We start from the raw sequence: 72,089 nt of genomic DNA, 5'->3' as shown, positions 1-72,089 counted from the left end.
GATGCGCATTTCTGGGGCAGCTGACGGCTGGTGTTTCTAGCCTGGGAGGGGTCCAATATTCATGGCACCCTTCCTTGGCTATTAATATCAGCCCCCAGCTGTCTGCTTAGCCTTTGCTAGCTATTAAAATAGGGGAGACCCCACGTCATTTTTTTGGGGGGTCCCCCATTTTAATAGCTAGTAAAGGCTAGGTATTCAGCTGGGGGCTGATATTAGTAGCCTGGGAAGCTCCGTGGGTATTACCCCCTTCCCAGGCTTCAGACATCTGCCCCAGCCGTCTGCTTAACCTCCGCTAGAGACTAAAATTATGGGGGATCCGACGCCAATTTTTTTTTTTAATAAATCCTTTATTTTAACACTAAATGACACTTGAGGGGTTAATAAAGATGCAGTCCCTAAATTATTATTTATTTTTTAATTAATTTTTCCAAAAAATTTTGACGTGGGCTTTGCCATATTTTTGTATGCCAGCCAGGTACAGCATCCAGGAAAGGGATGCCCCCAACTCCCAGCTGCCTATTTGTACCTGGCCGGACACAACAACATAGGGAAGCCCTTTTTTTTTTATTATTTCATGAATTTCATGAAATAATTAAAAAAAAATTGACGTGGGGCTTCGCACTATATTTGTGTCCAGCCAGGTACAGCAGGCAGGAACGGGCTGCCACCAATCACCAGCTGCCTATTTGTACCTGGCCGGACACAACAATATAAGGAAGCCCTTTTTTTTTTATTATTTCATGAAATAATTAAAAAAAAATTGACGTGGGGCTTCGCACTATATTTGTGTCCAGCCAGGTACAGCAGGCAAGAACGGGCTGCCCCCAACCACCAGCTGCCTATTTGTACCTGGTTGGACACAACAATATAAGGAAGCCCTTTTTTCTTAATTATTTCATGAATTTCATGAAATAATTAAAAAAATTACGTGGGGCTTCGCCCTATTTTTGTGTCCAGCCAGGTACAACTAGGCAGCTGGGGGCTGGAATCTGCAGCGCAGGGAGGCCCAAGCTTTCTGGGCCCCCCCCCCACTGCAAATTGCAGTCCGCAGCCACCCCGGAAAATGGCGCTTTCATATAAGAGCCATCTTCTGGCGCTGTGCCCAACTCATCCAGGGCCCTAGTGTGGTGGCTCACTGGGTAATAAAGGGGTTAGGGCCAGCTTGGCATTATCAGCTGGCCCTAAGCCTGAAATTCATGGGGTCACGCCAATATTAGACATGACCGCCATGAATTTCTAGTAAAGTATTTAAAAAAAAACACAACACCCAGAATAAAGTCCTTTAATTGAAATAAAGACACATTTCTTCTTTGTTCTAAATTAAACCATACCTACCATCATGCCCATTCCAGCTGAAGCCATTGATCTCCTGCAATAAAAGAAAAATAATAAACCAACATCATCCTTACCTTTCGATGGTTCCCAGGAAAGCTCCAGCTCTGCTACATCGAGATGACAGGCTGGATCGCAGCAGAAAGCTGCCATTCAGCCTGTTATCCCGCAGACACTGAGAAGCGCCGGCATGCTTGCACTCCTCAGTGTCAGGCTGTGACGGCATCCAGATGAGTCGAGTCTCTCACGCTCACCGCATGCGCAGGAGAATTCTCCCACGCTGTCAGTGACATGCATGAGGTGAGCTGAGTTAATTGTCGGCTCATCTGGATGCCGTCACAGCCTGACACTGAGGAGCGCAAGCATGCCTGCGCTTCTCAGTGTCTGCGGGATGACAGGCTGGATGGCAGCGTTCTGCTACGATCCAGCCTGTCATGTGAATGTAGCAGAGCTGGAGCTGTCGTGGGAATCATGGAAAGGTAAGGATGATGTTGCTTTTTTATTTTTCCTTTATTGCAGGAGATCGTTGGCTTCAGCTGGAATGGGCGTGATGGTAGGTATGGTTTAATTTAGAACAATAAACAATTGTGTGTTTATTTCAATTAAAGGACTTTATTTTGGGTGTTTGTGTTTTTTTTTAACTTTAATTATGGGGTTAGTAATGGGGGTGTCTTATAGACGCCTCTCCATTACTAACCTGGGCGTGATGTCAGCTGGCATTATAAGCTGACATCAACCCCAGCCCTATTACCCCACTGCCACCGCTACAGGGCAGTGGGAAGAGCGAGGCTAAGTGCCAGAATTGGTGCATCCTTTGGATGCGCCATTTCTGGGGCGGCTGACGGCTGGTCTTTCTAGCCTGGGAGGGGGCCAATATTCATGGCACCCTTCCTGGGCTATTAATATCAGCCCCCAGCTGTCTGCTTAGCCTTTGCTAGCTATTAAAATGGGGGGGACCCCACATCATTTTTTTGGGGGGTCCCCCATTTTAATTGCTAGTAAAGGCTAGGTATTCAGCTGGGGGCTGATATTAGTAGCCTGGGAAGCTCCGTGGGTATTACCCTCTTCCCAGGCTTCAACATCTGCCCCAGCCGTCTGCTTAACCTCCGCTAGAGCCTAAAATTACGGGGAACCCCACGCCAATTTTTTTTTAATAAATCCTTTATTTTAACACTAAATGACAAGTACAGTAACCAACACTGTCACTGTACTTATTATATATGTGACTGACATGTTTCTATCTATCTAATCTATGTGTGATGCTCTAATCTTTCTGTTGTAAATTGTCGGGTACCGCTGCTGAATTGCCGGCCGGCTTTTTTAAAGAGACGGTGCATGAAAACACTAATATTTTTTTAAATAAATCCTTTACACTAAATGACAAGTACAGTAAGCAACACTGTCACTGTACTTATTATATATGTGACTGACATGTTTCTATGTATCTAATCTATGTGTGAAGCTCTATTCTTTCTTTTCTACATTGTCGAGTACCGGTGTATGCCGCTGCTGAATTGCCGGCTTTTCATGTTTCACTGTGAGCACTGTTCCCATCGATTTGGGCAACTACCTCTCCCAATACATTCTACATTATTGTTATTTGTTTTCCTTCGTGTAGAATTAACCTACAAGGAAAGAAAGGGTTTATTTTCATTCCGATATTTGTGTCCCATTGACTTGCATTGGTTTCCGGTATCAGAATCGGCGATATCCGATACTTTTTGGGTATCGGCCCGATCCAATCCGATCCAATATTTCCTGATATCGGAAGGTATCGCTCAACACTAATCATCACTGAAATAAGGATAAAAATTTAAAAATTAGTACCAATATAAGAGACTATACGGCTAAAAACTGGGTTAAAATGAATCACATGGGATATAGTTACAGAGAAAACAGAAGAGCAGTGCCAAAGGCCATGATGGATCATAAGAATGCGGTGAAGCTAAGAGCCTCATTTAATCCGCGTGGACTAACCGTGTCCAGAGTGACCATCCATCTTGCCTCCCTTTGGGCTAGCCGTTGTTTAATATTTCCACCCCGGGAGCCGAGACGCACCACTTCTATACCACGTATCTGCAGTGACCTAGGGTCACAATCGTGCACTGCCTTAAAATGACGTGGTAGCGTCTTCAGCTCCCGGGGGTCGGACGCCGTCCTAGCCGTGCCAATGTCCCGCACTTGCTCACGTACCCTGACACAAAGTTCCCGTGATGTCAGACCTATGTAGATCAAGTTACACCCACAAGTCGCATAGTATATTACATTGCTGGTGTTACACGAAATATATTTTTTTCTCCCGTTCAGCCTGATCGGGGTATAAGAGACCACTGCGGGAGGTGTCCCGTGCCCTCTCATAGCCACGTCTGATGCTTCGGTTAATATATCCACGTTGTTTAAACAGTCTAGTCAGATCGGCTGCCTGGGCCTCAAATCTAGAATTAGTGGAACAGATCCTCCTCATCCTCAGGAACTGTCCAACCGGGACCACCCGAATCGTAGGTGAATAATGTGCCGACTTCGCATGGATCAGTGAATTAACCGATGTGGACTTCCTGAAGATGTCAGTCTGGACGGCGGAGTGAGCATCCACCTCCAGAGTGATGTCCAGGAAGTCAATACGTTCGGTGTGGTATGTGTAGGTTAATCTGATACCACGCGAGTTGGCATTCAATCGTGCCATAAACTCCTGGAGCTCCCCCACTGTTCCTCGCCAAAAAAATAATATATCGTCAATATATCTCATCCATGACACGACGTGGTCCGCGGCGGGTACGCCGTCATCACCAAAGATCCCCCTCTCCCAAGCGCCCAGGAAGAGATTAGCGTACGACGGCGCACAAGCCGCCCCCATCGCCATGCCACGTCACTGGAGATATACGACATCTTTGAACAAAAAATAATTGTGGGAAAGGATAAAGTGAAGCAGCTCGAGGAGAAATTCCCGAGACGGGCGGTCCAGGTTGGAGGTCCCGAGGAAGAGACGGGCCGCCTCAAGACCCAGGTCATGTCGGATGCATGTATATAGGCCCTCCACATCAGCAGTGACCATGAGAGTGCCCTGTTCCACAAGGACACCATCAACACGTGTTAGGACGTCCGTCGTGTCTTTCACGAAAGACGGGAGAGTCTCGACCAATGGTTTTAAATAATTGTCGATATATTTACAGATAGGTTCACATAGGTTCCCTTGTCCTGACACGATCGGATGTCCCGGTGGGTTGGTGGCGTCCTTGTGGATTTTAGGAAGAAGATACAAAGTGGCCATGCGGGGATGACGAACAGTGAGTGCCTCCACATTCTTTTTATCAATTATTCCCTGGTCGCATGCCTGACCCAGAATCTTCTGAAGTACCGCAGAGTAGGATGCCGTGGGATTATATGGTAATTTTATGTAAGAATCCGAGTCGCTTAATTGCCTAAGGGCCTCTATAAAGGCCTTATAACTGTATAGCAGACTCTCTCCTTTCTAATGGGAGCATGTCGTACTTGTTACTGTGGCCCTGCTCTGTGTGTCTTTAAATTCTTAGTGGGGTTTTTCCTATAATAGGTCAGCGTTATGTCGCGCCCCCGGGCCGTGGGGTACTCGACAGCCGGGCCCTCAGATGCTTGGGTGATATCACGGTGGCTGGCCCAGTCCGTGGCCCAGGGCGGAAAACTGAAAAGAGGGGAATGTCTATTGGGATAATAGGTTTGAAAGTGTTCGTGAGGGGCCTCTTGTGGAGAAATCCTTCTATGCAACCCTCTAGGATCTGTGGTACCAAGCGCAGCTGGGCACCACATTCCCCCCTAGCAAAGCTCAGCACTCCCGGGCAGAAGTACATTTTATAAAACAATAAACATTAACAATCTTCCCTTTATGGGAGGCACTTTGACTTGAACGTTGCATAACAAAAACATTATAAACATATAAAACATTTTCAGCAGTTCAATAATGGTGCTCCTTCCGGGGAAGGACCTGTCCATGATAGGCTGGCCCAGCCGGGTCATCAGCGCCCCCCTAGCGAACCGTGGCCTACCTTCCTTTCTTTCTGGTAGGCCGCAGCTCCGCAGGTGACGGTCTTCTTCAGGACCTTGAGTCGCTTGCGTCCTACGTCAGAGCGTTCAGCGACGCTCCTTCCAGGACCTGGCGCTTCCTGGTTTGAAGTCGAGGCGTGGGGTGTGTCCGGGGCTTCACGCGCTTTTGCAGGTACGCCCCTCAGTTTCCCGCGGTTACGCCCTTCTTCCCACTCGGCGGCCCAACAATGGCGGCAATCTTCGCCACAGTTTAATACACAGTTTTTGATTAAAGGCGCACAGTACCCGGTGGCAACGGGCATAACACTCCGTCGTTGCAGCGGGCACGGGATCCTGTTCGTGATGCCAGAAGTTGTGGCGCCCCCGGGGCCGTGGGGTACTCAGCAGCCGGGCCCTCAGATGCTTGGGGGGATCACGGTGGCTGGCCCGGTCCGTGGCCCAGGGCGGACAACTGATAAGAGGGGATTGTCTATTGGGATAATAGGTTTGTAAATGTTCGTGACGCCACCTGTGGTGTCTGGTGAGGATCACCAGCGCTGCGGCAGCCCACTGAGGCAGGTGTTAATGCAGCTTGCGTGGTATAGCTCCCCACAGGTGGAGCAGGCCTCAGGGCAGCGTAGATGAAATTATGCAGGGACAGATGGGACCCAGCCGGGTCAGAGCAAGAACAGGGACAGACACGATAGTCACTTCAGTACCTTTTACTGATGGAAATTCAGGCACGTCCCGGAGCACTGTAGGGTGAGGGGTGCACGTCTGGATTCTCCCCAGTGAGCAGGTGTAGGGCCTCCTGTTTCTTGCCTTTGTGTGGTAAGTTTCTGACCTGCCTGGAGCTAGACCTCAGTTGGTTTCTGTTCTGCACCTGCTGACTTGGTAATAGGGCCTTCAGTTGGAGATCACTCTCCCTATTCTTTGGGGTCTCCATGATTCCTGACCCTGGTACGTATCAGCTTTTGGTGGATCCTGGGACATGTAGTTCGCCAGGGGTTCCGGTTCTTTTCTACTGGTCATGAAGATCCACGTAGTCTCGGACCCGGTGTCCGGTACCTGCTTCTGGAGTGAGCTTGTAAAGCTCCTCTGCCCCCTAAGTTACTTTCTTCCACTTGCCTTCAGCCCCACTCGGGCCCTCACTAGGCTACACACACTGCAGCCGGGACTCTGCTCTTCTTCGCCGCTCTCAGAGTGTTGGCACACTCCTAGCTCTCTATCCTGAGCTCGGTGAGTTCTAGTCTGGACTCACTCTACAGACTGTACTGAACTCTTTCTGCAGGAACTTCTAGGTTCTGGCTCGACTGCACTGACTCCTTCTGTGTCTGAGCAGGAACTCCCTAGCTGCTCTGAACTCTAGCAGGCTAGGAACTGAACTGCCTAACTCCACCCTCCCTATATATGTCCCAATCCGGGCTCCCTCTGGTGGTCTGAGGTGGTAGGGTGGAGGTGTGTGAATGCTGTGAGGGGCCTCTTGAGGAGAAATCCTTCTATGCAACCCTCTAGGATCTGTGGTTCCAAGCGCATCTGGGCGCCACAGTTACACTCACTGCATACCCTATAGCTATATAGCAAACTCTCTCCTTTCTTATGGGAATTTGTCATTACTGTAGCACTGCTCTATGTGTCTTTAAATTCTTAGTGGGGTTTTTCCTAAAATTAGTCAGCCTTTGGGCTCACTGCATACCCTATAACTCTATAGCAAACTCTCTCCTTTCTTATGGGAATTTGTCATTACTGTGGCACTGCTCTAGGTGTCTTTAAATTCTTAGTGGGGTTTTTCCTAAAATTGGTCAGCCGTTGGTTTCACTTCATACCCTATAACTGTATAGCAGACCCTCTCCATTCTAATGGGAACATTTTGCACTTGTTACTGTGGCCCTGCTATGTGTGTCTTTAAATTCTTTGTGGGGCTTTTCCAAAAATTGTTCAGCCATTGGACTCACTGCATACCCTATAACTGTATAGCAGACTCTCTCCTTTCTAATGGAAACATGTCGTACTTGTTACTGTGGCCCTGCTCTGTGTGTCTTTAAATTCTTAGTGGGGTTTTTCCTAAAACTGGTAAGCCGTTGGACTCACTGCATACCCTATAAATGTAAAGCAGACTCTCTCCTTTCTAATGGGAACATGTCGTTCTTGTTACTGTGACCCTGCTCTGAGGGTCTTTAAATCCTTAATGGGGTTTTTCATAAAATTGGTCAGCCGTTGAACTCACTGCATACCCTATAACTGTATAGCAGACCCTCTCCTTTTCAAATGGGAACAAGTCGTACTTGTTACTGTGGCCCTGCTCTGTGTGTTTTTAAATTCTTAGTGGGGTTTTTCCTAAAATTGGTCAGCCGTTGGACTCACTGCATACCCTATAACTGTATAGCAGACTCTCTTCTTTCTAATGGAAACATGTCGTACTTGTTACTGTGGCCCTGCTCTGTGTGTCTTTAAATTCTTAGTGGGGTTTTTTCTAAAATTGGTCAGCCGCTGGACTCAATGCATACCCTATAAATGTTTAGCAGACTCTCTCCTTTCTAATGGGAACATGTCGTACTTTTTACTGTGACCCTGCTCTGTGTGTCCTTAATTTTTTAATGGGGTTTTTCCTAAAATTGGTCAGCCGTTGGACTCACTGCATGCCCTATAACTGTATAGCAGACCCTCTCCTTTTCAAAAGGGAACATGTCGTACTTGTTACTGTGGCCCTGCTCTGTGTGTTTTTAAATTGTTAGTGGTGTTTTTCCTAAAATTGGTCAGCCTTTGGATTTACTGCATACCCTATAACTGTATAGCAAACTCTCTCCTTTCTTATGGGAAATATGTCGTTACTGTTGCCCTGCTCTATGTGTCTTTAAATTCTTAATGGGGATTTTCCTAAAATTGGTCAGCCGTTGGACTCACTGCATACCCTATAGCTGTATAGCAGACCCTTTCCTTTCTAATGGGAACATTTTGCACTTGTTACTGTGGCCCTGCTCTTTGTGCCTTTTAATTCTTAGTGGGGTTTTTCCTAAAATTGGTCAGCATTTGGACTCAGTGCAAACCCTAGAACTGTATAGCAGACTTTCTCTTTTCTAATGGGAATTTGTCTCTATTGTGGCCCTGCTTTATGCGTCTTTAAATTCTTAGTGGGGTTTTTCCCAAATTTTGGCAGCCCTTGCAGTCACAGCATGGGCATTACCACTATAGGAGACCCCCTCCTTTATAATGGGAAAATTTTTTTTACTAAGACCCTCCTCTATGTCTCTTCAAAGGGTTATTGGGTTGCGTCCATATTTTTGGAAGCCCTTGCATTCACTGGATATGCAATAAAAGTATAGGAGAACCACTTGTTAATAATGGGAACAACAAAGCATAGCCGGCTGATGGCTCTCTAACAATAGCGAGGACCGACTGCTGGCCTTTTAAGAATAGTAAGGTCCGTCTGATGTCCCTATAAAAATAGGCTTTATGACTTTCAGAGTCCCTCCATCAGAAATAAAACAGGATGTGTCTGATGATGTGTCACAGACCACATTGCCAGATAATGTTGGAAAATGTTAAAATGACATTTCCCGGTGAATGCATTTGTCTTAAAAAATAATGTAAAAAAACAAAACAGTAGGATCTTTCTTTAGTATAAAAAACAGCATCACCCGTACTGCAGAGTTGTTGAAAACTGTAATACAGCAGCCTGATCTGTGGCTCTCACAGCTGAACATACAGCCAGGCATGGTCGTGTGCGACAGTGGGCGGAACCTGGTGATGGAGAAATGACAGCCAGAGTAGATACGGTTTCCCTCTATACCAGTCCTTTCACTGAGCAAAATACAACTCTCAGCAAAAAAAGTTGTGGACTGGCTCCGTACCATCTCTGGCCACATTCACATGTCCACGTGTTTGTGGTTAGGCGGTCCATCCCAGTAAGTGCACTGGGGAGGGCACAAGTAATGTTGTGGGACCCGTGCTTGTAAAAGGCGGAGGCGACACCAGGAGAAACAGTAGTGACTAGGGACAGAGTATGGACACCCGGTCCCTGCCGGCATGAGGTTGTGAAAAGCTTCCGCCTCCACGAGCTTAAAAGGACATATTTCAAGTGCAAGCAGCTGCCCAGAAATCTGGCAGCTTAGTGTTGCAGCTTGTCGGTGGGTGGCTGCATACTTGCACTTGCATTTCAAGTAACAGAAAACTAAGCAGGTGGTGGCCTCTATCATCATCATGGCCTCACCTCGGCACTATGAACTCTCCTGAAGGAGAACCCAGGGCCCGCTGGAGGAGTCTCCGGTTCCTTGGTGGGCCTGTCCAACCCTGCCGAGAAGCAGCCCTAGCTAAGAAAAGTGTGGCGGAAAGTTCTTGGACACTCTATGGCTGCTTTTTTAATGTGGATCAGCCATGCTTATGCATGTTATTTCTTAAACCGGATTACAGATCAGGCCATTGTCCAACTCTGTATTCAAGAAATTAAATGTGCAAAGAAAGATGTGTGTGTATCAAAGTACCACCGACAAGTGCGAGTTGATGTTGGACGGGTTGCCATCGATTCTGCAACAAGCTGCATTACAGGACTTCCTGTGAGAAATATGAAAAAAGCCTTGGCACTCGGAATGTTTCCAAATGTGAAAATTTTATTATTGCAGTCCAAAATATTATAAAACGTTTCGGTCTTAGTGACCTTCATCAGTTAACTGCAAAATGTAACATATTGTGAGTACAGAAAATACAATACATATATTAAATACAATAGACATTCAAATTTTATACATGTAAGGGACAGGACCACTGACAAGGAAAGACAACGTGAGGATGGTAATTAGGAGGGATAGGGGACAGGGATGCGGATCTATAAGCAGTGCTCAGTAGATTAAGGCAGACGACTCCTTCGATCTCATGACACTATCTGTTGATTTTTTACACAAAGCCATCACATCAACCAAAGACCAGATCAAGAATATTGAAACTCAATTAAGCACTTCGGCCAGTGCTGAAGAGTGGTTGACATTACAAGCAAAGATTAAAGCCAACACAGACCAACATAAAAGGGACACTGAATCGAGAAAGAGAGGCAAATTTCAAAGAGACACCGAGGATTACGAGCTCAACAGAGTCTACAAATGGCAAGAGAAACACTATACGGGTGGAAATACCTACAGACCCGCACGCTCCTCCACAGATTTCTCCTCATCAGGGTCCGAAATGGACAGGAGAGACCATTTCACCACTTCCTCTCGTTTTTTAGGACTCCCTCGGAGACTACCCCGAAGAAGAAGACGAGGAGAGGCGGCCAACACAAGCGGCAACATGGAATTCACAAGAGTGACTCGATCCCAAACCTAACCTCGTTGGTGGTAAATATTTCATCTAAGACTTTAACTACTACCCAGTTATCTGTATTACAGAAGGGTCTGTCCTTTTGTCCTACAGGGAGATATAACACCTTCCAACTCGATATGGAGCTACAACGCTTCTAACGCTCTCTTAGGCTCAAGACTCATTTCATGCATACCGACCTCCCCTCCTTAACAAAAAACCCAACCACCACGGGAATTAACACTGACGTGGTTATCACATCTCAGAGTCTGGGTCTATTCAACAAAAGTATGTACAGGCCTCCCCAAACCTTTATTGGGTTCGTAGACTCAGTCTTCAGAGACCTAAGGACCAGTATAGACAGAGGGAAACTCCATTATGAGCCCAATCTGTCTGCACTGGACCAACAGGCTCTCAATAGCCTCAAAAATGACAAAGACCTGATCATTAAGCCCGCTGACAAATGAGGGGCTATAGTGATCATGGATAGAGACAAATATATCCGGGAGGTAGAGCGTCAATTGCATGACACGACTACCTATCGACAACTCCCTCAGGACCCTACCACCTCCTTCACCAACCTCATTAAGACTACAGTTAATAGATACATAGAAACAGGTATTATCGACAGTAAGACAGGTGAATTTCTCAACAAAACTTACCCTATCACTCCAGTTTTCTATATACTACCCAAGATACATAAAGACTTGACTAACCCACCCGGACGACCTATAGTTGCCTCCACCGACTCCATCTTTTCTCCGTTGTCCAGATTTCTCGAGAAAATCATCACACCCCTGATTCAGAAAACCCCGGCCTTTTTGCTAGACACCGGTATGTTCCTGAAAACATTATCTGATCTACAACAAGTTCCCGCCGCTTCTCTTCTAGTGTCATTTGACGTCAAGAATCTATATACCTCTATACCTCATAATCAGGGCATCTACACGGTGGAGTCCCTGCTTAAGGAGTCCGACACTGACCCTAGACTTACTGACCTGATAATTGACCTACTCACCTGGAGAAACAGTGGCGGCTGGGGACCGAGTATGGACACCTGGCCGCCGCCGGCATGAGGTTATGAAAAGCTTCCACCTCCACGAGCCTAAAAGGCCACATTTCAAGTGCAAGCAGCTGTCAAAAATTTGGCAGTATAGTATTGCAGCATGTGGGTGGGTGGCTGGCTGCATACTTGCGCCTACATTCCAAGGAATGGGGTAAGGACAACTGAACGCTGCACTAGGACAAGGACGTGGACCGTGATTGTTGCTAGTCTGCAACGACAGGTGCATAGCGGGAGGCATCTTCACATGCGCCAAGGATCACTTATGATGGGCACACTTTTTGGCAGTTACCAGGGAGTCAGAAATGCTTCCAGAGGTATTCCCCATGCTGTTCCCATGTCTTTTCAGCACTGTATGCATGTGTCTGATGATGTGTCACACACCACATGGCCAGATAAGGTTGTAAAATGTTAAAATTACATTTCCCAGTAAATGCATTTGTCTTTGTTGAAAGCAATGCAAAAGTGCAAAAACCCATCATAAACGCTACGTGTGAACATAGCCCAAGGTTTGGAGGAGTATTTTTGGCTTTGGTTATTTATTTTGCTTTATATACATTGTACATGTCATGGAAAGCATGTTCCTTAACATATTTCACAGGAAAATCCATTTTGGTTTCGTTTTGGTATGTTTATAGTGAGTCCGTAAATGTGGCGTAATACCTGTGACAACGTTGTTGACAGCAGTGACCTGGGAGTCAGAAGTGCTTCCAGGGGTCTTCCCCATGCTGTTCCCATGTCATTTGAGCATGGTTCCCATCGATTTGGGCAATTTTTAGGCCCTCTGCAGACTACCGCTGGGAGCCGCCTGAAAAATGCTTGAGTTTCCCATAGACTTACATTGGGCTAGTTGCTCGGGTCGAGCACCCGAGTATTCCAATTTGCACGACCAGAGCAACGAGTACCTGAGCATTTTAGTGCTCGCTCATCACTACTTGCCACGTCTACTCTGTTTGTGGTCAAAAAAAGGCTCATCCAGCTTCTTGCCAGAGGGAGGGGGGGTAAATATTATTTCTGTATTATTTCTGGCTGGCTGCAGTTTGCACATTAGACAGAGGAAGGGGATGAATTTTCTGGCTGCACAGTTTGCACATTAGATGGGAGGTTAGAGGGTAAATACTATTTCTGGCTGCACAGTTTGCACATTACAAGGATGAGAGGGGTAAATATATCTGGCTGCACAGTTTTAGGGGGTGGGGCCCTTTCAGAATTTTGATATGGGGCACCATGATTTCTATGTACGCCCTGGTGTAAGGGGTAACATTTCGCCTAGTAGCTAGTGATATTGAGTTTTATAATTGCTATTTCTAATATGTGGCACTGAAGTTCAAGTCCTCTTGCTTTCTGAAACGTTACAAGGCCTATAATTCTCCTTACACTGGCATGTAAGGTATTTCTACCTCTACAAGGAGAGACGTTATTGCATAGATCTCAGCAACATCCCGAAACACTTGTCTGAAAATAGAAATTTTGGTTTGGATTTTATCATAAGACTTGTGGCAAGTCTTGTTAAAGGGTCAATAATGACTTTTAGAATTGCTACTTGTAATAGCTGGCATTGGAGCTCAAGTCTTAATCATTTCTAAATAAGCAAATTGCATACTTAATTTCCCAGAGGATCATTGCATGGCCCATAAGTCTCCTTGCACTGGCATATCAGGCATATCACTCTCTAATAGAAGATAAGTTATCTCTTAGACCCCCGTGTTCAGTAAGAAAATTCATGCTTAAATTGAAAAATCACAGGAAATAGCGTTCCCTCTACAGTAATGCATAGTTTCCTACAGCTAAAGTGCTGAACTAGTTTATGGTCCCTTATATTTAATGTCTTCACTTATTATCTAAGCTTACTACACTGATTATATCTGATAACACAAGGGCTCTGTGCATGAGCTGCCACTTTCCCATTCAGTCTATGCATAGGTAGGATCTAGTGTTGAGCGAGCATGCCCGACACTGCTCGGTACTCGCCCGAGCATCTCACTACTCGGGATGTTCAGCGAGCACCGAGCATTTTCAGGTTACTCAGGCAGGAGCATGGGTTTCCGCCCTGCACGTTTGGCGCTCTTTACAGAGCCAATGACCATGCAGGGATTGCCAACCAGTTACTGTAATGCCGCAGCCATGTTGGTTGTGGGCATTACAGTGAATGGCAAGCCGCACAGCATCACCTCAAGTATTTAAAACCGGGCGCCGCCATCTTGGACACAGTCGCTCCGGATCAGACAGTGTAGGGAGAGTGCTGCTGAGCTAGGGAGAGATTTATAAACCTTTGGTAGTTTTTCATCCCAAAAAAATAAAACTGAGTGTGTCTGTGAGTGTTCAGACACAAATATATCTGTTTAAAAGAGTCTGGTGTAGGCCAGATAACTAGAACTGTGGTTTTGCAGTTCCACGGTTCAAATCTCTGTATTATCCACTTTTTTTGCCTTTTTTCCATAAAAAAAACTGTTTCAGTGTCTTGCTGACTGTTCAGACACAAATATATCTGTTTAAAAGATTCTGGCGCAGGCCAGAGAACTAGAACTGTGGTTTTCCTCTTCCACGGTTCAAATCTGGGTGTAATCCACCTTTTTGCGTAAAAAAAAACAGTTTCAGTGTCTCACTGACTGTTCAGACACAAATATATCTGTTTAAAAGATTCTGGTGTAGGCCAGAGAACTAGAACTGTGGTTTTCCTTTTCCACGGTTCAAATCTGGGTATAATCCACCTTTTTGCATAAAAAAAACAGTTTGAGTGTCCCGCTGACTGTTCATACACAAATATATCTTGTTAAAAGATTCTGGTGTAGGCCGAGAACTAGAACTGTGGTTTTCCTCTTCCACGGTTCAAATCTGGGTGTAATCCACATTTTTGCACAAAAAAAACAGTTTCAGTGTCTCGCTGACTGTTCAGACACAAATATATCTGTTTAAAAGATTCTGGTGTAGGCCAGAGAACTAGAACTGTGGTTTTCCTCTTCATCGGTTCAAATCTGGGTATAATCAGCCTTTTTACTTAAAAAAAACAGTTTCAGTGTCTCGCTGACTGTTCAGACACAAATATGTCTGTTTAAAAAATTCTGGTGTAGGCCAGAGAAATAGAACTGTGGTTTTCCTCTTCCACGGTTCAAATCTGGGTATAATCCACCTTTTTGCATAAAAAACAGTTTGAGTGTCTCGCTGACTGTTCAGACACAAATATATCTGTTTAAAAGATTCTGGTGTAGGCCAGAGAAATAGAACTGTGGTGTTCCTCTTCCACGTTTCTAATCTCCTTTTTATTACCCTTTTGCCATTGATAGTGCAAGTGTAAGCTACTTTACTTCATTTACAATGGGCAAGGCGCGTGGCAAGGGACGTGAAACTGGACGTTCTGGTGATAGTGCGTGCAGAGGATGGGGCCGTGGCCAAGGTGAGAATGTGCCACAACCAACAGCCACATCATCTCGCTTCCAGCTCTTGACTGAATTACTAGGGAAGCAAACAACACCATTATTGCCAACTGATCAGTGTGAACAGGTTATTATTTGGATAGCAGATAATACTTCCTGTCACCTAGGCACCACCACCTCCGGTCTGTCTTCCACACGGTCAAGTTTATGTAGCCATGAGTCTCGACAGCATACTCCTCCTCACCCTGATGCTCATTCCTCCCACCATGCCGAGTATCGTCAGACAGCAATTGATCCCACAGTTGGACACTCTGAAGAGCTGTTCACAGGTCCATTTCCATATTTGGGCCCCTCGCCTGCTCCACTTGAAGTGGTGGAAGAGGAGGTCCCATGTAGCGATGGCCAAATATTTGAACAGCCACAGCCACAGGAAGGCGACGCTGGCAATTTGTCACAAGAGGTGGACGATGACAAGACACAATTGCCACGAAGTGAGGAGGAGGACCGTGGTGCGGAAGTGGAAGAGGAGGAGGTGGTGGATGATCTAGTAACTGACCCAACGTGGCAGGAAGACACACAGAGCGAGTCCAGCAGCACACAGGGGGAGGGAGGCAGAGTACCCCAACAGGCAGGAAGAAGCAGTGTGGTGGCAGCAGAAAGAAGGCGGGAAACCATTCCCCGTAACACCAACACGAGGCACGTACCAGTACATACTGGTACAACCGGTAGGTCTTCCAGAATCTGGAATTTTTTTAAAGTCTCTGCTGATAACCCCAAAATGTCCATTTGTACCACCTGCCAGGCCAGCATCAGCAGGGGTGACAAAACTAGCAACCTGACCAACACCAGCATGATCAGGCACATGGCAGCAAAGCACCCGACTTTGTGGGGCGAACCCCAGGGTCCACGACCAGTGTCAGCGGGTTTCACCACTGCTTCTTCCGCTGTTGTGCGTGTAAGAGAACCCCCTGTTGTGCATGTAAGGCAATCCCCTGTCCATACTGCATGCAAAGATGCCCCCTCCTCTCAGTCTTCACTTGTTATGGCAGTTTCTCAAGAAACAGCATCAACGTTCACGTCCACGTCCCACCGCAGCGTTCAATTGTTCATATCCCAGACCTTTGAATGAAAGCGCACATTCGCAGCCAACACCCCACAGGCCACAGTCCTAAATTCGCACATTTCACGACTGCTTGCGCTGGAAATGCTGCTTTTTAGGCTGGTGGAGACGGAATCCTTCCGCAACCTTATGGCGGTGGCTGTCCCTCGGTACTCGGTCCCCAGCCAACACTATTTTGCCTGGTGTGCCATCCACGCACTACACAAGCATGTGTCCCAAAACATCTGCAGTTACTGGGAGAGTCCACCTGACAACGGACACGTGGACAAGTGCTTGTGGCCAGGGATGGTACATCTCCTGGAAGGCACACTGGGTAAACATAGTGGAAGCCGGGACCCAGTCGGAACTTGGGATGGAACACATCCTCCCCACACCGAGGATTGCGGGCCCTATGTTAGTCAGAGTTGCCCCCACAGTGTACAGCTCCTGCGCATCATCCTCCTCCTCCTCATGTTCAGCCTCCATCTTAGATATCACCACATCAGTTACAAGCTGGAAACACTGCAGTACTGCCTCAGCCAAGTGGCAGCAGGCTGTGCTGAAACTCATAAGCTTAGGTGATAAACCTCACACTGCTTGTGAGTTGTGGACAGCTGTGAAAGAGCAGGCAGATCTGTGTCTGAGACTGCTGAACCTACATCCAGGCATGGTCGTGTGTGACAATGGCCGTAACCTGGTGGCGGCTCTGAGGCGAGGCGAGATCACACACAAGCCATGCCTCGCTCATGTGCTTAACCTCGTGGTTCAGCGGTTTCTTAAATCGTACCCCGAGTTGCCAGATCTGCTCGTCAAAGTACGCCGCCTGTCAGCTCATTTTTGGAAGTCGGCTACAGCTTCCGCCGCCCTTGCTGTGTTGTAGCAGTGTTTGCAGCTTCTGGCACACTGACTGGTGTGTGATGTCCCCACACGTTGGAACTCTACCCTCCACATGTTGCAAAGGATTTGTGAGCAGAAGAGAGCAGTTGTAGAGTACCAGCTGCAACAAGGCCGTCGATATTCAGGTCAGACTCCACACATAAGACCTCAGGAGTGGACCTGGATGTCTGACATATGTACCATCCTGACAAACTTTGACGAGTCCACCAAGATGCTGAGTGGCGATGACGCCATCATTAGCATCAGCATCCCACTTGTCTGTCTTTTGCAATGCTCTCTGCAGAGAATTAAAGAGGAGGCATTGCAGCCAGAGTATGATTTGATGGATCAAGAAGCCGTAGCGGGCGATTACTCACAACCCAGCCTCATCTCATCCCAACGTGCATTGGGGGACAATTAGGGACAGGAGGAGGAGGAAGAACAGGAGCTGGTATCATGCGCTGTAGACGGAAGTACCTGTACAACTGTCATACCGTCGGTTCAGCGTGGGTGGCCTGAGGACAGGGAGGAATAGGAGGAGGAGGAGAGCATGGTCAGTCGTCATCTTGGTGAGGACACGGAAGTCTTGCCCATTACCAGTCTGGCACGCATGGCTGACTTTATGTTACGCTGCCTTAACCATGACCCTCGCGTTGTCAAAATGTTGGGTGACAGTCATTACTGGTTGGTGACACTTTTAGACCCCGGCTACAAGGTGAAATTTTACTCTCTTATTCCTGAGGTGGAGAGGTCTACAAAAATGGGGCTGTACCAGAAGGCCCTTGCTGCAGAATTGTTAAAGAAATTCCCATCTGAACACACTAGCCGCAGAGGTCACAGTTCATTGCCCAACAAAGGCGTACAGGTGAGAGAGACGCAACTCCAATCCAGCACAGACAGGGGAACACTGTCAACAAAAGATTTTGAGGGAGTACCTTTCCGACCGCACCAGTGTCCTCTGTAATTCCTCTGTGCCTTTTAATTATTGGGTATCCAAGCTGGACACTTGGAATGAACTCGCTCTGTACGCCTTGGAGGTCCAGGCCTGCCCTGCTGCTAGCGTGTTATCGGAGCGTGTTTTTAGTGCCGCTGGAGGAATTATAGCTGATAAGCGCACTCGGCTGTCAACTGACAATGCTGACAAGCTGACCCTTATCAAAATGGCTAGATTGGGCCAGACTTCTCATCACCACCAAATGACAGCAGAGTAACATAAAGTCAAATCCACTGTGTTATTTCGGTAGGTGTATTCCCATGCACTGCTTCACACCCACACATGGGTATACGCTTCCCCATTTCTGCTGTGTTTTGCTCTTCTCCTTATCCTCAGCCTCCACCACCACTATGCCACCAGGGTGACTGTGGTCCATGTTGCCAGCATTGCAAGTTCCTCCGTCCTAATTTTTGGCAGCTCTTGCTTGGAAAGCATAGGAAAAGACTATGGGAGACCCACTCCCCAAAAATGGGAATAATGTTTTTAATATGCTGTACTGTATGGCTCTAGTAAGGGGCATTAAAATTGTCTTGTTAAGCTACTGTGACCTCCACGTCTCTTCCAAGGGTCATTGATATTGTCTTTTTATTCCACTGGGACCTCCACGTCTCTTCCAAGAAGCATTGATATTGTCTTTTTATTCCACTGTGACCTCCACCAGTCTTCCAAGGGGCACTGATATTGTCTTTTTATTCCACTGGGACCTCCTCGTCTCTTCCAAGGGGCATTAAAACCATCTTGTTAAACCACTCTGAAATCCACGTCTCTTCCAATGATCATTGATATTGTCTTTTTATTCCACTGGGACCTCCTCGTCTCTTCCAAGGGGCATTAAAACCATCTTGTTAAACCACTCTGAACTCCACGTCTCTTCCAAGGGGCATTGATATTGTCTTTTTATTCCACTGTGACCTCCACGTCTCTTCCAAGGGGCATTAAAACCGTCTTGTTAAGCTACAGTGACCTCCTCGTCTCTTCCAAGGGGCATTAAAACCATCTTGTAAAACCAGTCTGAACTCCACGTCTCTTCAAAGGCGCATTAAAACCGTCTTGTTCAGCTACTGTGACTTCCACGTCTCTTCCAAGGGGCATTAAAACCATCTTGTTAAACCACTCTGAACTCCACGTCTCTTCCAAGGGGCATTAAAACCGCCTTGTTAAGCTACTGTAACCTCCACATCTCTTCCATGGGTCATTGATATTATCTTTTTATTCCACTGGGACCTCCACCACTCTTCCAAGGGGCATTGATATTGTCTTTTTATTCCACTGCGACCTCCAGCACTCTTCAAAGGGGCATTGATATTGTCTTTTTATTCCACTGTAACCTCCACCACTCTTCCAAGGGGCATTGATATTGTCTTTTTATTCCACTGGGACCTCCACCACTCTTCCAAGGGGCATTGATATTGTCTTTTTATTCCAATTGGACCTCTACGTCTCTTCCAAGGGGCATTAAAACCGTTTTGTTAAACCATTTTGAACTCCACATCTCTTCCAAGGGTCATTAATATTGTCTTTTTTATTCCACTGGGACCTCCACGTCTCCTCCAAGGGGCATTAAAACCGTCTTGTTAAGCTACTGTGACTTCCACGTCTCTTCTAAGGGGCATTAAAACAGTCTTGTTAACTACTCTGAACTCCACGTCTCTTCCAAGGGGCATTAAAACCGTCTTGTTAAACCACTCTGAACTCCACGTCTCTTCCAAGGGGCATTATAACTGTCTTGTTAAGCTACTGTGACCTCCACGTTTCTTCCAAGGGGCATTAAAACTGTCTTGTTAAGCTACTGTGACCTCCACGTCTCTTCCAAGGGGCATTAAAACCGTCTTGTTAAACCACTCTGAACTCCACGTCTCTTCCAAGGGGCAAAAAGACAGTCTTGCTAAACCACTCTGAACTCCACGTCTCTTCCAAGGTGCATTAAAACTGTCTTGTTAAACCACTCTGAACTCCACGTCTCTTCCAAGGGGCATTTAAACCGTCTTGTTAAGCTACTGTGACCTCCACGTTTCTTCCAAGGGGCATTAAAACCATCTTGTTAAGCTACTGTGACCTCCACGTCTCATCCAAGGGGCATTAAAACTGTCTTGTTAAACCACTCTGAACTCCACGTCTCTTCCAAGGGGCATTAAAACTGTCTTGTTAAGCTACTGTGACCTCAACGCTTCTTCCAAGGGGCATTAAAACCGTCTTGTTAAACTACTCTGAACTCCACGTCTCTTCCAAAGGGCATTAAAACCGTCTTGGTAAACCACTCTGAACTCCACGTCTCTTCCAAGGGGCATTAACACCATCTTGTTAAGCTACTGTGACCTCCACGTCTCTTCCAAGGGGCATTAAATCAGTCTTGTTAAAGCACTCTGAACTCCACGTCTCTTCCAAAGGGCATTAAAACCGTCTTGTTAAGCTACTGTGACCTCCACGTCTCTTCCAAGTGGCATTAAAACCGTCCTGTTAAACCACTCTGAACTCCACGTCTCTTCCAAGGGGCATTAAAACCATCTTGTTAAACCACTCTGAACTCCACGTCTCTTCCAAGGGGCATTAAAACCGTCTTGTTCAGCTACTGTGACCTCCACGTCTCTTCCAAGTGCCATTGAAACCGTCCTGTTAAACCACTCTGAACTCCACATCTCTTCCAAGGGGCATTAAAACCGTCTTGCTAAGCTACTGTGACCTCCATGTCTCTTCCAAGGGGCATTAAAACTGTCTTGTTAAACCGCTCTGAACTCCACGTCTCTTCAAAAGGGCGTTAAAACCGTCTTGTTAAGCTAATGCGACCTCCACATCTCTTCCAAGGGGCATTACAACCGTCTTGTTAAACCACTCTGAACTCCACAGCTCTTCCAAGGGGCATTGAAATGTTGTTTTTAATTACCTCTAACCTCCATGACTCTTCCAACGGGCATTGCATTTCCTCCTAATTTTAGTCAGCTTTTCTTTTCAATGCATAGGCGAACACTAAGGGAGACACACTCCCCAATAATGGGTAGAAGGTTTTTAGTACGCTGTAATCCACGTCTGTTTCAAGGGGCATTGCAGTTCCTCATAATTTTTGGAAAGCCTTCCATTAACTGCTTAGGCCAACAGTGTACAGGAGACCCAGTTGCCATAAATGGAAAAAATGGTTTAGTTAAGGCCCTCTGACCTCCATGTCACTTCGAAGGGGCATTCTGGTAGGCATTGCACTCACTGTATGCCCTATAACTGTGTAGCCAAACCGCTTCTTTTGTTACAGAAACATATCCCACAAGACATGTGTGGTTGACTGGCTGATATTGATCTGAATGGTCCCTGTTCCTCCTGCTCTTTCTCCTTTGCCACCACCTCATCCATCATTCATCACCTGAAGCTTTGTTTTAACGGGAGTCATAGAACAGGGATAGTAGCAGGAAAACATCCAGCAATCCTCGGAGGAGGTAGGATATGCGCCACAACGCTGACCACCTCAGGCCTAGACGCTACTACATACATGCGCTTGCATTCCAAGGAAAAGAAAGCTAAGGAGATGGATGGCCTCATGATCATGAATAATTTACTCGTTGTGTAGGAGGCCGACCACTGCTGCTGTCTACCTTCTGAACTCTGTGTTGTAGCCTGGACCCGCAATCTTCTAGGTCTGGAGGATGTTTTGCATCCCAGTGTCCAGCTGTGTCCTTGCTTCCACAATATTAACCCAATGTGAAGGCGTTAGTGAGATGGATCATCCCTGGTCACATTCACTTGGCCACGTGTTTGTGGATAGGCTGTCCTTCACACTAAATGCACTGGGGAGGGCACAGGTAATGTTTTGATATGCGCTTGAGTATAAGGCGCACCGGGACAAATAGGGGTGGCTGGGGACCGTTTATGGACACCCGGCCGCCCTCAGGCGGCTGGGGACCGTGTGCGGGCACCCGGCTGCGGGGCGGCTGGTGACCGAGTATGGACACCCGGCCGCCCCCTGGCGGCAGGGGACCAAGCGTGGACACCCGGCCGCCGGGCGGCTGGGGACTGAGTATGGACACCAGGCCGCCGATGCAGCCATGACGTGGTGGCCAGATTCTGCCTCCACATGCCTAAAAGGCCCAATTTCAAGTGCAAGCAAGCAGTATGGTATTGCAGCCTGGGGGTGGGTGGGTGGCAGGCTGCATACTTGCGCTTGCATTGCAAGGAATGGGGGAGGTACAATTGAACACTTCCCTGGGACAAGGACTTGCACTGGGATAGTTGCAAGTCTGCATCTTCTGATGCGGCAAGGATCACTTCTGATGGGCACACTTTCAGGCAGTGACCTGGGTGTCAGAGATGCTTCCAGGGGCCTTCCCCATGCTGTTCCCATGTCTTTTCAGCACTGTATGCATGTGTCACACAGCACATGGCCAGATAAGGTTGTAAAATGTTAAAATGACATTTCCCGGTGGATGCATTTGTCACGGTTGAAAGCAATACAAAAGTGCAAAAACACATACAAAATGCTACTTGTGAACATAGCCCAAGGTGTGGAGGAGTATTTTTGTTTTTGGTTATTTATTTTACCCTATACACAAGTTTTTATCCTGGAAAGGAAGTTCCTTAACATATTTTACAGGAAAACAGTTTCAGTTTCGTTTTTGAGCGTTTTATTGTGAGCCCGTAAAAGTTGCTTAATACTTCTGACCATGTTGTTGACTGCAGTGATCTGGGGGTCAGAAATGCCTCCTGGGGCGATCTTCATGCTGTCCCCATGTCATTTGAGCACTGTCACTATTGCTTTGGGCACTTTTTAGGCTTTCTACAGACTGCCGGGGGTGCCGCCGCAAAAATGCTCTGATCTCCCATAGACTAACATTGGGTTCATTGCTCGGGTCGAGCACCCGAGTATGATGGTGAGCTCGGTCCGAGCTTCGAGCACCCGAGCATTTTAGTGCTCGCTCAACACTAGTAGGATCCCTAAGTTTCCGATAAATGATTTACCACATACTATTGTAATAGTAAAGGTACATTAAGCTTGCCATAAACATTAGATAGCGGTCAGCTGAACAGCTTGTTTATTTGTTCTGCAGATATTTATCTTGACACCCCCATGCACATGGGTACTCAGCTCTGCCAAGGATTCACATGTTTTCAGTGGGGAGAGAAGGGAAACCTGATGCCTGGCTCTTCTGGAAGTGACTAATATCTCTTCAAAACAAGGTAGAAATACACATAATAATAAATATTATCATAAACAATAATTATTTTATTTGTATAACGCTAACATATTCCACAGAACTTCACAATTCCATGGGTAAGTATGGAGACAATATCAGACATTACACAGTAACATTTACACTCCAAATGATGGTCAGGGTTGGCCAACTTTCATTTGCCTCAAATTAAGATTTTAAATCTTGCAATATTCATTCTGGTGACTAAGCTTAATATTAGTGTAACACTTCCTGTTCTCTAGAGACCACTTTTCAGTAGTTAATGTTATCACAGGCAGGATTACAGTGTTAAAGAACACCTGCAATATATATACACAGCATCAAACAGGCTGATGCGCTCCCTGGGCCGTGGGGTACTCGGCAGCCGGGCCTCTTATGGTTGCCGGTGGGGAATATCACGGTGGCTGGCCCAGTCCGTGACCCAGAGCGGTCAGTAAAAAGGGGAAATTTATAGGGGATTTGGAAAGTTCGTGACACCACCTGTGAAATGCGGCTAAAAGAGAGCCGCCGCTGTGGAGCAGTCCTCTGGAGCTGGTGTTTCGGCAGCAGTGATGGTGTGGCTCTCCACAGGTAGAGCTAGCTCCAGGGCAGTGTAGGGGTAGATGGAGGATGCTGGGGAGAGACGGTAGGACGGTCGACGGTCCCGGAGGAAAGACAGACACTCACACGGGGGTAAGCTTCAGTACCTTTACTGGTGATGCTGCAGGCACGGTCCAGGGTACTCCGGACGATGGGCGCACTTTTGGACTCTCCCCAGTAAGCGGGTATAGGGCCTCCTGATCCGTGACTTTACTCGCTAAGCTTCAGGCCTGCCTGGAACTAGGCCTAGCTTGGTTACTGTCTCTCTCTTCCTTGCACCTGCTGACCTGGTGGTAGGGCCTTCTTCGGAGATCACTCTCCCTGGACGCTGGGGCCTCCGTGACTCCTAGCCCTGGTACTGTAGTCAGCATTTGGTAAACCTGGGTCCTGTAATACTCCAGGGGTTCCGGTGGTCCCTACTGGGTGTAAATGACCCTGTAGGCGTGGACCCGGTGTCCAGTGTATATCTCGGAGTGAGCCTGGTATGCTCCTCTGCCCCCTCGCTACTTCTTCTTTCTCCTCTCGCCTTCGGCCACACTCAGGGCCCTCACACATGCTGTAGGCCTTGGCTCGCCTAAGCACAGCAGCCAGCATGCTGCCTCTTCACTGCTCTCTGAGCGTCAGCATGCTCTCCACTCAACTCTGAGCTCTGTCCCTCTCTGTGTCTGAGTAGGAACTGTGTTAACTCACTTCAGACTAAACACTAAACTGAGCTGCCTGGCTCCATCCTCCCTCTATATATCCCTAACGGGCTCCCTCTGCTGGTCTGAGGTGGTAGGGTGGAGGTGTGTGAATGTGTGAGGGCCTCTTGTGGAGAAGTCCATCCATGCACCCTTCTGGGTTATGTGGCACCAGTGCGCAGCAGGGCGCCACACATCTAAAAGACATGATGGTCACAGCTCCCCTTCTCCTACTCCCTGCACAGTGACTTCTGCACAAGTCACAGATCATACTTAGATGATTTTTCCAGAGAAGTCTATATTCATCTGTAGACTATTATTTCTATGTCCACGTGGCTCTTATAAAGCATATTTGTAAAATTCAGTTAACATGCAAGATAGGTGACCATATAAATATGTCTATTATCAATAGTCAGAAAAATAAAACAGATAATAATCTTTTTATTTATATAGCGCCAACATATTCCGCAGCGCTTTACCATTTAACATTATCAGCACTGTACAAATTGGGCTCACAATCTACATTCCCTTTCAGTATGTCTTTGGAGTGTGGGAGGAAGCCGAAGAACCCAGAGGAAATCCACGCAAACATGGGGAGAACATACAAACTCCTTGCAGATGTTGTCCTTGGTGGGATTTGAATCCAGGACCCCAGCGCTGCAAGGCTTCAGTGCTAACCACTGAGCCACCGTGCTGCCAGATTAGAAAAACTTAACATAATTTGCTTCATAATCTGATTAGAACTATTAAAAATAATATAGGTATTTGATGCTGGTATTCTCTGCCTAATCAACTCTTGTTTTGAAAAATAAATCTCTAAAACACCACCTAACAAATGCATACAGTCTCAAAGACATGATTGAAGCCTTGCAGAAATCTGGGAATATCTTGCTAGTTAAAGGGAATCTGTCACCCCCTGGCACTTATCTGACCTCTAATATGGGCATACAGGTGATAGAAATGTAAATCTATACCTACCTGTATGCCTCATATTAGAGGTCTTGTTGCTGTGAAATTCATTTTATTTATTCTGGTTACTGATACGTTCCAGTCCCTGGGTCCGGAAGAAATCTCTGCCTCCTGTATGAATTATAATGTTTCCTCCCTCCCCTGCACATCACAGTGCCCTGTGAAGTGTATTTGTGGAAGCCAAATCCCGCGAAAGCGCACTTCACTTTTTACAGAAGGCGCACTTCTTCCTCTTAGTCTTTGGTCATAGTCAGAGGTATAGCTAGGGTTTTGATTCAGGGAGGGCGAAACTTCTGAATGAACCCCTTGCCAGGTAACCCTGATTACAACTATGGTGGCGTACCCAGATAGTGGATGTAGGAGAACCTCAGTAGATGACCACGCTGTTACTAAAAATAATCTCTGTACAAGGACCAGCATTGATACTACTGCCATATGGTGACATACATTGATAGATACCAGTCCTGCAGAACATATAAGAGATCACATCACAGTTATATATAGTACCTTACAGCTGATGTTCTTTCTGATTAAATTGTTAACTTTTCCCGTCTTTTCCATCTGGCCCAGACCGATATGACAACGTCTCCATCCAGGACTCAGAGTCTCAGGTCTGCAGAGACACATTTGACTCCTTACTAGTGTTGAGCCACCCCCGTAGTGTTCGAGTTCGGTTCGGTTCATCGAACACCCGTGTGTTCGCCGAACTGTTCGTCGAACTGTTCGTCGAACACCTTCGAACACCGTTAAAAACAATGGCAGGCAAACAAAAACACATAGAAACACATAGAAAACACCTTCAAAGGTGTCCAAAAGCTGACAAACTGCTCAGAAGACATAACTAACACATGGAAAAGTGACAAGTACATATAGTCATGCGAAAATAAAAGAGGTGGAGGAGTAAAAGGAGGGGGAGACACAGATATAGGCATGTCATGCCCTTCTAAAATCCAAAAAGTGAGAAGCCGACACGGCCAGTCCGCTCCTGCCCGTGCCACCTCCGTGTCGCCGGGTTTGTGCCAGAGCCGCGGTGAACCCTGACGGCCAGCCCCCCTCTCCCAATACTGGTGCCTGTCCGCTGGTGGGTCGAGCGAGCCCCCCTGTGGTGGAGGCAGCTCTAAGCTTTTTAATTTAAATTGTCTCTCTAATTTGAATGAATACACTTTAAATCCATTTACAAGGATCTATTGGAGGGCAAGTCTCATGCCAGCAGCCGCGTAATTCCAGCTCCAGTAGCGTCCACTAAAGCTGCTGCAGTTAAAAAGCTTTTATAAGGATCGAGCTCGGCTGTCCACCGCAAGGCATCCTAATGCCAGTCCCAGCCCCTATGCCTTGGGGTGCCTCCTGATGCTCTTCACTAAGTATCCCATGGTCCCGAATCATTTCCTTTGAAAAAATTAAGTGTCTAAACTACAGGTGGTGTAGCTTGCTTAACAGCCGGGATAATCCGCTGACTAGCAGACACTGCTACTAGGCACAAAGTATTTCCTGGGCTAGATGCAGTTAAAAATTTGTAATTAGATACTCTCGTTGGATGCTGAGAAAGCATTCCATAGAGTCTCCTGGCACGCCATATATGATTCTCTTAAAAAGCTTGGGGTAGGGGTCTAGGGGACCCTTTTATAGCCAAAATCACGGCCCTGTATCGCAATACGTCACCTAGGCTGAAGATAAATGGAACTGTAGCACCCTGAGGGCTCGGTTGCTACAGACGTATTGCACCTCACCCAGAGGTGTGATATCTCACTCTCAGGTAAGGATGGAGTGTGGATCAGGACCCGACACCTGCATGCATTACACCACATTGCCGTGGGGCAGGGCGACCAATATGCCCCTGAGATGGGCACGACAGTCCCTGTCCCTGGCTGGAGTGGGGGGAGGGAACACTGAGGAAGGGGAACCCTGTAGTGCAGGAGCAGGAAGGAAGCAGTTCCTGGGTGCATTGAGAAGGGAGTATAAAAGGTGGGCACCATCTTAGTTCAGTGCAGAGAAGTCTGAGCAGAAGTGGCAGGGAGCAGGGGCTCTGCATGAGCTCTGCTCCGGAGGCGGGCCTAGTAACAGAGGCCCAGGCATGGAAGAGGGAGAAGGAAGGAAGAGGAGCTGAGAAGGCTCCAGGAACGAGGAATGAAGGGATCCCAGGGGTGCGGACGGGTGAGTCACCACCACACGCCCGAATCCACCTGCGTGGTGGAGTCAGGCAAAAGGGGGAGACCGGTCCCCGAACTAGTGGAGGCAGGAAACGACCCTCAGCTAGAAACCGGAGGCTCTGACATTTTATGTGGCGCAGCCCCTCGCTACACCCGCTAGGAAGGCACCACATAGGGTCAGGGAAACTGGCGCCAAGTTTACCAAGAGGAGGCCCGAGGCAGCAGGACAGAAGTGTTGGTAAGAAAGGCCAGACAAAGGACACACAAAGGGGGTCCTGTGAAGTGCTCCAAAGTTATCTGGGAGTTGTCTGAGCCCCTCACCTGGTGAGCACAGTACGACGTGGGCAGCCGTTACCTGCAGACGTGGTCTGGATAATAAGAACTGTGAGTAAAGGCCCTGGACTGCATCACTGACTCCGTGTCGTTACTGCTGCTGCCCTGCACCATCACCCCCATCCTCCGCATACACTGCCCTGAGGCTATACTCCTCCTGTGGGGAGTTATGCTACGCTCTGCTGCACCCACAACACCAGCCTCAGCGGTCTGCCCTGTAGCAGCGGTTCACTCTGACCGCAATCCACGGGTGGCGTAGTCGGACATTTAAACATCAAAACCACATAAATAGTTCCGCCACTGGTTTGACCGCCCTGAGCCACGGAACCGGGTCGCCGCCACGAAGACTACAACCACCAGCATCCACCAAAAAGGGTCCGGCTCCGGGTGTCCCAAGGCCCAGGGGGTGCGTCAGAACATTTTCATCACCTTTCACAATCACCAATGGGACAAGGCAGGGATGTCCTCTGTCCCCTCTCTTATACATCCTAGTGACGGAGCACCTGCTCTCATCAATTCGCCATAACCCCAATATTAGGTGGATTGAGGTGGGAGGCACCGAGTACAAGTGCTCTCTATTTGCTGATGATGTCCTAGTATATATCACTCAATCACATATATCTATCCCTGCTGTTATGGCTGAAATAGATCACTTTGTTACATGGTCAAATTTTAAAATCAATGCAGCGAAGTCTGAGGCCCTCGATGTCTCCCTCCCCAAATCCATATAGGATTCCATCCAGTCCAACTTTCCCTTTGCCTGTCCCTCACAGGGTATCAAATACTTAGGAATTCCTATTCATAGAGACCTCTCCCATCTATGTTATCTTAATTTTGGGCCCTTTATTGAACAATTCCATACAGACCACGGTTGGCAAGTTAGAACTGTAAGATTCACTACGTGAACCGCTGGTGTTTTGTGGAAAAGCACATGTACACTGCGTTCCAAATTATTATGCAAAAAGTGTTTAGGAGTGATAAGGGAAGAATTTGTTTGTTTGTCAGTTAAACTCATTGATGGTGATGTGTGTCAGGGCTCTTTATATCACTGTAAGCAATTGCAGACACCTGTGCTAATTAGTTTGGCAGGTGTGTCCAATGAAAGGCAAGACTACTTAAGAAGGCTCTCTCACATTATTAAGCAGCCTACATTTTCTGCCAAAATGGGAAAGAAAAAGGATGTGTCGGCTGCTGAGAAGCAACAAATTGTGGAGTGTTTAGGTCAAGGCATGACTACAATCAACATTGTGCGATGATCAGGATGAAGTGTCTTGGCAATCAAGAAGTATGTAGCTGATTCACAGTACACATGTGTGCGTGCTGATAAGGGCAAATTGAGGACTCTTTCCTACAGGCAATTATGTCAGGTTGAAAGAGCAGCGGCAAAAAAGCCTTGTCATAGCAGCAGACAAGTTTTTGAAGCTGCTTGTGCCTCCAACGTCCCCCGAACAACAAGATGCAGGGTCCTTCAGAGGTTTGCAGCTGTGCATACGCCATCCTGTCGACCTCCTCTATCCACTTCACACAAGCAGAAATGGCTCCAGTGGGCCAAACATTACATGAAGACTGATTTCAAAACAGTTTTGTTCACGCATGAGTGCCGTGCAGCGCTCGATGGTCCAGATGGATGGCGTGGAGGATGGCTGGTTGATGGACACCCCACGCAAACACGGCTACAGCGCCAACAAGGAGGAGGTGGAGTAATGTTTTGGGCTGGAATCATGGGGAGAGAGATTGTCGGCCCCTTTAGGATCCCTGAAGGCGCTAAAGATGAACTCCATAATGTATGTGGATTTTCTCAAACAGCACTTCCTGCCATGGTTCAAGAAGAAGAACCGTGTATTTCACAGCAAGATCATTTTTCTGCATGATAATGCACCATCTCATGCTGCACATAAAACATCTGCATCTCTGGCTGATATGGGCATAAAAGGGGACAAACTTATGGTGTGACCCCCATGCTCCCCTGACCTCTACCCCATTCAGAACCTTTGGAGCATCATTAAAAGGAGTGTCTATGATGGCGGGAGGCAGTTCACATCTAAGCAACAGCTCTGGGAGGGTATTCTGTCCTCATGCAAAACAATTGAAGCAGAAACCATCCAAAACCTGACAAATTCAATGGACGAGAGTGTTCAGAAGCTCCTTTCGAACAAGGGGTCCTATGTGAAAATGTAACATCACCTAGAATAAAGTTTTGAGTTGAAAACTGTTTGATTTCAGTTTCTAACAACCTGCTAATGCTTATAATTTCAAAAATGACCATTTTTTTGGTCTTTATTAAAATGAAAAGGTTGATCGAAAAGTTTGGGGGATCTAAGAGTGTGGCAACCCAGTAGTCATGATTACTTCGAATTCTGACAATATGAGGGTCATGCTGCAGGTAGTGCAGCAAGAAGGCACTTATGTGTCTTGCGCATCTCGGAGCCCCAAAATTATTTTCCGGGCTAGATGCAGCTAAAAATTATTTTTAATTTTAAATCTGGTGAAGCTTTAGTATAGATGGCCTAATAGGATCAGTGCTGCACACTGCTACAAAGCCCAAATTATTTTCCAGTCAAGATACAGATAAACATGATTAGTAATTTGAAAGCTTAAAACAGTTGGTCGGGTGATTTTAACCAATCATCAAGCTTTTACTCTCCCCAGGATGACACAGGGGTAGAAAAGTCGTTTCGGATCAATGATTTGTTCATCTTTATGAACGTGAGTCTGTCTACATTATCAGTGGAGAGCCGCGTGCGCTTATCTGTCAGCACACCACCAGCAGCGCTGAACACACGTTCAGACAGAACGCTGGCTGCGGGGCATGACAAGATCTCCAAGGCGTAAGTGGCTAGCTCCGGCCATTTATCCAGATTGGAAGCCCAAAAAGAGCAAGGGTCCAGTGACACAGTCGTGGCTTCAATGTTTACTTGGAGATACTCCTGTACCATCGTCTCTAGGCGTTGACTATGTGTCAGACTTCTTGTCTCCTGTGGCCTTGCAAAGGATGGGCTAAAAAAGTGGTGAAATGATTCCGCAAAATTGATGTTACCAGCAGATACTGTGGTTCTGTTACGGTTTGAGTGCTGAACACTTGACGGTCCCACGGTTGGCAAGTTGGAACTGTGAGATTCACTACGTGCACCACTGGTATTTTGTGGAAAAGCACATGTAAGATTCTGCAACAGTCTCTGCTGATACTCCTGCATGCGTGCATCCCTTTCTATGGCAGGAATAATTTCTGCAAATTTACTTTTGTACCGGGGATCTAACAGTGTGGCAACCCAGTAGTCAGGATTATTTCTAATTCTCACAATTCGAGGGTCATGTTGCAGGTAGTGCAGCAAGAAGGCACTCATGTGTGTTGCGCATCCAGGAGCACCAAGTCCCTGTTGTGTTGGTGGCGAGGTAACAATCATGCTTCCTTCCTCTGTCCTCTCCCCCCAACCTCGCACAACAGAAATGTGATCAAGGTCTCCCTCATCTGATGAGTCTTCCATCAGTTCGTCCTCCACTTCTTCCTGGGCTCCTGCACCTTCCTCACTAGTTTGGCTGCTACCATGCGCCCTGGTAAAACCATCTCCCCCACCCTCACATGCCTGCCGCCTTGGTGCTGCCGACCGTCTGGACCTTGCAGATGTTAGCCCTTCCGCATACAACTCCTCCTCCTCTACTTCCTCCACCTCCTCTTGTGCCACCACCTGACTCCGAATTCTGTTTAACATGTGCTCCAGCATGTAAATCACCGGAATAGTCATGCTGATAATGGCATCGCCAGCACTAAACATCTTCGTCGCCATTTCAAAACTGTGCAGAAGGGTGCATAGGTCCCTGATCTGAGACCACTCCTCCAGCGTGATTTGCCCCACCTCTGAATCTCGTTGGCCCAGGCTATACGTCAGAACGTATTGCACCAGGGCTTGTCGGTGCTGCCACAGTCGCTGCAACATGTGCAGAGTTGAATTCCACCGGGTAGGCACATCGCATTTTAGCCGGTGAAGTGGCAGGCCCAACGACTTCTGTAGAGATGTAAGTCGCTGAGCTGCAGGATGCGAACGGCGGAAGTGAGCACACAGTGACCGTGCCCTCTGCAGAAGGCCATCTAGTCTGGGATAGTGGGCTAAAAATTGCTGGACAACCAGGTTCAACACGTGAGCCATACAAGGCACGTGTGTGACATTGCCCCGGCAAAGGGCCTCACCCAGGTTTGCAGCATTGTCGCACACGGCCTTCCCTGGTTTCAGGTCCAGTGGAGACAACCATTCATGAAATTGGTTCTCCAGAGCTGACCACAACTCCTCAGCTGTGTGACTCACATTTCCCAGACATTTCAATGTAAAAACCGCCTGATGACGTTGAGCCCTACTGCCAGCATAGTAAGGAGGTGTGCAGGATCCCTTCTGCGCAGTTAGAAAGCTTGTGGCATGACCAGACAGGCTTTGGGTGCAGGTGGAAGACCGAGAGGAGGTTGAGGAGGCAGAAGCAGTGGAGGAACTTTGACATAAAGAGGATTGACGCACAACTCGTGGGGACGGCAAGACTTGGACAGCAGCCCCTTGTCCTGCTGTCACCATAGTTACCCAGTGCCCAGTCAGCGACATGTAACGCCCCTGTCCATGCCTACTCGTCCAAGTGTCTGTGGTGAAATGCACCCTGTCACACACAGAGTTTCTCAAAGAAGCGGTGATGTTGTGTGCGACATGCTGGTGGAGCGCAGGCACACCTTTCTTTGAGAAGTAGTGCCGACTGGGCATCTGGTACTGGGGCACTGCGACGGACATAAGGTCTCGAAAATCCTCTGTGTCCACCAGGTGGAAAGGCAGCATTTCTGTAGCCAAGAGCTTGCAGATGGTGAAATTCAACCTCTTAGCTTTCTCATGGCTAGGAGGAAATGGTCTTTTACTTGTCCACATCTGAGGGACCGAGGGCTGGCTATTGTGCTTAGACGGGGTTGATAAGGGTGTCCCCGGCAAACTGCCGGTCTGTGAGGAAGATGCAGGCGGACATGTTAGGTTGCCTTGATCCAAAGGTGGTGCTATCGATGTCGGACAGCGCTCAACACCAGCTGGTGTTCCCACCTCCAAAGAAAATGATGACCTGCCAATCACGCTGGCTGTTGCGGGTAAAGAGGTGGCAGGTCTGCACCCCAAAACAGGTGTGACTGCTGTCCCCCCAGTCACAGAGGATGAAGAGGCCGCGGATGCACAAGATATGGCAGACGGTGGTTGGCCCGGCCGGCTAGGCCGCATTGTAGCACACTGAGCTTCCCACTGCAACTTATGCTTCATGTCCATGTGCCGGTTCATGCATGAAGTACTCAAACTATGTATTTTTTGGCCTCTACTTAGCTTTTGCTGACAAATGTTACAGATAACACGAGTTGGGTCATCTTTATCGATCTGAAAAAATGCCCAGGCTATGCAAGGCTTAGCACCCATGCGACCTGAAGAGCCACCACGACTTGTGGTGAGAGGCAGAGTTGTGTTTGAGGATGCAGTTGTTGACGTGCTTCCAGTACTACGTCTCTGTCCAGGAAGGCGCAACCTGACCTCGTCGTCACTAGCATCTTCCTCCACCTCCTCTGCTGACCTCATCTCTTGGCTGACTGTGGGTTGACAGTAAGTGGGATCTCCAACCTCATCATCATCACCCTGTGTGTTATCACACCCGTCGTCCTCAGAGCCAACCTGTTCCTGCCCTGACAAAAAACTAAAGTTGTCGCTCCAATCAGGTATTTGAGTCTTATCATCGTCTTCCTCATTGTCTCCACCAACAGGAGTTACAGTTTGGGAATGAGGGTCTACATTATGGTCAGAACCTTCTGCGTCTGGTCCTGGATCCGACTCATAAAGATTCTGGGCATCAGTGCAGATCATTTCCTCGTCTGGATTCACAGAAGCGCTGGAGTCGACCTCTGATTCCCAGGCTATAGTATGAGTAAACAGCTCTGCAGACTCAACCATCTGTTCTACCTCATACTCAGACGGGCAGCTGGAGATTTGGGAGCTGTGAGGAAGCAAGTGCGATTTGGGTGACACCTTTGAGGACTGGAGTATTTGTGATGTTGAAGTTGATGTGGAGGAGAGCCCACTTAAAGGAGCACTTGATATCCGTTGAAGCACCTGCTGTTTTTGTGCCTCATCTGGAATTTGTAGCGATTGGCGTGGCCGTAAGAAAGGGATCTTATCACATTGTCCGCTAAAAGAAGTAGACATTTTAGTTTGGCTGGAAGATGGTCTTTCTTCTGCAGATGTTACTGTTGCTTTAACACCTATCCCACGGACACAACCTTTTTTCCCCTTCCCAACACGCCTATTCCCATTTCCACCAGCAGCAGGCCTTTTTCCACTCATTTTGGTGGTTAACTAATTCACAACTCTGGAGATGTTTGCACAAAAAAACAATGGATGGTAACCGAGCAGAGCTGAGTGGCCAAACTGTGGTATTAGGCCAAAACTATTGGCTGGGTTAGATGCAGAAAAAAATTATATTCAATTTGCAACCTGATGGAGGTCAGTATAGATGGACTAATACAACAAGTCCCACACACAGCTAGAAGCCCAATATTTTTTCAGAGGTAGATGCAGAAAAAATTATATTCAGTTTGCAACCTGATGGAGGTCAGTATAGATGGATTAATAGAACAAGACCCACACACAGCTAGAAGCCCAATATTTTTTCACAGCTAGATGCAGAAAAAAATTATATTCAGTTTGCAACCTGATGGAGGTCAGTATAGATGGATTAATAGAACAAGACCCACACAGAGCTAGAAGCCCAATATTTTTTCAGAGCTAGATGCAGAAAAAAATTATATTCAGTTTGCAACCTGATGGAGGTCAGTATAGATGGATTAATAGAACAAGACCCACACACAGCTAGAAGCCCAATATTTTTTCAGAGGTAGATGCAGAAAAAAATATATTCAGTTTGCAACCTGATGGAGGTCAGTATAGATGGACTAATACAACAAGTCCCACACACAGCTAGAAGCCCAATATTTTTTCAGAGGTAGATGCAGAAAAAAATATATTCAGTTTGCAACCTGATGGAGGTCAGTATAGGTGGACTAATAGAACAAGTCCCACACACTGCTAGAAGGCCAAATATTTTTTCAGAGCTAGATGCAGAAAAAAATTATATTCAGTTTGCAACCTGATGGAGGTCAGTATAGATGGATTAATAGAACAAGACCCACACACAGCTAGAAGCCCAATATTTTTTCAGAGCTAGATGCAGAAAAAAATTATATTCAGTTTGCAACCTGATGGAGGTCAGTATAGATGGATTAATAGAACAAGACCCACACACAGCTAGAAGCCCAATATTTTTTCAGAGGTAGATGCAGAAAAAAATATATTCAGTTTGCAACCTGATGGAGGTCAGTATAGATGGACTAATACAACAAGTCCCACACACAGCTAGAAGCCCAATATTTTTTCAGAGGTAGATGCAGAAAAAAATATATTCAGTTTGCAACCTGATGGAGGTCAGTATAGGTGGACTAATAGAACAAGTCCCACACACTGCTAGAAGGCCAAATATTTTTTCAGAGCTAGATGCAGAAAAAAATTATATTCAGTTTGCAATCTGATGGAGGTCAGTATAGATGGATTAATAGAACAAGACCCACACACAGCTAGAAGCCCAATACTTTTTCAGAGGTAGATGCAGAAAAAAATATATTCAGTTTGCAACCTGATGGAGGTCAGTATAGATGGACTAATACAACAAGTCCCACACACAGCTAGAAGCCCAATATTTTTTCAGAGGTAGATGCAGAAAAAAATATATTCAGTTTGCAACCTGATGGAGGTCAGTATAGGTGGACTAATAGAACAAGTCCCACACACTGCTAGAAGGCCAAATATTTTTTCAGAGCTAGATGCAGAAAAAAATTATATTCAGTTTGCAACCTGATGGAGGTCAGTATAGATGGATTAATAGAACAAGACCCACACACAGCTAGAAGCCCAATATTTTTTCAGAGCTAGATGCAGAAAAAAATTATATTCAGTTTGCAACCTGATGGAGGTCAGTATAGATGGATTAATAGAACAAGACCCACACACAGCTAGAAGCCCAATATTTTTTCAGAGCTAGATGCAGAAAAAATTATATTCAGTTTGCAACCTGATGGAGGTCAGTATAGATGGATTAATAGAACAAGACCCACACACAGCTAGAAGCCCAATATTTTTTCAGAGCTAGATGCAGAAAAAAATTATATTCAGTTTGCAACCTGATGGAGGTCAGTATAGATGGATTAATAGAACAAGACCCACACACAGCTAGAAGCCCAATATTTTTTCAGAGGTAGATGCAGAAAAAAATATATTCAGTTTGCAACCTGATGGAGGTCAGTATAGATGGACTAATACAACAAGTCCCACACACAGCTAGAAGCCCAATATTTTTTCAGAGGTAGATGCAGAAAAAAATATATTCAGTTTGCAACCTGATGGAGGTCAGTATAGGTGGACTAATAGAACAAGTCCCACACACTGCTAGAAGGCCAAATATTTTTTCAGAGTTAGATGCAGAAAAAATTTTTATTCAGTTTGCAACCTGATGGAGGTCAGTATATATGGATTAATAGAACAAGACCCACACACAGCTAGAAGCCCAATATTTTTTCAGAGGTAGATGCAGAAAAAAATATATTCAGTTTGCAACCTGATGGAGGTCAGTATAGATGGACTAATACAACAAGTCCCACACACAGCTAGAAGCCCAATATTTTTTCAGAGGTAGATGCAGAAAAAAATATATTCAGTTTACAACCTGATGGAGGTCAGTATAGGTGGACTAATAGAACAAGTCCCACACACTGCTAGAAGGCCAAATATTTTTTCAGAGCTAGATGCAGAAAAAAATTATATTCAGTTTGTAACCTGATGGAGGTCAGTATAGATGGAGTAATAGAACAAGACCCACACACAGCTAGAAGCCCAATATTTTTTCAGAGCTAGATGCAGAAAAAAATTATATTCAGTTTGCAACCTGATGGAGGTCAGTATAGATGGATTAATAGAACAAGACCCACACACAGCTAGAAGCCCAATATTTTTTCAGAGCTAGATGCAGAAAAAAATTATATTCAGTTTGCAACCTGATGGAAGTCAGTATAGATGGATTAATAGAACAAGACCCACACACAGCTAGAAGCCCAATATTTTTTCAGAGCTAGATGCAGAAAAAAATTATATTTAGTTTGCAACCTGATGGAGGTCAGTATAGATGGATTAATAGAACAAGACCCACACACAGCTAGAAGCCCAATATTTTTTCAGAGGTAGATGCAGAAAAAAATATATTCAGTTTGCAACCTGATGGAGGTCAGAATAGATGGACTAATACAACAAGTCCCACACACAGCTAGAAGCCCAATATTTTTTCAGAGGTAGATGCAGAAAAAAATATATTCAGTTTGCAACCTGATGGAGGTCAGTATAGGTGGACTAATAGAACAAGTCCCACACACTGCTAGAAGGCCAAATATTTTTTCAGAGCTAGATGCAGAAAATTTTTTTATTCAGTTTGCAACCTGATGGAGGTCAGTATAGATGGATTAATAGAACAAGACCCACACACAGCTAGAAGCCCAATATTTTTTCAGAGGTAGATGCAGAAAAAAATATATTCAGTTTGCAACCTGATGGAGGTCAGTATAGATGGACTAATACAACAAGTCCCACACACAGCTAGAAGCCCAATATTTTTTCAGAGGTAGATGCAGAAAAAAATATATTCAGTTTGCAACCTGATGGAGGTCAGTTTAGGTGGACTAATAGAACAAGTCCCACACACTGCTAGAAGGCCAAATATTTTTTCAGAGCTAGATGCAGAAAAAAATTATATTCAGTTTGCAACCTGATGGAGGTCAGTATAGATGGATTAATAGAACAAGACCCACACACAGCTAGAAGCCCAATATTTTTTCAGAGCTAGATGCAGAAACAAATTATATTCAGTTTGCAACCTGATGGAGGTCAGTATAGATAGATTAATAGAACAAGACCCACACACAGCTAGAAGCCCAATATTTTTTCAGAGCTAGATGCAGAAAAAAATTATATTCAGTTTGCAACCTGATGGAGGTCAGTATAGATGGATTAATAGAACAAGACCCACACACAGCTAGAAGCCCAATATTTTTTCAGAGCTAGATGCAGAAAAAAATTATATTCAGTTTGCAACCTGATGGAGGTCAGTATAGATGGATTAATAGAACAAGACCCGCACACAGCTAGAAGCCCAATATTTTTTCAGAGGTAGATGCAGAAAAAAATATATTCAGTTTGCAACCTGATGGAGGTCAGTATAGATGGACTAATACAACAAGTCCCACACACAGCTAGAAGCCCAATATTTTTTCAGAGGTAGATGCAGAAAAAAATATATTCAGTTTGCAACCTGATGGAGGTCAGTGTAATTGGACAAATAGAACAAGTCCCACACACTGCTAGAAGGCCAAATATTTTTTCAGAGCTAGATGCAGAAAAAAATTATATTCAGTTTGCAACCTGATGGAGGTCAGTATAGATGGATTAATAGAACAAGACCCACACACAGCTAGAAGCCCAATATTTTTTCAGAGCTAGATGCAGAAAAAAATTATATTCAGTTTGCAACCTGATGGAGGTCAGTATAGATGGATTAATAGAACAAGACCCACACACAGCTAGAAGCCTAATATTTTTTCAGAGCTAGATGCAGAAAAAAATTATATTCAGTTTGCAACCTGATGGAGGTCAGTATAGATGGATTAATAGAACAAGACCCACACACAGCTAGAAGCCCAATATTTTTTCAGAGCTAGATGCAGAAAAAAATTAGATTCAGTTTGCAACCTGATGGAGGTCAGTATAGATGGACTAATAGAATGATGCTATGCCCAAAAGATTTTACTTCACTAGGTGCAGTAAAAAAATTGGTATTCTATACACAGGTGGTATATCTTGCAACACAGATAGGCTACTCCACTGACTAACACACTCTGCAATAGGCCAAAAAGGATTAGCTTTGCTAGATTCAGCCAAATGCTGTGAAAAAAACTTGCACAGCACTGGCACAGACCTGCCTGGCAAAAACTGATAGGTACTGATGTAACCTAGTCCTGAAAAGGACTCCAATTACAATTAGTCTTTACTCCCACAACCTATCTATTTAAGAGCACAGACCTGCCTGATAAAAGTCGTAGGAAATGCTGTAACCTAGTCCTTAAAAGGACTGCAATCACAACTATTCCCTACTCCCAAGCTATCTGTATATTTGTGCGAAAATTGGCTTGAAATTAACAAGGTATAGCGCACACAGCAACAGCGGTGCCGTCTAACACGCAGCTGCAGCAGTGAGAAAATGGTGGCGACGGGGAAAATGGCTTGGTCTTATAGGGCAAGGACATGTGACATACACTGCCAATGACACATGCCCTTGCTTGTGTGAAAAAAAACACTTCGCTCCGTGCGTGCGCTGCTGATAGGCTGACAGATTGCACCTCCCCACTGCAAATGCGGGAAAGAGAAAAAAAAATGGAGATCTTCATTGTTCCTGCAGAGATCCATCCCCTGCCCCTCCCCCCACCCCGCTGTACACTCAAACTGCGTATTAACATTAATTTTCATCATTACTGAGAAAAAATCCAGTTATGATTTTGGTGCACGAACAGTTATCGAACATAACCTCGAACAGCCGAATTTTTCTCAAATTGTTCGTGTTCGCCGAACGGCTCGAACACCGCCCAAAACAGCTCGAATTTGAGATTGGCGAACAGTTCGAGTAGAACAACGCTCATCTCTACTCCTTACATTTCAGGCACTGTCACAATCTATTCCCAACCTGCACAAATCCCTCATCCTGCTGATACCCCAATACTGAGCCGCTACTGGCGTATTTGTCCCTATTACTGCTCCTGCTGTGTGGTACTGTGTGCCCTCTAGATGGTAAAACAACCCTCTAGAATATATTAATGCTGTGTACAAGTGTACTAGAAAACAGTGCCTACATTTTGCCCCCTAGAAAGCAATAATGCCCTCTGTGTGCCTCTTTGACAGTCATAATAACCTGAGTTTCCCTATAACGATAAGTGCCCACTTAACATTTAATAATGTCCTGAGTCTCCCTCCATGTACAGCTCCCCTCTACACAGTATGATGCTTTCTTATACACAGTATAATGTCCCCTCTCTGTACAGTATGCTGACCTCTTAGTAGCCTCCAAACTGATGGCTCCCACACTGTATGATGGCCCCCCACACTATACAAAGACCCCACTTTATTTCCCACACTGTATGATGGCCTCCACACTGTGCAAACATCCCACATTATCTCCCGCACTGTATGATGGCCCCCACACTGTGCAAAGACCTCACATTATCTCCCACACTGTATGACCCTAACTGTAATCCCCACACTGTTTAAATAGCCTACATATAGTATAATACACCAGATAGTCCTCAATATAGTATAATGCACCCCCATAGGCAGAGTCTGTAGTATACTGCACCCCCATAGACCTCTATATAGTATAATGCATCTCCATAGGCAAATTCTGCAGTATAATGCACTCCCCATAGGCCTTCATATAGTATAATGCACTCCCCCTAGGCAGAGTCTATACCATAATCCACCCCATAGGCAGTCTGTAGTATAATCCCCCCATAGGCAGAGTTTGTAGTATAATCCCCCCATAGGCAGAGTCTGTAGTATAATCCCCCCACAGGCAGAGTCTGTAGCATAATCCTCCCCCCATAGGCAGAGTCTGTAGTATAATCCCCCCATAGGCAGAGTCTGTAGTATAATCCCCTCAATAGCAGAGTCTGTAATGTAATCCCCCCCATAGGCAGAGTCTGTAGCATAATCCTCCCCCCATAGGCAGAGTCTGTAGTATAACCCCCCCATAGGCCGAGTCTGTAGTATAACTCCCCCATAGGCAGAGTCTGTAGTATAATCCCCCCCATAGGCAGAGTCTGTAGTATAATCCCCCCAATAGGCAGAATCTGTAGTATAATCCCCAAAAGGCAGAGCCTGTAGTATAATCCCCCCATAGGTAGAATCTGTAGTATAACCCCCTATAGGCAGAGTCTGTAGCAGAATCCCCCCATAAGCAGAGTCTGTAGTATAATCCCCCACCATAGGCAGAGTCTGTTGTATAATCCCCCCATAGGCTGAGTCTGTAGTATAATCCCCCAATAGGCAGAGTCTGTAGTATAATCCCCCCATAGGCAGAGTCTGTAGTATAATCCCCCTCATAGGCAGAGTCTGTAGTATAATCCCTCCAGATTTACAGTTACAATAGCGTAGCTCCGGGTGGGGCCCCTCAGAGCGCGTTGCTGGGGGCCACCGCCCCCTCTGCCCCTCCGGTAGCTATGCTACTGGTGATAGTGCTTCAGGTATATTGTGCGCAGGTGCCAGCAAGTCTCTGTGACATTTGCTGATTGCTTCTAATTTTCAAGATCCAAGGGAGATTGTAATTACTTATGACACCTTTCATGCAGGTTTCTAAAAAAATTGCCTCTTCACTATTTCATCATCATCATTGCATTGTTAGTAACTAGTCTATTGCATCATCTATGTAGTCTATTGAGCTTTCAGTATTCTATCATCTTAAGGCCCCGTCACACTAAGCGACGCTACAGCGTCGCTATGTGGTCGCTGGTGAGATGTCAAACAGCCAGATCTTCCCAACGATGCGGCGACCCGTAACGATCTGTATAACGATGCACGCCTATGTGTTTCTGTGTCTGAGTCGTCAACAAGGTCATTGGTAAGGTGTCAAACACACCGATGCATGCTACCCAGCGGGGCCTCAACGATCAAAGAAATGTCCAGACCATTCCGACACGACCAGTGATCTCACAGCAGGGTCCTGGTCGCTGCTAAGTGTCAAATGTAGCGAGATCGCTACTGAGGGCGCTGTTGCGTCACAAAACTTGAGACTCAGCAGCGATATCGCTAGTGATCTCGCTTAGTGTGATGGGGGCTTTAGGGTGACCAATTAAAAAATGCCAACTCAACTCTAATGGCGAAATCCTAATTACAGTTGCATCACATACTGTACTTTTATAAATTCTCTCTTTATAAGGTATATAGTTTAAGGATTTATTAGCTTAGTTTATTAGCATATTGAAATGTTTCTATATGTTTTTTCAGATATGCCTCATTCTTGCATTAACACATTGGATAGTTTTTGCTACATATACAGAGAAGTCACTTTTGCGTCACAAAGCCAAAACTTTACTACCATGATAAGGAAAGCCTACAACCTGTATTTTGGCTGCAGAATAGATCAGTACAAGAGTTGGGATCCACACATATGCTGCAATAGATGTGCATCACATCTTACCCAGCGGTTGCATGGGAAGAGGCAATCTATGCCTTTTGCAGTCCCAATAATCTGGAGAGAGCCAACTGATCACACTACCAATTGCTATTTCTGCATTGTGCCCCCCAATTAGGAAAGGATTTTCAAGGAAGAAGTGAACTTTAAAGAATCCAAGCATTCCCTCTGCAATATGCCCAGTACCACATACAGAATAACCTGCCAGTTCCAAAAGCACCGGAAACATTTTCAGTCGAGTCAAGTGCGGAAGAAGAGAGTGCTTGGTGTCCTAAAGCATCTTCGTCTCATGACCCAGACTTTCTGTCAGCAACCTCAACTGAATCACATCTTACAATGCAAAATGATCTGAACAATCTTGTTTGAGATTTGGATCTGCAAAAGAGTAAGGCTGAGCTCTTACGTCCCAGGCTACAGCAGTGGAATCTCTTAGCGGGCAATGTTCAGATTTCTTTGTTCCACAACAGTGATAAAGATCTTGTCCAATACTTCTTCATGAAGGGCAATCTTGTAGCATGCAACAACATCAACAGTTTACTGGAAGCTCTGTAGATAAGTCATAATTCAGAGGAATGGAGGCTCTTCATTGATTCATCCAAAACAAGCCTAAAAGCCATCTAGTTGAATAATGGCAATATGCTGGCTTTAATTACAGTTGTTTATGCAGTCTACATGAAAGAAACCTATGACTGCATGAAACAGCTGATGAGATGCCTGAATTATGACCAAAGATTTGTGGCCCCTGTATGGTGACAAAAGTGGTTGCCCTCTTACCTGGTTCTCAGGGTTGATACATAAAGTACTGCTGCTTTCTGTGAGAGTGGGATAGTCATGCAAAAGAATATAATCACAATAAAAGAGACTGGCCTCTCCGACATTGACTTCAGCCAGGGAGTAAAAATGTCCTGCATCCAGCAATTTTGACCCACATAACATTTTGTTAACACCATTGCATATCAAGTTGGGCCTAATGAAGAACTTTGTAAAGGCAATGGATAAAAAATACAAAAGCACTGAAGTATCTCATTGATAAATTTCCAAGGCTGAGTGAAGCAAAGATAAAGAAATGAGTCTTTATTGGACCTCAGATTCATAAGCTTCTTGAAGATTAGGAGTTTCTCGGTTTGTTGCAGGGCAAAGAAAAGGATGTATGAGTAGCATTTGTATTAGTGGTTACTAATTTTTTGGGAAACTCAAGAGCAGGTAACTATGAAGAGTTGATGTATAATCTCTTAAAAACATGTAAGGATCTTGGCTGTGACATGTCCTTAAAGGTTAATTTCTTACATTCGCATCCAGACTTTTTTCCTCCAAACTGTAGAGCAGTGACCTATGAGCATGGAGAGACATTTCACCAAAATATTGCGGCTATGGAGAAAAGATATCAAGGAAAATGGAATCCATCAATGCTTTCAGATTACTGTTGGACTATTGTAGGAGATGATCCAATGCAAGAATACAAGAGACAAGCAAAAAAGAGTTGTCACTGAATGAGGCCCAAATTTTATAGTGCAATTTCTTTAACGGTTGTGATACACAATAGTCTTTAGACATGTTTTAGTCTGAATTGTTGCTAAGTTTCCTCTAAATAAATATCAGAAAATTGGCATAACAAAATATTCTGCATCTTTATATTTGGAAAAATAATAATGATTCAAAGTACTGAAACTTTTATGCGATAATTATATGTAGCAATAAAAAGAAAAATCTTTAAAATAATAGAAACAAGAGCCAGCTATTAACTTTCATTGTCAGATTTTAATTCAGGAGGCCAAAATCATTAAGAAATGGCTCATTTCATAACTGAACCTGACAACTTTTGAAAATATCTAGAACAGTGTTATGTTTCTTCTCTCTTTACATCCCTCTGTTCCATTATCACAAAATTAAAAAAAGAAATTATGTTGGTAAAACATTATATTTTTTTAATCTAACCAAATTAATTATTAAAGACAAGTATTTCTTTAACACACACTGTCAAAACAGTTTGTATCTTAAGTGTAAAAAAACATAGTATGTGTGCGAAACAGAACACTTAATACGTTTTAAGTAGCATATACCCATGTTTTTTTTCATTAAAGTAAAAAAAAAGGTTAAAAATAAATATGTCTTCTTGACTGGTACCATAGCGCCCCAGGGGGAAAAAGTATGTAACTGCTATTTATATTTTAATTAGCGTTAAGATGTCTGACTTAATTTAGCTAATTCAACAGATTTAACTGAATCTTCTCTTGAGGTCAAACTTAATGATCTGACATTTTACCACTTATACAAATATACCTGCAAAGTATGCCAAGTTAAATAGACTAATACTTCTCTTTATGTTAATAAGGGAACGTGCACAGTAAAATGCATTTATGCCTGTTCTCCGATTGAAAGCAGTCAGAGAAATAACATTGCTTGCTACAATATTTCTTAGCCTGTTTTACTTAAACATAAATCTGCAATAGTAATGTTTTGCCCATATCATATTAAGGCCGTCTCATTGAAAGGTCAAAATTATTAGAAGCTGATCATCATCAAGCTTTTGGAAAAGGTCACATTTTATGAATTTTTACATTAATTCCTTCTGTGCCTGCTACACTTATTAAGCCTGTTCTTTTTATCTATTACATTCACCTTTCTACTTGTCCCTGAATTTATTGGATTAAATGTTACTATGCAATTCATTGTGATGTAATCTCTTTTCTTAGAATGACTTGGATGGAAATTCATGGCAGTAAAATATTTGATGGTTATCGGTAGTCAGAATACAAGTATTGTAGTATTTTCACATGTAGCTCAGAGAATTACAGTTAGGCAGAGCTCATAACTAGTGTTGAGCGATACCTTCCGATATCAGGAAATATCGTATCGGATTGGATCGGGCCGATACCCAAAAAGTATCGGATATCGCCGATTCCGATACCGGAAACCAATGCAAGTCAATGGGACACAAATATCGGAATGAAAATAAACCCTTTCTTTCCTTGTAGGTTAATTCTACATGAAGTAAAACAACTAAGAATAATGTAGAATGACATGAAAAGCCGGCAATTCATCAGCGGCATTCACCGGTACCCGACAATTTACAACAGAAAGAATAGAGCTTCACACATAGATTAGGTAGATAGAACCATGTCAGTCACATATATATGAAGTACTGTGACAGTGTTGCTTACTGTACTTGTCATTTAGTGTAAAGGATTTATTTTAAAAAATATTAGTGTTTTCGTGCACCGTCTCTTTAAGAAAGCCGGCCGGCAATTCAGCATCTGTACCCGACAATTTATAACAGACAGAATAGAGCTTCACACATAGATTAGATAGATAGAAACATGTCAGTCACATATATATGAAGTACTGTGACAGTGTTGCTTACTGTACTTGTCATTTAGTGTAAAGGATTTATTTAAAAAAATATTAGTGTTTTCATGCACCGTCTCTTTAAGAAAGCCGGCCGGCAATTCAGCAGCGGTACCCGACAATTTATAACAGACAGAATAGAGAATCACACATAGATTAGATAGATAGAAACATGTCAGTCACATATATATGAAGTACAGTAATAGTGTTGATTACTGTACTTGTCATTTAGTGTTAAAATAAAGGATTTATTTAAAAAAAAAATGGCGTGGGGTTCCCCTTAATTTTAGGCTCTAGCGGAGGTTAAGCAGACAGCTGGGGCAGATGTTTGAAGCCTGGGAAGGGGGTAATACCCACGGAGCTTCCCAGGCTACTAATATCAGCCCCCAGCTGAATACCTAGTCTTTACTAGCTATTAAAATGGGGGAACCCCCCAAAAAAAATAACGTGGGGTCCCCCCTAATTTAATAGCTAGCACAGGCTAGGCAGACAGCTGGGGGCTGATATTAATAGCCCAGGAAGGGTGCCATGAATATTGGCCCCCTCCCAGGCTAGAAACACCAGCCGTCAGCCGCCCCAGAAATGGCGCATCCATAGGATGCGCCAATTCTGGCACTTAGCCTCGCTCTTCCCACTGCCCTGTAGCGGTGGCAGTGGGGTAATAGGGCTTGGGTTGATGTCAGCTTATAATGCCAGATGACATCAAGCCCAGGTTAGTAATGGAGAGGCGTCTATAAGACACCCCCATTACTAACCCCATAGTCAAAGTTAAAGAAAAACACACGCTGTCAGTGACATACATGAGGTGAGGTCATGTCCAATGAACTCAGCTCACCTCATGCACGTCACTGACAGCGTGGGAAAATTCTCACGCTGAAGTGCTGAGTGCAGGAGAATTTTCCCACGCTGTCAGTGACGTACATGAGGTGAGCTGAGTTCATTGGACATGACCTCGGCTCATCTGGATGCCGTCACAGCCAGACACTGAGGAGCGCAAGCATGCCTGCGCTTCTCAGTGTCTGCGGGATGACAGGATGGATGGCAGCGTTCTGCTGCGGTCCAGCCTGTCATCTCGATGTAGCAGAGCTGAAGCTGTCATGGGAGCCATGGAAAGGTAAGGATGAGGTTGCTTTATTATTTTACTTTTATTGCAGGAGATCGTTGGCTTCAGCTGGAATGGGCGTGATGGTAAGTATGGTTTAATTTAGAACAATAAAGAATTGTGTGTTTATTTCAATTAAAGGACTTTATTCTGGGTGTTGTGTTTTTTTAAATACTTTACTAGAAATTCATGGTGGTCATGTCTAATATTGGCGTGACCCCATGAATTTCGGGCTTAGGGCCAGCTGATAATGCCAAGCTGGCCTTAACCCCTTTATTACCCAGTGAGCCACCGCACCAGGGCCCTGGATGAGTTGGGTACAGCGCCAGAAGATGGCGCTTCTATGAACGCGCCATTTTCTGGGGCGGCTGCGGACTGCAATTTGCAGCGGGGGTGGCCCAGAAAGCTTGGGTCTCCCTGCGCTGCGGATTCCAGCCCCCAGCTGCCTAGTTGTATCTGGCTGGGCACAAAAATAGGGCGAAGCCCCACGCATTTTTTTTTTTAATTATTTCATGAAATTCATGGAATAATTAAGAAAAAAAGGGCTTCCCTATATTGTTGTGTCCGGCTAGGTACAAATAGGCAGCTGGTGGTTGGGGGCAGCCCGTTCCTGCCTGCTGTACCTGACTGGACACAAATATAGGGCGAAGCCCCACATAATTTTTTTTTAATTATTTCATGAATTTCCTGAAATGATTAAAAAAAAATTGACGTGGGGCTTTGCACTATATTTGTGTCCAGCCAGGTACAGCAGGCAGGAACGGGCTGCCCCCAACCACCAGCTGCCTATTTGTACCTGGTTGGACACAACAATATAGGGAAGCCAATTTTTCTTAATTATTCCATGAATTTCATGAAATAATTAAAAAAAACAAAACGTGGAGCTTCTCCCTATTTTTGTGTCCAGCCAGGTACAACTAGACAGCTGGGGGATGGAATCTGCAGCGCAGGGAGGCCCAAGCTTTCTGCCCCCCCGCTGAAAATTGCAGTCTGCAGCCGCCCCGGAAAATGGCGCGTTCATAGAAGCTGGATGCTGTACCTGGCTGGCATACAAAAATATGGCGAAGCCCACGTCAAAAGTTTTCGGAAAAATTAATTAAAAAATAAATAATAATTTAGGGACTGCATCTTTATTAACTCCTCAAATGTCATTTAGTGTTAAAATAAAGGATTTATTTAAAAAAAAATTGGCGTGGGATCCCCCATAATTTTAGTCTCTAGCGGAGGTTAAGCAGACGGCTGGGGCAGATGTTTGAAGCCTGGGAAGGGGGTAAAACCCACGGAGCTTCCCAGGCTACTAATATCAGCCCCCAGCTGAATACCTAGCCTTTACTAGCTATTAAAATGGGGGACCCCCCCAAAAAAAATGACGTGGGGTCCCCCCTATTTTAATAGCTAGCAAAGGCTAGGCAGACAGCTGGGGGCTGATATTAATAGCCCAGGAAGGGTGCCATGAATAATGGCCCCCTCCCAGGCTAGAAACACCAGCCGTCAGCCGCCCCAGAAATGGCGCATCCATAGGATGCGCCAATTCTGGCACTTAGCCTCGCTCTTCCACGCTGCCCTGGTGCGGTGGCAGGGGGTAATAGTGGTGGGGTTCATGTCAGCGCCAGCTGCCATGAAGCCCAGGTTAGTAATAATGGGCGTCTATAAGACACCCCCATTACTAACCTACAAAGTGTTAAAAAGAAAAAACACAGACTACACCCAGAAAAAAATAATTTATTTGAAATAAAACACACAATTTTATTTAATTCTTAGTTTACTAAAAATAATAGTTACCTGTCCACGTTCCTGCGCTGATCTCCCATGCACAGCTGTCACATCTGGAGATGGTGACAGCTGTCATGGCTGCTGTAAGCTCTCGCTGCCGGGAACACGTCCGCTCTCGGCAGCGGGAGCCACTGACTGAGGTCACCGGAGTGCATTCAGGCAGCGCAGCTCCGGAGACCTCCTTTACGGCACTGCTGTACCGTGGGAATTTCTCACGATACAGCAGGGCCGTAAAGGAGCTAACCGGAGCAGCGCTGCCTGAACTCCGGTGAACCCTTACGGCCCCGTCATTCTAGCGGCGGCAGCGGTTCAGAGCGGTCACATTCTATGTGGCTGCTCTGAACTGGAGATCTTCGTGGGACACTCGTGGACTACTACGGAGGGGTAAGGATAAGGTTGTGGTTTATTATTTTATATTTTATTACAGGAGATCGATGGCTTCGGGGAATTAGGTGTCTAGGTGAGTATAGGTGTAGTTTTTTATTTTTTACTTTATTTTAGGTGGCGATCGGCGGGGACAGGTAATGTATGAACTAATTTCTTTTAGGTAACCACTGGCCACCAATGACATGTATTTAACATTTATTGGGGACACAGTAAGGGCAATTTAAATAGCAGGATCAGGCTGATGGGAACTACTGCTCCCATCGAGCTGATCCTGCTGGCACGAGTGGACGGGGGACAGACATAGGCCGATGGGAGTAGTAGTGTCACATCGGCCTATGTCTGCCTGCACGCACAGACACCGCGCACACCCGCACAAACATTGCACAGACACCGCGCACAGACACCCCGCACACACACACCGCACACACACCCCGCACACATCGCACAGACAGCGCACGCACCCGCACAAACATCGCACACACACCCCGCACACACACCCCGCACACACACTAATCATGACGGGTCTGGGAGGTGAGGCTGACCTGTGCGGCCGTGGGAAAGTTCATGTGAATTCATGCAGTCAAGCATGAACTCACATGAACCCTCTGAGGGCACCGCGGCGACTTCAAATGAACAGCTGATCAGCATCACCTGATACCTCAGCTGTTCATTTGAAATAACCGGCGGGAAAGCGCAGCACAGAACGGGAAAGCCGGCGGTGAAGTCTTTTCACTGCCGGCTTCCCCGCCCGGGTCCTTCGCTCCTTGGTGCTGCGCTCCCCGCCCGGTCCTAATTTACGATTGGGATTGGAGGTGGCGAGGGGAGCGGAGGATCGGGGTGGGAGGCTGCGGGGAAGCAGTATGGGGCTGTGTGATTGTTTAAAAGCCGGCGGCTTTTTACCGCGCGCCGGCTTTTAAACAATCAGGAGAATTCTCCCCCGCTGGGATGGCATTCTGATGACAGGCTGGATCGCGCTGCCATCCAACTTGTCATCCTTCACAGACACTGCAGAGCGCAGGCATTATGGGAACTTCCGATTCCGGTATCCGATATTGTAAAAGTATCGGAATTAAGTATCGGAATTCCGATACCGCGAATATCGGCCGATACCCGATATTACAGTATCGGAATGCTCAACACTACTCATAACCTGAAGAGAAGTGAAAATATTATGGTCAAGAAAAGTGCTAGGCTATGTTCTCACTTGGTGAGATTTTGATGTTGCAGATTTTCTGCAGCATTTCTGCATCTATTAGGTAAATGAGGTTACTTGCGTTTTGTTCATTTCTTTTTTGAGTGTTTTTTTAAATGCTTTTATCGCATTTTTGACATTTTATCTGTACTTTTTGTCTCCTTTCAGTGTGTCATTTTTAAATAAAGCCGCTTTGTTTTTTATCCTTCATGATATTTGGCTTTGACAAAACATTATTGATACAGTTGTGCATTTTTATCCTAAGTAATGTAACAAAGCTCATTTAAGGGTCAATATTGACTTTTAGGATAGATACATCTATAAGGTGGCACTAGAGTTCCAGTTCTCTTCCTCTCTGAAGAGACTATTTACATATTTAATTTACAGAGGAGCATTGCATGGCCTATAAGTCTCCTTACACTGGCTTGGCACTCTTGACAAAGAGAAAGGATCCCCCTTAGAACACCAGTCATGGGCCTTTCAATTAGCCAGCTTTATTATTTTATTTATCATTTATTTATTATGCATTGCTTATATAGCGCCATCATATTCCTTAGCGCTTTACAGACATTATCATCACTATCCCAATTGAGGCTCACAATCAAAATTCCCTATCAGTATGTATTTGGAGTTAAAGTGGAATTCGGAGTACCCTGAGGAAACAAGGGGAGAACATACAGACTCCTTGCAGATGTTGTCCTTGGTGGAATTTGAACCCAAAACCCCAACGCTGCAAAGCAACAGTGCTAACCACTGAGACACCATGCTTCACACTGATGAGGGGCAAACACCCCAAAACAAGTATCTGTAAATAGAGTGTCTGGTTTAGCTTCTTATACTAAGTCATATGGTCAGACTCGTTAAAGTGTTGATATTAACTTTTGGGATTGCTACATCCAAAAGGGTGGTGCTAGAGTTCAAGTCCTCTTCCTCTGTGAACAGGAAAGTTGCATACTGTATTTAGTTTATCTATATTGCTATAACTTTTGTATAGAATAGAATAGTAAATAACTTGTACTGATTTATACCTCTCAGAGCAGGGGAGGACTCTGAAAGTGAAGGACCATTGTGTAGAATGTGTGTCTGGGCACTCCCTCCTTCATGCTTAACCAATGCACTCAAGCACATAAGTGTATACAAACCCACTTTGTACATACACATTGTGGTATAGCGACAAGCTCGGCTGTATGTGGAGGTAAAACACAGGATACTGTTTCTTTAAATTTTCAGGTTAGTTTATTTAGCAGTCATAAACTACCCTGGAGTCCATAAAGAAAACACAACCCATTCGGCTAAAAAGACAAAATAAAATACAAAACTTGTTGTACAGTCCGTATCTCGGCCAGGGTTTGGCCAATCACAAATAGCCACACACAGGTTGAGCACAACCAGTGCTAGCTCCTTCCTGGAGCAATTTTCCCCAGGTACTGAACACATCTGTGTGTCAGGGCTGACTATTTAAAGCCCAGACACTTCCCTGATTGGAGGGATGGCGGATAACGTCCTTCCCTGCACTTTCGTTATCCAGTGAAAACATTCCCTTGTAAATGTGGTTCCATTAACTCTTTCTGCAGGGAAGTCTGGACAGGGCATTGGCATTAGCATGCAGTTTCCAGGGCCTGTGCTCTACCAAACAGCTAATGTCCTGGAGGGCCAGGAACCACCTGGTCACCCAGGCATTTTTCCCCGTCCGTTCCCTCATCCATCTCAGGGGGGCAGTCCAGTCTGAATTTGCGGCCTAATAGATAGTGCCTAAGGGTATCAACCACCCACTTGACGGCCAGGCACACCTTTTCCACAATTGCATAATTCCTTTTGCAAGCCGAGAGTTTCCTGCTCAGGTACAGAATGGGGTGTTCCTCCCCATTTACCTCCTGCGATAAGACAGCTCATATGCCGACATCTGAGGCGTCCGTTTGGAGCACAATCTCTTTCTGGAAGTCAGGTGCTATCAAGCCTGGCTGGTTACAAAGGGCACGTTTCTGCTCCTGGAACACTAGCTCTGCCTCAGAAGACCACTTAACCATCGCCGTCTTCGTACCTCTAAGTAAGTCTGTTAGGGGTGCCGCTATTGTGGTGAAATTCGGGATAAACCTCTGATAATATCCCATAATACCCAGAAAGGCCAATTCCTTTTTCTTGGAGGCCAGTTGCGGGCAATTCTGGATTGCTTCCACCTTCTTCATTTGCGGTTTTATTTTGCCACTTCCAACCACGTAGCCCAAGTATTTTGCCTTTTCCTTTCCTATGGCGCATTTTTTGTGGTTTATGATAAACCCGGCATTTCTCAATGCATCCAGTACTGCCTGGACCTTCTGCAGGTGGGTTCCCCAATCTGGGCTGAACATCATGATGTCTTCAAAGTAAGCGGCAGCATATTTTAAATATGAGCCCAGAATCCAGTCCATGGCCCTTTGGAAGGTAGCTGGAGCTCCCTGTAGCCTGAACGGCATCCTAGTGTATCGAAAACACCCTTTGGCTGTAGAGAAGGCTGTTTTCTCCTTGGCCCCTGGAGCCAGGCGAATCTGCCAGTACCCTTTTGTTAGGTACAGGGTAGTGATGTACCTTGCAGGCCCCAGCCTCTCAATAAGCTCATTGACCTGAGTCATTGGGTAGGCATGAAACTTGGACACGTCATTTAGCTTCCTGTAATCGTTACAGAACCGCCGTTCTCCGTCAGGTTTAGGCACAAGAACAATTGGGCTGGACCAGCTGCTCTTAGATTCCTCGATAACGCCGAGGCTCAACATTCTCTATCTCCTTAGAGATCACATCACGGCGGGCTTCAGGTATTTTATGCGGCCTTTGGTTCACCCGTACGTGCGGTTCCATCAGGATCTCATGCTCCACAACTTGCGTAAGTCTGGGCAATTCTGAGAACAGGTCTCAGATTCTCTGCAAGAGTTTTTGGCACTGTTGTTTCTGGGCCGGTGACAGTGTCTCTGCCACTATAACATCCTCGACCCTGGATTCAGGATTTGCCCCTAGGGATGGAGCTGACACCTGTTTCCTGTCTCGCCACCGCTTCAGTAAGTTGATGTGGTAGATCTAGTATGGCTTCCTTCTACCCGGCTGGTGGACCTTGTAGTTGACTTCACTCGGCTTCTCAACTTCTTCGTACGGTCCTTGCCACTTAGCTAGGAACTTACTCTCGACTGTGGGCGCCAACATCAACACCCGATCTCCATGGCTGAATTGTCTCAGCCTTGCGGCCCGATTGTAGACCCTCGCCTGGGCTTCTTGTGCCTGTAGAATGCTCTCCTTCATGATTGGCATTACCCTTTCGATCTAGTCCTGCATTTGGGCCACATGCTTGATGACACTCCGATGGGGTGTAACCTCTGCTTTCCAGGTCTCCTTTGCAATGTCCAGAAGTCCCCTAGCGTTTCGTCCTCATAGCAGTTCAAATGACGAGAGCTCTGTAGAGCTATGGGCAACTTCCCTAATGGAGAACTGCAGGTATGGCAGCAGGCAATCCCTGTCTCGCCGATCCTTCTCCACAACTTTCCTTAAGATCGACTTTATGGTCTTGTCAACTGTTCTACCAGTCTGTCCGCCTGCGGGTGGTATACAGACGTTCGGAGTTGTGTAATTTGGTGGGTTTTACACAATTCTCTCATCACCTTCGACATAAATGGAGTTTCCAGGTTCATGAGTATCTCCTTTGGCAAACCTGCAAGGCTAAGTCAGAATATGCTTTCTGGGATTCCCCCGTCAGGTATGGCGTCAACACCTCTGACCATTGCTCTAGTGGCAGCCTCTCCCTTCGGCGACCCTCTCGAATACCATCAGAAAAGCATCTACGTCATCACCCAGAGTCATTTTCTGCAGCGCTCCCCTTACTGCTTTTCGGACAGAAAGTCGTCCATTGACCTTATCGTTGGAGCTGTTGCCGAGCCACGAATCGCCTCTGCGAGCAAATCAATCTGCTGCTGTTATCAGCACTGTTCCTGGTGGGCCTGGTGCGGGAGCTGGAGCTGCTGCATAAGCAGTTTGGTCGTCTCCTGTTGCACCATCCGCTGTTGCTGTAGCATCTGCTGGTGCTGTGTTTGTTGCTGTTGGTGCTGCGCTTGCTGCGCCTGCAACAAATGCTTAGGGAGGTCCTCCATCTTATCCGGCGTCACTTGCTGGCTCACAGCCGACTTCACCCAGGACATGCAAGTCTTCCTGTTACAGTCACACGTGTTCGCTGAGGGTGTTGCCCGCATTCTCCACCACTTGTGGTATAGCGACAAGCTCGGCTGTATGCAGAGGTAAAACACAGGATACTGTCTCTTTAAATTTTTGGGTTAGTTTATTTAGCAGTCACAAACTACCCTGGAGTCCATAAAGAAAGCACAGCCCATTCGGCTAAAGAGACATAGCAAAACACAAAACTTGCAGCACAGTCCGTATCTCGGCCAGGGTCTGGCTAACAATTAGGCACACACAGGTTCAGCACACCCCTTGCTAGTTCCTTCCTGGAGCAAAATTTCCCCAGGTAATTAACACCCCTGAGTATCAGGGCTGACTATTTAAAGCCTAGACACTCCCCTGATTGGACGTTTTCACATAACTGAGTCTAAGAGTCTCAGCAACACATACTTCCCTTCTGACACACTACCATTGACTTTGTCGCAACATACATATTTACAATACCCCAAATTTACACAAACATAAAAAATATGCACATGCACATACAGTACACACATTAAACACATAAAAATTAAACTTATTCTCCAGTAATTTCTATGATAGAATGGCAAAAATGTGTGTGAACTTACCCTGAAATCAAGTGCCTGCTTAATGCCGCAAAGTTTATAAATTTTTCCTCTTTCTCATGTAATTTTTGATGATACTTTAAAATCTTGAAAGATGTGATTTTCTTGCAAGGATACATTTTGGAGAATTTATAATAATCATACTCTGTCCTCTGTTATAAAAAGAACTGTCTCTTTAAAAAAAAACTAGCAGGGAGACAATAAACAGGATTTTACTATTTAGTTACTTTAGGAGAGTTATTTGCTTTTGTGGGACAAAACAGGCAGAGGTGGTCTCTCATATGCTCCTAATGATTAAATAATTACATTTAAAAGAATGCCAAGAGTGTGCAAAGCAGTCATCAAAGCAAAAGGTGGCTACTTTGAAGAACCTAGAATATAAGACATATTTTCAGTTGTTTCACACTTTTTTGTTAAGTATATAATTCCACATGTGTTAATTCATAGTTTTGATGCCTTCAGTGTGAATGTACAATTTTCATAGCCATGAAAATACAGAAAAATCTTTAAATGAGAAGGTGTGTCCAAACTTTTGGTCTGTACTGTATATAGACAATAAATTCAATACAAGGTATGACAGTTTAAACAGTTACATTAGGAGTGAGGGTCCTGCTCGCAAGATTACAATCTACAAGGGAATAGAGGGGACAAAATAGGTGAAAAGTGCTGGTTATTTCAGGTCTAGCAATTATAATAAATAGGGATTGTCTTATAAAGCTGCATTATCCGCTCATTAGCCAGTAAGTTTAAGTGCTAAGTATCAAGTGCAGATACCATGTGCATGGAGGGTGTGGAGACAGATGAATAAAAGGAGAGCAGATTCTGAATAATAGGGGAGGAAAACAGGGGAAAGTTAGGTTAGTGAGTTGAGATGGTTGACTTGTTTAAAGAGATTGGTTTTAAAAGCATGCTTGAAGATATGGGGGCTAGGTATCAGTCGGATCATCTGGGGTAGTGCATTCCAGAGAACTAGCGCAGCACGAGAGAAGTTTTGGAGATGGAGATGTGAGGATTATGGAGGATGTTAGTCTTAGGACCCTTGTAGAACGGAGAGTACGTGTAGAGCGATAGACAGAGGTGAGGGAGTAGATATTGTAATGGGTCTGGGAGGCGGAACCTCTGAGCTACTATACAAGGGGGCGGTCCTTGTAAGGGAGCGGGTGGCGCCCAGGGAAGACGGGCAGGCAGTCACAGCAGGTGACCGGGACAGTCTCTGAGTGAACGGGCTGGAGGTCACGGCAAGTGACCGAGGCAGTCTCTGGATGAACGGGCAGGAGGTCACGGCAAGTGACCGGGGCAGTCTCTGGATGAACGGGCAGGAGGTCACGGCAAGTGACCGGGGCAGTCTCTGGGAAAAGGGTAGGTACGACCTGTGATGTCTGAGCCTCCAGGTAGGCTAGCAGGCAGATGGTAGATGTGTGCTCCCAGGTGAGCAAGCGAGAGTCTCTGGAATGGCAGGTGGTCACAGCACATGACGGCGGAGCCTCCAGGTAGGCTAGTAGGCAGGTAGCAGATGTGCGCTCCCAGGTGAGCGGGCAAGCTGGTCCATAGACAGACTGACAGGAGTTGGAGGGCAGACCGTCGGACCTCAGGCTAGCAGGCAGGTAGCAGAGGAGCTCTCCCAGGTGAGCGGGCAAGCTGGTCCTTAGACAGACTGACAGGAGTCGGTAGGCAGACTGTCAGACCTCAGGCTAGCAGGCAGGTAAGCAGAATATCAGGCAGGAATCAGACAGCAAACTGGCAGGAATCTGGCAGGTAACTGGCAACGGGACCTGAGGGCTGAAGCAGAGTAGTGAACAGTGCAACAACATTGCTCGGGCACCTCCATTTTGGGGGAGGTGCCTTATATATGGTGAAGTCCTCCGGCCATTGGCCGGGGACTCCTTAGGACGGCGCGCGCGGCCCCTTAAAGAGGGAGGGAGCGCGCGCGCGCGCCCTAAGCACAATGGCCGGGAAGAAGCGCGCTGCCAGCAGAGCGGGAGGAGGACGCCGGGCTCGGAGCAGAGGGGTGAGGGGAACAGCGTCCCTGCCTAGCAGAGGGCAGGGACGCCGGCGCCACAGTACCCCCCCATTTAGGCCCCCCCTTTTTTAGGCCAGAGAGAAATTTAGCTAAGATGAGAGGGGCATGGATGTTCTCCCGGGGCTCCCACGTTCTCTCCTCAGGACCAAACCCCTTCCAATCTACTAGAAAAAAGGTCTTCCCTCTTACCCTTTTGGTGGCCAGAATGTTCTCTACCTCAAATTCGTTTTCAGCGGAAACCGGAGCAGGAGGCGTACCTGTAGACTTGGAAAAAGAGTTAAGTACCACAGGCTTGAGGAGAGATACATGGAAGGAGTTAGGGATCCGCAAGTTGGCCGGGAGTCTCAATTTATAGGCCACCAGGTTGATCTGACTGATGACCTCCAGAGGACCGATGAACCGAGGCCCTAACTTATAGGAAGGAATCTTGAGCCGGACATACTTGGACGAGAGCCAGACCTTATCCCCTGGACGGAATTGAGGAGGATCCAGACGTTTTTTGTCAGCATGTCTTTTCATACACTCGGATGACAGAAGGAGTGCGGATCGGGTACTCTCCCATATGGAGGAAAATTTGTTAACAAGAGATTCCGCAGCCGGATTGTCCACCGAGGTGGAGACGGGAAATGGGATCCGAGGATGCTGACCGAAGACAACAAAAAACGGAGATTTGGAGGAAGATTCGCTCTCGTGATTGTTGTAAGAAAATTCGGCCCATGGCAGGAGATCCACCCAGTCTGAATGGTGGGCATTAACGAAGTGCCGGAGGTAACTGGTCAGGTTCTGATTGATCCGCTCCACTTGACCATTAGACTGTGGGTGGTAAACGGAGGAGAAGTCCAGGGTGACGTCTAGCAGTTTACAAGTGGCTCTCCAGAAGCGTGAGGTGAACTGTACCCCACGATCCGACACGATGTGGAGGGGCAGGCCATGAAGACGGAAGATGTGGCGGATAAAGTCTTTAGCCAGCTCGGGTGCAGTCGGGAGGCCTGGCAGGGGAACGAAATGAGCCATCTTGGAAAAGCGGTCAGCGACCACCCAAATGACCGTACAACCGGCAGAGACGGGGAGATCAGTTATAAAGTCCATTGCTATATGCTGCCAGGGGGCAGCAGGTACTGGGAGCGGAAGGAGGCGACCGGCTGGCAGATGTCTCGGAACCTTGTTGCGGGCGCAGGACACACAGGCAGAAACAAAGTCTATTACGTCCTTGTGCAGGGTAGGCCACCAGTAGTGCCGGGTAATAAGCTGGAGGGTCTTTTTCTCACCGGCGTGGCCAGCTAGTTTAGACGAGTGACCCCAGTGTAGGATCTTCTCCCGATCAGGTACTGATACGAACGTCTTACCGGGAGGGAGACGATTTAGACTCACGGGTGCCACCTGCATTACTCTGGCGGGATCGATGATGTGTTGCGGTTCCTCCTCGAGATCAGACACCAGAAAGGATCGGGACAAGGCGTCCGCCTTGATGTTTTTGTCAGCCGGGCGAAAATGAAGAATAAAATCAAAACGAGCAAAAAACAAGGACCACCGAGCTTGGCGCGGGTTAAGTCTCTGGGCATGCTGGAGGTAAGCCAAGTTCTTGTGGTCAGTGTAAATTATTACCGGGTGAAGAGCCCCTTCGAGTAGGTAACGCCACTCCTCCAATGCCAGCTTGATGGCCAATAACTCTCGATCTCCTATGGAATAGTTGCGCTCAGAAGAGGAGAAGAGTTTGGAGAAGAAGCCACAAGTTACCATTCTCCCGGAAGATGATTTTTGGGTAAGTACCGCTCCGGCTCCGGAGGAGGAGGCGTCAACCTCCAGGAAGAACTGCTTGTTGCCATCTGGGCGATGCAGCACCGGGGCGGAAGAGAAGGCCTGTTTTAAGGAAAGAAAGGCCTCCTCTGCTTCGGGCGGCCACTCTTTGGGATTAGTACCCTTACGGGTGAGCGCGGAAATTGGGGCAGTCCGGGAAGAGAAGTGCGGTATGAAGAGGCGGTAGTAGTTGGCGAAGCCCAGGAACCGCTGAATGGCCTTCAACCCCTCCGGTCGGGGCCATTTCTCGATGGCAGACAGTTTCTCTGGATCCATTCGAAGGCCGGTCTGAGAAATAATGTAGCCCAAAAACGGAAGTGAGGTCTGCTCAAAGAGGCACTTCTCATATTTAGCGAAGAGGTGATTCTGCCTGAGCCTGAGCAGGACCTGACGAACGTCTCTCCGGTGAGTCTGGAGATCCGGAGAGAAGACCAAGATGTCGTCCAGGTACACCACAACTCAGGAGTAGATAAGGTCCCGGAAGATGTCATTGACCAACTCTTGAAAGACGGCAGGAGCGTTACAGAGACCAAAGGGCATTACCAGATATTCATAGTGGCCGTCCCGGGTGTTGAATGCAGTCTTCCATTCATCCCCTTGACGGATACGGACCAGGTTGTACTCCCCACGGAGGTCCAGTTTGGTGAAGATTCTAGCCCCCCTCAAACGATCAAATAATTCTGGAATGAGCGGAAGGGGGTACTTATTCTTCACCGTGATCTGGTTAAGGCCTCTATAGTCTATACAGGGACGGAGAGAGCCGTCCTTCTTTTTTACGAAAAAGAAGCCTGCTCCCGCCGGGGAGGTAGATTTCCGGATGAATCCCCTGGCCAAATTCTCCTCAATATATTTGGACATCGACCGGGTCTCAGCAGCGGACAATGGGTAAATACGCCCACGGGGAGGCGTATTACCGGGTAACAGGTCGATAGGACAGTCGTATGGTCTATGAGGGGGTAATGTCTCTGCCTCCTTTTTATTAAAGACATCAGCAAATGACCAATAGGGAATCGGAAGTCCAGGTAGATTAGTTGGGGTAGGAGAAGGACGGGCGGGATGAACAGGAACCAAACAAGTCTTATGACAGTCCTGTCCCCAGCGAAGGACTTCTCCGGTCTGCCAGTCAAGCACGGGTGCATGTCTCTGGAGCCAAGGTAGACCTAGTAAGAGGGCGTGAGAGAGTCCAGGCAGAACATGAAAAGAGATGCTCTCAGAATGCAGCATTCCCACCTGCAGAGTTACGGATTCGGTGATGAGTTGGATGGGACGTGGTAAGAGGCCCCCATCCACAGCAGCGACAGATAATGGTATAGCCAGAGGTTTGGTGGGAATGCGGTATTTTTCTACCAGGGCCTGTGAAATAAGATTCCCGGCCGCTCCAGAGTCAAGTTGGGCTAGTTCGAAATAACGATTCTCCCCGCAGATAATTGAGACTGACAGCAGCAGAGATGGAGAGGATTTATTCTTGTCTAGGTCGACCTCTCTGAGCGAACCTAGACACATGCGTTTCCCGACCTCTCCGGGCAGGTACGGATCCGGTGCTCCTTACTGCCACAGTAGAAGCAGATCCCCTCGTCACGGCGTAAGTCCTGACGGGTTTTGACCATCTTGGTCTGGTCGACCTGCATAGGCTCAGGAGAGTGTACCTGGGGAGAAACGGAGGGAGTGACGGATCTCTGAAAAGTAGGAGCTAGAAGTGGAAACCTCCTCTCACGGGTGACTTCTTTGGCACGCTCCTGGAACCGTAGGTCAATCCGGGTGGCAAGAGTTATTAGGTCATCGAGAGTGGTAGGAATGTCTCGACAGGCAAGTTCATCTTTAATACGGCCGGACAGACCCTCCCAGAAGACAGATACCAGAGCGTCATTATCCCAGGCCAGCTCCGAGGCAAGGGTACGGAACCGTATGGCATATTCGCCCACGGCGAGACTTCCCTGACGGAGGCGTAGCAGAGATGATGCGGATGAGGTCTTCCGTCCAGGTTCGTCGAAGACTTTCCGGAAAGCCGTGAGAAAGGCAGGCAAGTCGGACACCAGGGGGTCTCCTCTCTCCCATAGAGGATTTAGCCAGGCCAGAGCCTCCCCGGTGAGATGGGACATGATGAAGGCAATTTTGGCCCGGCCGGAGTTAAACTGGTGGGACAGGAGTTCAAAGTGCAGGGTGCACTGATTTATAAAGCCCCGAGCCTGAGCGGAGTCGCCTCCGAAGCGAGGAGGTGCAGAAAGCCGGGGTCCGGGGTAGGATACCATAGTATTGGTGGGCAGCGGAGCTGCCGGATTGCGAGTCATGGCTCTGGCGGTGGTTGCTGGTGGAGCAGTCAGAGTGTCCAGGCGAGTATTGACATTCCGCAGGTGACCCAGGATGGACTCCTGTTGGGACCTCTGACGGGACAGTTCATGACACAGGTCCGAGAGTGAGGGAGCTTGGGTGCCACCGGGTTCCATGGCCCAAGCAAACTGTAACGGGTCTGGGAGGCGGAACCTCTGAGATACTATACAAGGGGGCGGTCCTTGTAAGGGAGCGGGTGGCGACCAGGGAAAACGGGCAGGCAGTCACAGCAGGTGACCGGGACAGTCTCTGAGTGAATGGGCTGGAGGTCACGGCAAGTGACCGAGGCAGTCTCTGGATGAACGGGCAGGAGGTCACGGCCAGTGACCGGGGCAGTCTCTGGATGAACGGGCAGGAGGTCACGGCAAGTGACCGGGGCAGTCTCTGGATGAACGGGCAGGAGGTCACGGCAAGTGACCGGGGCAGTCTCTGGGTAAAGGGTAGGTACGACCTGTGATGCCTGAGCCTCCAAGTAGGCTAGCAGGCAGATGGTAGATGTATGCTCCCAGGTGAGCAAGCGAGTGTCTCTGGAATGGCAGGTGGTCACAGCACGTGACGGCGGAGCCTCCAGGTAGGCTAGCAGGCAGGTAACAGGTGTGCGCTCCCAGGTGAGCGGGCAGGAGTCTCTGGAATGGCAGGTGGTCACAGCACGTGACGGCGGAGCCTCCAGGTAGGCTAGCAGGCAGGTAGCAGGTGTGCGCTCCCAGGTGAGCGGGCAGGAGTCTCTGGAATGGCAGGTGGTCACAGCACGTGACGGCGGAGCCTCCAGGTAGGCTAGCAGGCAGGTAGCAGATGTGCGCTCCCAGGTGAGCGGGAAAGCTGGTCCATAGACAGACTGACAGGAGTTGGAGGGCAGACCGTCGGACCTCAGGCTAGCAGGCAGGTAGCAGAGGAGCGCTCCCAGGTGAGCGGGCAAGCTGGTCCTTAGACAGACTGACAGGAGTCGGTAGGCAGACCGTCGGACCTCAGGCTAGCAGGCAGGTAAGCAGAATATCAGGCAGGAATCAGACAGCAAACTGGCAGGAATCTGGCAGGTAACTGGCAACGGGACCTGAGGGCTGAAGCAGAGTAGTGAACAGTGCAACAACATTGCTCGGGCACCTCCATTTTGGGGGAGGTGCCTTATATATGGTGAAGTCCTCCGGCCATTGGCCGGGGGACTCCTTAGGACGGCGCGCGCGGCCCCTTAAAGAGGGAGGCACAGTGGAAGGGAAGGAGCGCACGCTGCCAGCAGAGCGGGAGGAGGACGCCGGGCTCGAGGGGAACAGCGTCCCTGCCTAGCAGAGGGCAGGGACGCCGGCGCTACAGATATAATGCGGTGCAGAACTGTGGAGAGCTTTGTGGGTGAGAGCGGTGAGTTTATATTGGACCCTTTAGCGACTGGGTAACCAGTGTAATGACTGGCACAAGATGGAGGCATTGGTTAATCGGCTGGACAGAAATACGACCCTTGCTGCTGCATTCAGGATGGATTGGAGAGGAGAAGGTTTGGTAAGAGGGAAACCGATCAGAAGAGAGTTGCAGTAGTTTAGACGAGAGTGAACAAGAACGACAGTAAGAGTTTTAGCAGTTTCAAAAGTGAGAAAAGGTCCGATTCTGGAGATGTTTTTAAGATGCAGGTGCCAAGAATGGATGAGTGATCGGATATAGGGAGTAAAGGAAATATGTCGAATATGACACCAAGACAGTGGACATGCTACTTGAGAGTTATGGTTGAATCCTCCAAGGTAATTTCAATGTCAGGTAGAGTTAAGTTAGTAGAGGGGAGAAACACAAGAAGTTCAGTTTTGGAGAGATTCAGTTTAAGACAGAGAGAGGACATGATGTTAGAGACAGTAAACAAACAATTCTTGGTATTTTGTAATAGGGAGGGGGTGATGTCAGAGGAAGAAGCGTATTATAATTGGGTTTCATAAGCCTAGAGATGATACTGGAACCGAATTCTACTGATTGTTTGTCCCTTAGAGGCTGTGTATAGAGAGAAGAGGAGGGGGCCAAGGACTGAGACCTGCAGAACCCCAATAATAAGGGGACAAGGAGAGGAGTTGGAGCTGGAAAAAAAACAGTGAAGTCGTGGTCAGATAGGTAGGATGAGAACCAGGAGAGAATGGTGTCCTTGAGGCCAATAGAGCATAGTGATGAGGAGCTGGTGATTCACAGTGTCAAATGCAGCAGAGAAATCCAGGATAATCAGCATGGAGCAGTGACCGTTGGATTTAGCTGTTAGTAGAACGTTAGAGACTTTAGTGAGGGCAGTTTCAGTAGCGTGTAAAAAGCAGAAACTAGATTGTAGAGGGTCAAGAAGAGAGTTATCTGAGAGATAGCTGAGACGGGAGTGGACCAAGCATTCTAGGAGTTTAGAGATGAATGGAAGATTAAAGACAGGTCTGTAGATAGCAGTGCAGTTCTCATGGAGGGATGTTTTTTTAAGTAAATGGGTTATGATGGCGTGTTTAAATGAGGAAGGAAAGATACCTGAAGAATGCGAGAGGTTAAATATTTTAGTTAAGTGAATGGTGACCACCAGTGAGAGACACTGTAGGAGATGTGAAGGAATAACGTCACTGTTGCAGGTTGCAGGCCAAGAAGAAGCGAAGAACTGGGCAACTTCTTATTCTTTAACAGGCTCAAAGATGGCAAGTGAGCTTGAAGTGCAGCAGGGAAGGGGATCCAGAAACCAAGGAGATTGGTCGGAAATGTCCTGTTGAATGTGGTTGATTTTTTCTAGGAAATAAGTGGCCAGATCCTCACCACTAAGGCTGATTATGGGGACCTATGCTTTAAGGCTCATGAGGGAATGTAAGGTTTCAAAATGTTGTTTTGGATTTTCAGCTAGTGAAGTGATGAGGGTGATGAAGTAGGTCTTTCCATGGGGGCATTGCCCACAAGGTAAAAATAATCCTGTGAGTTGTGCCCCTATCGTAAAGACCATAAAAATAAGTCCTAAATAAAAAGGCTCATATAGTTCATAAGGCAGATTAAAAAAAATGCATACTTAAGGGAGCAGTGGGAATAAAATCAGAAAAAAATCGCACTCTTTTGCTAGTGCGTTCTCTTTAAAGCCGGGTTCAGATAGCACATTTCATGGACTGTTACATATCACAATGCCGGGACTGATAACAAGTCTCCTGACCCAAAATTACAGCCTTAATATACGCTTATGAAGTGGCAAATTTGAGTACACATTTCTTTATAGACGCCTATCTGAACCCGGCCTCTCTACTACAAAGTCAGTAAACTAAACTATATTTACTTTTAATGCACTTTGTGAGTCTCCTAATTTAGTTTCCTTTATTGTCAAATACAGTATAATCCCCCAAGTTCTCATTTTTTTGGAACCTCTTGTGAGTAGTACACTTGATAGTGACATTTTGGATCCACTGTCAAACGTTACTGTCTGATGTAGTGTAGCAGAAATAAATCAAGGCAAAGTGGAAAGTTTGGGAGATGTAAATTAGGGCAAAGTTTATTGCAGCTTTTATCATCCTAATGTAACATTGGAGGTTCATTGAACATGGTACATCATCTAAATCAAGTGCTATCCTACAATCTTTTATGTTACAGCATCCTTTCTATAGGCCTTATAGAATAACCGTCATTTTAATTTGGATTTCATAAATCAATAGACATAAAAATAAGAAACTTTGTAATATATCTTATCAGAGAAATCTGCTTCTGTGTATGCCTGGACATATTATTCATTTTTAAAATTCTCAATTCACAGGTAAAATCTGTATGCATTACTGAGTTGGGAGATGGAAGCAGCTATGGATACAATTCTATAAAGGTTATGTGCACACAGTGCGTTTTTGGTGTATTTTCGTGACTTTTTTCCATGCAGAAATGGGCCAAAAACGCTAGGTAACTCGTGTGTCAGCTAATGCAATGACAATCCTGAAGTGCTGTGCACATGATCAGGAATTTTCCTGTCAGGATGGTCATTGCGTTTAAATCTGCAGCATGTCAATTCTTTGTGCATTTATGTTTTTCACCCTTTGACTTTAATTGAGTCAGTCAAATCCGAAGCAAAAACGCAGGTATAAAAATATTTGCGGATTTGCTTTGGATGTTTGCTGCATATTTGCTAACTCAATTCAATTCAATGAGTCAAAAATGCAGCAAAAACGCACAAAAGAATTGCTCGTGGGAGACTACTCCTTCCATCATCCTACGGCTGCTCCCACTTACAATAGTGGGAGCAGGCGCCACTGAGGGGAGAATAGTCTCCTCAGCCGGCATCTGGGCATGTGATCGCTCCCGGCAGTGTATAGTGCTGCTCTGCTGGGACTGAGTTCACCGGAATTCATCAGCTGAAGATCAGCTGAGAGCTCCGGTGCCCTCACTTGCGGCATTGGTGCTGCGTGAGAATTTTCCCACGCAACACTTACACTCCTGTCAGTGTATACAGTACTGTCCTCTACAACAGTCACATCAGTGATTGCTTCGTGGGACACTATGGATTATGACATCATGGCGGAAAGGTGATGGATTTTGTGTTTTTTTATTTTTGGTTTCTTACAGGAGACAAGGGCTTCAGGGATTAGGCCAGTATACGATGTTTTTTATTTTTAAATAAATGATTAAAACCATGTGTAATTTTATTTAAAATAATATACTTTATTCTGCCCATTTCTTTATTTCAAAAACTTTACTACGGGGTTGGTAATGGGGGTGTCCTATAGACGCCCACCATTACTAACCTGAGCTTCATGTCAGCTGCCAATACAAGGCTGACATGAACCCCAACCCTTTTACCCCACTTGCCACTGCACCAGAGCAAGTGGGAAGAGAGAAAGCTAAGTGTCAGATTTGGTGCTTCTCATGGATGCGCCAGTTTTTGGGCCCCTGAGGGCTGATATTATTAGCCTCGGAGGGGCCAGGATCCATGGCCTATTCTCTGGCTATTACTATCAGCCCACAGAAGTCTCCCTAGCCTTTGCTGTCTAGATTTTATCAGGGGTCCCTACATCAATTTTTTTCTGGGCTCCCCTTGTAATCTAGCCAGTAAAGGCTAAGCAAACAGCTGTGGGCTGCTATTAATAGCCATGGAACATTTTTGGCTAAAGGCCCTTTCCCCAGTTAGTAATATCAGCCCCCAGTGGTTGGCTTTCCCTCTGCTGGTTATGAAATTGACGCGGGAGCCCACACCATTTTTTATCATTTTAGGCTATGTGCACAAGATCTGGACGTAGCAGCGCTTTGGAAGCAGCATATTTTTGCTGCATCAAAAATGATGTGTTCTATTAAACACAGGTAAATCTGCAGCATTTCCTGATCATGGGCACATACCCAAACTCACCCGCAGCATGTCAATTTCTGTAGTTGAGACACTAATCTACGCTGCAGATTTTGACTGATTGAAATGGCATTACATGCAGTGGATCTGCATGTACTGACAAAACAAGTGCGGCATTAGAACACAGCGTTTTGAATGCAGCAAAAATACACTACATCCAAAGCGCTGCTAGTTGCTCATGGTTGCTGATCATGGGGAAGTAGCGGCTAACCAAACCGCAGTGAGCTGTTATTAATAGCCAGGGAACCCATCCTAGGCTAAAAAAAGTAGCTCTCAGCTGCCCCAGAAATTACATGAATGGGAATTAGAGCTAATGGGATTAGTGTTTATGGGATTAGGTGTCGCTGAAACCTAGCCCTTTGTTTAGAGATGAAGAGGTGTCAACCAGACACCCTCAATGTTAAACCTGTAAGCTGTAAGTAAAGAGTTAAATAAACACACACACTGAGAGTAAAACACTTTATTTGAAATAAAACAGATGCATTCTTTAATCATTTAAATTAACCAATATACTCACCCCAGGTCAAATGGTAATCCAAGGGTTAAAGCAATGTCCCACGTGTCTTTTTTCATATATCTTTATTTAGCTCCGAAAAAACATTCATTGCTGTACAAAAACGCATCAAAAAACGCATAAAAGACACATAAATAAAGCGCAAAATCACAGCAAAACATGCATTTTTGCCGCAGCGTTTTTCCTGTCAAAAGATGCAGAAACCTTGCAGAAATTTTTGCAATTAAATCCTTAACGTGCTCTCATACCCTTAGAAAGTAAAAGACAGCATTCAGATTCTACATGAATGGCTTTCAGCTTTTTTTAATGGACCCACCACTAAATTGAATGGGTAAGTTTGATCCACAAATTGAATGAAAACTGGACATGTCTCCCATTTTTTTCCCAGATAAGCACGCCGCAAAAAAACCAAAACATAAGTTTACAGTCTCCCAGGCTATTATAGATATATGTTCTACCAGTGAAAAACAGACCAAAACCTTTCTTCTTTGTGCTTTTGGGAAAGTCAATGGGCAACACCTATTTCTTACAAGTGAAGCATTTTGGATTTTTAGTTTGCAAACCTGAACTCCAAAGGGTAGGAATTTACGAAGAGACTTGATGTTTCATTATTGACAATGGTCCCTCTCTCCCTCCCACTTTTTTTCTTTTTCATTTTAGACAGGATGCTGTATTTACCACATCATGTAAGGGGTTACATTTCAAACGAGCACTCGTGTTTGGAATCTTAATTTTCAATTTATGCCCTCCTCAGTGGACATATCCTAAATATATTTGTGTGTACATTTAAATTTGTCTTTGATATGAACATTGTATGCCATGATAAAGAGCGGCTAAGCCATTGTATTTTTGGACTTTTTGCTGGAATGCTACACAGGAGCAAAGTCCGCACATAGAATCAAGCCATTTCTTTACGTGGTGGGTTGGTTAATTTTTTGCTTTTTGGTGGCATAAGTTGCCAAAATCACGCTAGCTTCATTCAGAATGGAGAGTGTTTTTGACAACAAATGCTATTACCTCAAATCTGTGCACTAGAGATGAGTGAATATATTCAAGTGTAACTGAATTCTCCTTGAATTTTAAAAAAATCTGCATTCATCAAAATACAGATTAATTTGCTCCCATGCAGATTCTACTGCAGCTGTTTTTTTGTGAACCATAAAAGGACATCAAAAGTAAAAAAAAAAAAAGTAAAAATATTTTTATTTTTTTCTTACTCACCTTATCGCTCACCTCTCCGGCCTCACTGCTTATCACCAACACCGTCCTCGTCGTATCATCTTATCACCGCTGAAATCCCCATGCCTCTCATTCAAGGCTGGGACTTCCCATTTTGATGAGCCCTTGAATAGTTTTGTTCATGTATACACAATGTCACGGCACATATGCTTGCACGGAGCCCTCAGAATTCGCTAATGGGGATTTTAAAGATCGCAGCGGTGATAATAGGATGTGATGAGGACCTAACGGGTGACTGTGAACAGCAGAGGGGATGGAAAGGTGAGTGGCAAGGTGAGTATAATTTTTTTTAACCTTTTTATGGACCTTTATGTTTCATGAAAATAGTGGCCAGCCAGTTTGCTGAATCTGCAATGACGTAAATTATCAAAATCTGCATTTTTGTAAAATTTGAGCAGACTTATCTCTACTGCACAGGTTTGAGGTGGTACCATTAATTGTCAAAAACATACTACCCACTGAATGAAGCTGATGTATGAGGATTTTTCTTCATTTTTTATATATTACATTTATTACTCTTTGGGGTCTGGAGATACTTTACAGCAGGGGTCTCAAACACGTGGCCCGCGGCCTTCAGGCTGCTTCATGCGGCCCGCATGCACCATAGACCCTGATCGCGGCCCGGTACAGGAGCCGCCGACAGCTGTGCTTTAGTTCAGTGTATTGCCACTCAGAGACCAGCTCTCTGCACAGAAATACCAATGCCAGCTGCCAGTCTATCAGAGGCCAGCAGCTGACATCTGCATCTCAGCGCAGCGGCGTATGACATCACTGACATGAGCAGATGTAAGCTGCGAGCCTCTGAAAGGCCGGCGGCTGGCATTGGTATTGCTGTGTATAGAGCCGGTCTCTGCGCGGCAATACACTGAACTAAAGCGCAGCTGTCAGCGGCTCCTGGACTGCGATCGTCAAGGGGGCTATGGTGCCTGCGAGCCACAGGTGCAGAAAGGATGCCGAGGGAACGGAAGACAGGTGAGAAGAATCTTTTTTTTTTCTCTTATATGTGTATGTGAAGAACGGCACAAGGGACATTCCTCCAATATGGGGACTAGGATGGGGACATTCCTCCAATATGGGGACCAGGATGGGGACTTTCCTACAAGATGGGGATCAGGATGGGGACCTTCCTACAAGATGGGGATCAGGATAGGGACCTTCCTACAGGATGGGGACCTTCCTACAACATGGGGAGCAGGATGGGGAACTTCCTACAAGATGGGGACCCGGATGGGGACCTTCCTCCAACATGGGGACCAGGATGGGGACCATTTTCCAGGATGGGGACCTTCCTCCAACATGGGAACCAGGATGGGGACATTCCTATAACATGGGGACCAGGATGGGGACATTCCTCCAACATGGGGACCAGGATGGGGACATTCCTCCAACATGGGGACCAGGATGGAGGACATTACTACAAGATGAGGACAAGGATGGGCACATTACTACAAGAGGGGGACCATGATGGGGACATTCCTACAAGATGGGGACATTACAAGATGGGGACCAGGATGGGGTATTACTACAAGATGAGGACATATCTACAATATGGGGACCAGTATGGGACATAACGACAATATGGGGCCCAGGATGGGAGACATTACAACAAGATGGGGACCAGTATGGAATATTACAAGATGGGGAAAAAAATGGGGGACATTACAAGATGCATACCAGAATGGGGCACAGTACTTCAAAATGTTTGCCAGAAAAACTTCAAAATAAAGCATGAAAAAATATTTTGTCACTAAAAATGCTGCTTTTTTAGTGCGTTTTAGTGCTTTTTTGTAAATTAAACAAAAAAGGGCACATTTGTTATCGCAACATCTGTTACAACCCAAGGTATAAAAAATAAAATAAAACAGCAAAAATGTTCAAAAGGAGTATAGAAAAAAAAACGGTTTCACAAAAATTTCACTTTGTCCTGCAAAGAATGCAGCCCCCCAAATTATTTTTTTTTCTGTGAGCGGCCCATATACCCAGCCGAGTTTGAGACCCCTGCTTTAGAGTATAATAAGGGACATTAAATTCATGGAGAATAACTTATCTGGAAATAGAATTTTCTATGAAAGGTGAATTCGAATTTTGCCTAATCAGTTCATCGCTACTGTGCAGTTTTTTCTGAGATAAAATAGACTTTTTTCAGGAAAGCTACTCTTCTAAAAATAGAATAGTACTTAGTAGTGTTGAGCGAGTATGTTCTATTAACCCTTTCGCCGAGTACGCTCGGGCCGAGCTCCGAGTATTTACAGCTGCTCGGTGATAAGGTTAAATCGCTCCCATGTGCATGATTTGCAACTGTTTGACAGCTTTATTACATGTGAGGAATGTCTATTTCTTACACATTCCTCACATGTAATAAAGCTGTCAAACAGTTGCAAATCATGCACACGGAGCGATTTAACCTTATCACCGAGCAGCTATAAATACTCGGAGCTCGGCCCGAGCATACTCGGACAGAACATACTCGCTCAACCCTAGTACTTAGAGAAAAATATTTTGGGAAAAAATTAGGTGTTTTTGTTGTGCTGTGCATTGTTTCTTATTTTGATCCCTAAATGACCCTTGATGCTGTGGTTCGGGATACTGATACTTTGTAATTATAGGTAACCAATTACACATCAAGGTTCTATCCAGGAATAACTAGAGGTAGTTAGGTATGTTTGCATGCTTTATCTGCATTGACTCTTTTCAATTTTAATTGGTAAAAATAGGTAGGATTCAGTAACATTTGGTAAGGTTCTTTTAAGGGAATGGTGATCTATTTTGAGAGGGGATATGACCTTACCAGTTATGTTGTTTGGTTCCTAATGGATGGAGAAGTCCTTATTCGAGTACATTCCTTAATCAGCTACATAGGCAACTTGGTAATTGGCCTAAAAATGGTACCTGGCAGTCTACTGCCCCATGCTAAATAGCATGTAATCTTTCAAATCAAAGAACGGAGCTTCATTAGTTATCCATTAATTGTAGAGATTGCACGCAATACATGTCACCGCTGAAGAAAATTATTGTAACTGATTCTCATCTCTATTAATAAGACTGTAACTGTGTGTGATCAAAAGCCTCTTTTTCATCATCTCACAGTATTCTGGTCAAACCAGGCATTTACTTTGCTTTTAGCCCGTAAACAAAACCTTTGTTTTTAGAACAGCAAGCACTTTTTAGAGCTGTGAAAATTGTAGGGCAGGAATCAATGAAACATGGAGTGTCTTTCTAAAAACATAATATTTAGTGGAATATTTGATGACACAATGGAATTTTATCAGGTTGTATTTTATCTGACTGAATTCTCCAGACATCTACATTTTTAGAGACCATATTCTGGCGAAAAATAAAAGAAGTATGGTTCAAAAGGTCAAGTATATCATAAATAAGCAGTTTATTTTCATATCAGAAAGCATCCTGTATTACTGTATGGGATATTAAAGGGGTTGTTCAGTACTTTATATTACCCCCCCCAATGTATCCCCCTGGGGCCCCTAAGGATTTTTGTAATTAGCTTACATTGCAGATACTGCCTGTGAGCGGCGCTATCACTGGCCGCTCACAGTCATCACGTGACCCCCGGCTGCAGCCGGCTGTCATCCGCTGATGTCCCGACAAGTGCTTTGTCTTCCTGTTTCCATGGTGGATCAAAGGCTGTGGGCGGGGTTACCCCCCACGTCACACCCGGCATCTACCGAGCGCTCTGGCTCTCCCCATTCATTGGGAAAGCGTGCGGTGGATGCTAGGTGTGACACGGGGGGTAACCCCATCCACAACCCAGCAGCCACCGGGGGACCCCAGCGCTGAGTCACGCCTCACTTGTCATGACGTCAGCGCGAGGTCACGTGATGCTTATGAGCGGCCACCGATAGCGCCGCTCGCAGGCATTATCTGCAACGGAAGGAATTTAAAAAAAGCGTTAGGGGCCCCGGGGGAATACAATGGGGGAATAATATAAAGTAGTGCACAACTTCTTTAATGACCATGTGCAAGTAATAAAGCTGTTAATTGATTTTATGCTGATTTGGTGTAAATTCTGTTTATTTCATATAGACAACATCCCATCCCATTTGAGTGATATCATACCAGTAATGGCGCTATATAAGCAAGTAACTAAAATT

Source organism: Phyllobates terribilis, unplaced genomic scaffold (assembly GCF_046119375.1).
Source record: "Phyllobates terribilis strain yellow unplaced genomic scaffold, ASM4611937v1 Scaffold_2__4_contigs__length_985480577, whole genome shotgun sequence".
Taxonomy (NCBI): domain Eukaryota; kingdom Metazoa; phylum Chordata; class Amphibia; order Anura; family Dendrobatidae; genus Phyllobates; species Phyllobates terribilis.
The sequence above is the reverse complement of the archived record's forward strand: the minus strand, read 5'-3'. Positions refer to the sequence as shown.